The sequence below is a fragment of the Notamacropus eugenii genome, chromosome 6 (assembly GCF_028372415.1).
Source record: "Notamacropus eugenii isolate mMacEug1 chromosome 6, mMacEug1.pri_v2, whole genome shotgun sequence".
Taxonomy (NCBI): Eukaryota; Metazoa; Chordata; class Mammalia; order Diprotodontia; family Macropodidae; genus Notamacropus; species Notamacropus eugenii.
Genome location: NC_092877.1, coordinates 383,049,660 through 383,121,748, shown reverse-complemented (window position 1 = coordinate 383,121,748; position 72,089 = coordinate 383,049,660).

Sequence of the window (72,089 nt, the reverse complement as noted above, 5' to 3'; positions counted from 1 at the left end):
AGCTGATTAAAATCTTCTGCCTTACATGGCAAGAAGAGGTCATTCCTTAGGAAATCAAAGGTGTCTTCATTGTCCATCTCTATAAAGGGAAACAAAATAAGTTGTCCAGTGATGATCATGAGGGACGGGGTCCTCTTTCTTATTCATTGCTGAAAATATTTTGCCAGAATCCTCTTTAATCAGCTGATCCTTCATTTGAAAGATGGTCAGTGTGACTTCAGAGAAGGCCAAAGAATGGTTGATGTGATATTTACTGCCTGATAATTCCAGGAGAATTGCCAGGAGCAAAATAGAGGTCTCTACAGAGTGGCCATTGATCTGATCAACATCTTTGGAAACGTCAGTCATGAGAGTCTGTGTGTGGAAGACCATAACAAAATATGATTGCCCAGAGAAGTTCATCCTTTTGTGTTCCAGTTTCACAATGGCGTGCTTGGACAGGCTCTGGATAAAGGACAATTCTTTTGCACTTCCCTGGTCATCAGTGGAGTGAAGCAGGGCTTTCATACTTTCTAGCATGATGTTTTCCACAAAGTTTCCAAATACCTCCAAGGAAGATGAAAAGAGCATCAAGATCAGCTACCTCATTGATGATAAATTATTTAATTTGAAAAAGTTACAAGACAAGACTAAAGTGGAGGGAGAGTTGGTGTATGCTTTTTTATTTACAAATGATTGTGCAATAAATACAGCTTCTGAGGCCAAGATGAAATACAGCATGGATCCATTCCTTGCTTTTTGTGCTAATTTTGACAACACCAAGAAAACAGAGGCTTTCTACAGCCAGAACCACACCATTCTTACATGAAATCATTGATTACAGCAAATGGACAAATCTTGAATGCTGTAGATGAGTTAACTTATCCTGGCAGTATACACTTTAGGGATGCACACATAGATGATGAGGCTGACACATGCACTGCCAGAGCTAGCTCAGTATTTTGGAGGCTATGAAGGTGAGTATGGGAAAGACAAGGTATTGGGTTGCCTACCAAATTGAAGGTCTACAGAGCCCTTGTGCTGACCTCATTGTTGTATGCCTGTGAAACCTGGACAGTCTACTTATGCTTTGCCAGAAAATTGAACTGCTTTCATTTGAATTGTCTTAGAAAGATTCTGAAGATTTTCTGACAAAATAAGGTACTAGACACTGAGGTCCTCCCTTGGGCAGAACTTCCAAGCAGTCAAACTCTGGAGCACAAGTCCAATGGACTGGTTACATTGTCCAATTGGGAAATATATGTTTACCTAAAAGAGTATTTTTGAAGAACTCACACAAGACCAGTACTCACACAGAAGTCAGAAGACATAATACATGGACACTCTCAAGGTCTCTCTGAAGAATTTTACTATCGATTGTGAGATACTGGAAATGCTGGGGGCACAGGATCACCCAGCATTGCATGCCCATATTAAAGAAGGTGCTGTCCTCTAGGGGCAAAGCAGAATCAAAGTAACTCCAAAGAAACGAAAGAGAAATCTAGAGACATCTCCACCCCAAATGTTCATATGAACTACATGTACCTGACCTGTGGTAGGGCCTTCCAAGCTCATATTGTTCTGATCAGCCAGTCAAATATATTGTACCTTGACCACAATATCATGATGCCATTTTGGTCCTCTTTGAGAATGAAGAATGAACAGCAAGTGGACCTAATCAATGTAGATTCATGTTTTTTCCATTTGTGTTCAGAAGAAAGGAGATGAATAGTGGAGGATTCTGGGGTTGAAACTGTCAAAAGTATAATCATTTATAGGAAAGAGGACTAGGAATTCAGAGTAAGGGATACTGTAGAGTTGGTTCAGTGGAGTCAAGATAGGGAAGGGAGGAGATATAGAGGTGATATATAGAGGTGATGACTTGTTAAAGCCTGAGGAGCAGAAGGAACAGAGATCTGAGTGTAGGTGAAGAACAGAATTTGGGGGTCATAGGGCATTGGATAATGGAATAATTAATTATCATGATCTGATTATGGAATTTCATCCTTCATGAACTAACAATTGGATCACTTGTGGGTGACCATAAGATTAAGGCGATGGCCATCTCTGTACGTAGCTGAATAGGAATGGGGGAATACTTCTTGGGGATTGCAGAGAATAAGGAACTGAGAAACTTGAGAAATTGAAAAAGCTTCAGTATGAATGCTGAAGTCCCCCAGTATGAGGACAGGGTGTGGGGACGATTGAAAGAATGTAAGCCAGATGCTGAACTCAGTGATCAAGAAAAGAGAATGTATTAGTGAGGAAGGCATCTATAGATGACAGCCAATGGGATCTGTATTGAATAATGGATTTGGATAACATGAACTTCAGAGGAGGAGGTGTTGCCGAGTTAAAGTTATAGAGGGAGAGTCTGGAAGTAGAAATAAGGATTGAGGAGTATTTTGGTCACTCCGTCTCACCATCATGATCATTTTCTCAAGGTATGTGGATTCAAGAATAATCACTACTGGAAAAGTAAGTGAGGGAAACAGGGTTATAAGAAGGGGTTAGGCAATAGTTAGAAGACAGAAAGACAGAGAAATGAGGAAGTTTAAGTTGAAAAGAATTTTGCTCACTATAGTGTAGGCATTCCAAAGGGCACCTTGGGAAGGGTTGTGAGGAAATCTTGAGTGGAGTTTGGGGAGGAGAAGGAGGAGGAGGATGTGTTGAGATGGATAGCCAAGAAGGAACTGCGATTTAGTAATAGGTAATGGGGCTTTTACTTAAGTAGCCACAGATTAGTGGGTTGGTTGTTGTTCTTTGTCTTCGAAGACAACCAAAATGACATCACCATGACAAAGTTAACTTTCAGTGTGTCCGACTATCCCTGATCAGACCAATATGAGCTCAGAATGCTCTACCACAGGTTGGGCACAAATAGTCCATGTGAATGTTTGGGATGTTTATTCCAAATTTTCACATACTATGTTTACTCTGTGCTGTCTCAATTCTGCTTTGCTCATACAGCACCACACCCTTTCTGATGTGGGCACGCTATGCTGAGTGGTCCTGTACAAGTGTCTCCCATGTCGCATAGTCAAATCCTTAGTCCTTGTATTGCTTCTTCTGGCCACCATGTGATCATTTGCCCTATGTGAGTTCTCCATAAAAGTCTTTTTGGCAAGCATACATTCTGCATTCAAACAACGTGTCCAGGCCATCAGAGTTGTGCTCTCTGAAGCATAGTTTGAATGCTTCCAAGTATAGCTCAAGCAGGGACTTCGGTGTCTGATCCTTTATCCTGGGAGTGATCCTCAGAATTTTCCTAAGATAGGTCAAATGGAAGTAATTCAGTTTCCTGGCATGGGACTGGTAGACTGTCCAGGTTTCACAGGCATACAACCATGAGGTCAGCACAATGGCTCTGTAGACCTTCAGTTTGGTAGTCAGTCTAATAGCTTTTCTCTCCCAATCTTTTCTTCAGAGCCTCCCAAATACTGAGCTAGCTCTGGCAATGCATGCATCAACCTCATTGTCAATGTAGACATCCCTAGAAAGTACACTACCAAGGTAAGGGAACTTATCTATAGCATTCAAAACTTCTCCATTTGTTGTAACCAGTGATTCCACATATAGATGGTGTGGTGGTGGCTGATGTTTCGTTGGTGTTAATTACTAGGCCAAAATTAGCACAGACAGCAGAGAATTGATCCATACTTTGTTGCATCTCAGCTTCAGAGGCTGCATGGAGTGCACAATTATCTGCAAACAGAAAATCATGCACCAACACTCCCTCCACTTTGGTCTTGGCTTGTAGCCTTTTCAAATGGAAGAACTTACCATCAGTAATCTTGATGTCATGTTCATCTTTATTGAAAGCGTTTGACAACATGGCTGAAAACATTATGCTAAAAATCATGGGAGCAGGCACACAATCCTGTTTCACTCCATTGGTGACTGGGAAGGCATGAGAGCATTGTCCACTATTCAGAACCTGGGCAAACATGCCATCATGGAATTGACATACAATGCTAATGAACTTCTCTGGGTAGTCAAATTTTAACATAATTTTCCACAAGCCCTCATGGCTAACAGAACCAAAAGCCTTGGTCAGATTTACAATTGCTGTATACATACCTCTGTTCTGCTTCTGACATTTCTCCTGGAGTTGTTGGGCAGCATACAACATATTGATTGTTCCTTGGCCCTTTCTGAAGACACAATGGCTCTCAGGTATATGACCATCTTCCAGGTGAAGTATCAGCCTATTAAGCAGAATTCTAGCAAGAATTTTACCAGCAATGACTAAGAGAGAGACCCACTCTGTGATTGTCACAGGACATTCTATTCCTTTTGCCTTTATAGAGATGGACAATGGAGGCATCCTTGAACTCCTGGGGGATAACTTCCTCTTGCCATATAACTTGGAAAATTTCAGTCAACTATGGTGTGAACAATAGTCCCCCTACCTTGTAAATCTTAGTTGGAATAGACTCAGCACCAGGTGCTTTGTCACATGAAAAGAGCCTAATGGCCCTCAAAAGCTCTTCTTCAGTTGGAAGTTCAGCTAAGGAGGAATTGATTTCAACCTGAGGTAAACAGTCAGATGATGGTCTGTTGAGAACACTATGGAAGTGTTCAGCCCATCCCTCCAGGACCATGTCCTTATCACTAATCAATGTGGCTCCATCAGCACTGAGTAGTTGTGATGCACCACAGGTTATTGGTTCATAAATAGCTCTCAGGGAATCACAAACTGCTTTGGATTGTTACTATCAGCACAAAACTGAATTTCATCTTCCTTCTTCCTGAGCCAGGAATCCTGCATCTCTCTAAGCTTTGCTTGTACTTTGCTTTTGTTGGAATTAAAAGCTGCCTTCTGAGAGGTGGATGAACAATCCTCCTGGTATATCCTGCAGAGTTCTCATTTTTGTTTATCAGCTTCTGAATTTCCCCATCATTTTCATCAAACTAGTCTTGGTGTTTGTAATTGTTCTGACCCAGATGAGCAAATGTGGTACCATTCTCCAAATCTCTATAAGCTGTCCACTCCTTTTCTACCCTGCTGTTGCCAACTGTGTGCTGGCTCAACTTTCCCTCCAAGTCAGCAACAAACTGTTCAGGCTCAGAGAAGAGCTCTAATTTGTTGACATTAATTCTTTGGGTAGTCGTTTTGCCTTGGGGTCAACGCTTTTGATGAATGTGAATATTTAGCTTGGAAAGGATAAGTCTATGATCAGTCCAGCACTCTGCACCACACATTACCTTTGTCAGTCCCACATCTGCTCTTTCTCTTCTCTACAGTCACATAGTCTATTAGATGCCAATGTTTGCTGTGAGGGTGCATCCATGAAGTTTTATTGTGTTTAAGTAAATGGAAAACAGTGCTGGTTATAAGAACGTCATGCAATGCACAATTCTTCAGCAGTAAATGACCATTGCTGTTGCTGTTTCCAACTCCATTCCTCCCTAGGACTCCCTGCCAAGTCTGGTAGTCTGAGCCTACTCTAGTGTTGAAGTCACCCAGAATTATAAGCTTATATTCTTTTGGCACATTGACGATAAGCGTCTTTAGGTCTTCATAAAATTTTTTCTTTGACCTCATCAGGGTTCATCATCATGGGAGAATAGGCACAGATGATGGTGGCATTGTCATGAGCCTGTCATTCACTTTTTGGCAGGCATATCAGCTTGCTGGGTAGATTAGTTTTGATTGCAAAACTCACATCAGCTTCATAGCACTCTCTTTCACTGCACCTGCTCCAGAAAAATGTGTATCCAGCTCCAACTTCAGTAAGCTGTCCTGCATTTGCAACCTTGTTTCACTCAGGGCTGGTATTTGGATGCCATAACTGTTGAGTTCTCTTGTAAGAACAGCAATTCGTCTTTCAGGTATACTGGATTTTGTGTTGTCTGTAAGTATGCACATGTTCCATGTGCTGATTGTGAGTGGAATAATCTTTGCAGCTGTTTTTGTACATTTTATACATTTTTTGTGTTTTAACTGCATAGTGGGATTCCCTGCCTATGGTGGAATCAAATCAGGGTTGGGTAAACAGACAGTGTTTAGGGTGCCTTTTCTAGTCCCCTTCGTCACACCAGGAGATGAGTAGTGCAATCCTTTAAAGGCTACTGAGACACCCAGGGGGCTGCCGAGTCTCACTGCTGCTTCTAGTGAGAAAGAACCTTATGGCCTGGGCTGCCTGTGTGCAGGGTTGTGACTACAGCTCCTAGTGTATCCACACCTACTGCTTCATCACTTGCCTGTCGCCACAGGACTTTGAGACATAATAGTGAAATGGTATGGGTGATGTATTTTGATTCATGTGTAAATTGGATTTAAGTGAAGCAGAGTTGCATGAAGTTGTCAGCCTCATTCTCTCCTCCAGAGTTGTCATAGTCTAGTGGCAGAACAGAGTCAAGGTGACTGGTGATGGCTCAGGGTGCAGTGGATGACTTTGGCATCTTCAGTGTCTAACCAAGCTCTAAGTGCTCCACATCGCCTGCTTCAGCTGCCTTCATGGTTGTTGGAACAAATTGTTCTCATTTGCCCATTCCACCAGAGGAAGTCTTCACATGCTTGGGGTAGATACCCTCCTAACTCAGCAATGGGTTTGAGACCCCTTGTTTACCCTTAACCTGGTTTGGCCCGTCTGCTGAAATGGTTTACTAGGTTATGGCCACTGCATATACTGCAGCTTCTTGGAGCCATAGGTGAGAGCTGGGTGGAACAGGTGAACACCAAAGGTAGAGAAATCCTCATAAAGGGCTCAGCAGCCATCACCCCAAAAGTACTGGTCCTCCCTGAATGCACCCTACACCCAAAATCACTGAAATTGGGTAAGTATAAGGCAATACAAATGTATCTGCCATTGAAGATTCAGGCAGATCATCAGCAGTTAGAGAGGAGTCTGTTGAAGGATGCCTAAGACGAGAATGTACGGGCCTTCCCTTTGAGATTCCACTTGGTGACAGATGGTGAAACTTTGTAATGTGAGGTCTTAGAAGCCCTGTTCAGAACAGGCAGGAGCTGGTACAGTTTTAGGAGACTGGCTGTTAGGCAAACTAGCCTTGCTTGCCCTTGAAAAGGCCTTGGTAATCACAGGGGACAGAAAACATCTCATTCTCAAAAGATGTCAGGTCACTAGAGATGGTCTGGAATTGGGTTTCCCTGAAGCAGGACATAGGCCTAGAACCCCAGCAAGATGCACTGGGGAAGGAGCCATTTGAATATTGTCTGGTGCTGCAGATCCAGGTTTGTAGCCAAGATACAGAGTAATCCAATAGCAAGGCAGTCAGTAGAGTGGTGGCAGGTAATAACAGAGGCATAAACTTAGTTTTATATGAGGCCAAAGAGGGGAATGGCCATTATTATCTGGGCTATTCCTGGAAGGCTTCAGAGAAGAGGAACTATTTGAATTGGCCTTCAAAAGATGCATATGAATTCAATGTGAGTGTGTGGGAGGATATACTATAGTATACGTCATATGAATACAGACCTAGAGTCAGGTTTATCAAGTTAGTAAAGATGAGGAATGGAGAAATCCAATTTCTAGTCCTCTATCTACCTAACTTTTTTCTGAATTTATTTGACTTCTCATTTTCTTTCTGTAGCCACGGCATTGCTGCTATGTCTATGGAGAAGATACATGAAAAATAAAGTTATAGCCAGTGAATACACAGAAATTCAAATTTCAGCTCAGCCCACCCATGTACAACCACCCCCACCGATCCTCTCCCATCCGCAGCAGCCTCTGCCAACATGGATCCTGTCGTATGCGTGTGCCACTGTACTGGCTGCTTCAGTGTGTAACCATTTGCCCTAATCTGTATCAATCTGCACCAATGTAACTTGTCATTAACAACTGGCACCGATTTGTGCCAGTCTTCAACAGACTACGTTCATCTGCTCTTTTTTAAGGTTTTCTTCATTTGTCTTTGTCCGTGGAATGTTAATGAAAGGGTCGCATTTCTTTTCTGCTTTCTGTATGGTCTTGAGTAAACAGCCATATATCTTGGGCCCTTCAGGAAAGGATTAAGGCTTTGCATTCATCTCCCCCTTTGAAGCGGATGTTAATGAGGACTGCATGTATGGCCAAAGCTGACATGAAAAACCCAATTGTATCCATCTGTAAAGGCTCAAATTCCTTGGAAAGGTCAAGAGTAGAAAAGGGAGGGAAAACAGGAGAAATTAACTGAGTGAAAGAGAAGAAAACTAGTTTTAATAACAAAAGGAGATTTATGCCTGAGAAGAGAGGGGAAGAAAAACACCATAGCATGAGTATGACACTATAGAACAGAAATGCTAACTTGCATTATTTTTTTAAATAGTCAAAAAACTGTTTACTAAGATATTTTTTCACCTTCTGAACCTCTACAAATAACTCCTAATTGAGTAGCAGACTGTGTAGAGACAGCACCCATCATCAGACAGCGCTTTGTTTATGTCCATATAAAACTCCCATGGACTCAGGAGCAAAACACAGTGCTAATTCCATTGAAACTCTAAGTTCAATTTATCAAAATGTAAGGAACATACAGTAATGAAAGACTATCAGAAGACTGAATGGATTTTTGAAGAGGGCATATCTATCACTGCCCACCAGACCATCACTCCCTCATCCTGATAGAACCCTTTTTATAAGAAATATGTATGCTTAGTCAGTGATGAGTATTCTAAAAAGACCAATGGATAAATAAATAGGGTGTGTGTGTGTGTGTGTGTGTGTGTGTGTGAGAGAGAGAGAGAGAGAGAGAGAGAGAGAGAGAGAGAGAGAGAGGTAGAGAGAATGTTTATTGCTCATGTTCTAGCAAAATTTTTAAAATTTGATATTTTTGTTAAAAATCTTTCCATATTTTATGCAAATATATTGCTTTAAGAAACAACATTGGTCATTAATTATGAAGACAGACTTTTGCTCGAAATCAGAGCCCAGGCTTTAGAAGGTTCTGTGTGTATTCCAAGGCTTCAAGTAAGGGTCCAGTAACAGACTTGTGTCTTTGTCATATAAGTCTGGCTAAGTGCAAAATTACTCATCAACAAGGTGGTGCCAAATCAGCATTTTTCAAATCTAACAACTCTAAAAGATGTTCTACCTATGGTGTACAAGTTGCACTAAGTCAAACCTGCACCAGTGAAAGAATCCTTCTATTCTATTACCCATCTTCCTCTGTTCATTAATGCTAAATGTATTCTTCAGTCTTGCTGTCTACTCTAGGAACTAACCCAGAGCATCATGGCTTCTCTGGCGTGACTCTCATCTCATAGCAGCATTGGCCTTATTGTTAACCAGTTTTAACCATTCACACTCCTGTACATTTAGATTCTCTTTCCTCTCATCCTGTCATTCTCCAGTCTTGGGTTGCTTCTACTATGTATCATCTTTGCTCCCACTTTTGGGTCACTAGACACAGCTAGAAGTTATATAATCATAACGAGCCCACCAGAAATCCATATTATCTATTGAACTGGATCTTTAATGCTATATGCAAATCTTTTTTTAACTATTTTTTCTCCCAGCTGATCCTCTGTTAAACATAGCCGCAATGACTGTCCAAAACCTTATCTGTCTTCAAGCCTTCCATATTATACCTACTCTCCCCCTTAACAAAGAATTCCACCAATTATTTTACAGAGGAAAATAGATGGCAAGAATTGTCATGATTCCTTCTTCTCTTCTTAACCCCAGCCCCTAGCAAAGTCATATCCTATCCACTTGCCAAGGTTATCCCCTCTACTTTTACCCTTCAACCACTTCCGTCTCATCTCAAGGATCATGTCCTTTCAATTATCCCTCTGTCTTTCTGTCATGATCAATGTTTGCTTTTGTTTGTTTGTTTGTTTTTACTGGATACTTTCCTGGTATCTACAAACATTCCTAGATAAAGCAAAGTAAACTAAGCTGAAACCAACAATAAATGTGCATATGAGCCTATCATCCTCTGGAGAGATCTCCACTCCTTTTCAGACCCAACCTACTAGAGAAAAACAAGTGTCTGCACTCATTTCTATTTCCTTTTCTCCCACTTCTCAACTGCTTCCCATACTTTCTGGTTTCATCATTCATCTGTAACTGCTCATCAAGGTTAGCAACAATATATTAATAGCTAAAACCAATAACTTTTTCTCAGTCCTAAACCTAATTATTCTTCAGGTTTTTGAGGAAAATCTGGATAAGAAAAAAAGTTCCCTCCTGGATAATCTCTCATCTATGTTTTAAAAATGATATTTCATGAAATCATAATATTTCTTTCTTTCTTTTGATTTAATTTTATAATGTCTTGACATCTCATGGAATCATTAGCTTCCACTTGCTCAAATTTAATTTTTAAGGAATTATTTTTGTTAGTGAGCTTTTGTGTCTCCTTCTTCGTTTGACCAGTTATACTTTTGAAGGAGATCTTTGCTGCATTTTTGTACCTTCTTTTCCATTTGACCAATTCTAATTTTTAAGGAGCTGTTTTCTGGGGTGAAGTTTTGTATATGTTTTTCTATTTTTGTGTTTCTTTTACCAAGCCCTTGATTCCTTTTTTCCTGATTTTTTTTTGCATTACTCTCATCTATTTTCCCAATTTTTCTTCTATTTCTGTTACTGCTTTTGGAAATCTGTTTTGTGCTCTTCCAGAAGTTCTTTTTTGGGCCTCTGACGAATTTGCATTTTTCTTTGATGCTTCCTTAAGTAACAGTTTTGATGCTATTGTCCTCTTCTGAGACTGTGCCTTGATCCCACTTGGTGCCATAGCAACTTTCTATGGTCAGATTATTTAATTTTTTTCTTATTTTTTCTACCTATTTTGTGACTTTGTACCTTTATGTAAGAGTAGGACTCTGTCCCTTTACTGTCTCATACTTCCATGTGTTGGGGTTCAGGGCCTTAATGCTGGCTTACACTGAAGGGGAGCACCTCCCTGCTGGCTGGTACTGTGGGAGGGACCTCCCTGTGGACCTGCCCAGGGGGTGAGATCTCCCTGCCGGTTTCCCTTAGAGGTGGGGCCTTCCTGTAGTTTTGTTACAGGAACAGGGCCCCACTGTTGACCCTTCCCATGGGTGAGGACATGATGCTTATTTGCTCCTAGGACAGGGTCTTGTTCTTCCAAAATAGGATGGTGGTGGGTAAAAAAACAATGCAAAGTATATACTACAGTTGAATGAACTGGATTCCCTTCTCAGTTCTGGGTGCCACTATTGAAGAAAGAGGTTAAGAAGTTCATTGTTGTTCCATAGAAGCAAACAGGGCAAATCTTCCTATTTGTATCAAGTAACAACTAGTTTAAGGAACTTGTTCATGGATAGCACAGAGACATAGAGAATTAAAGAAGAAGCTTGCTTTTTTCTGTAAGTATTTGAAAGCCTGTCATGTCAAGGACATGTTAGATTTGTCCTCCTTGTGCTTGGAGGGCAAAACTAGAAACAATGCACAGAAGTATAAAAAGGCAAATGTGGACTTGATGAAAAGCAAGCATTCTAATGATTACACAGAAACTCTGCAATACTTTCGGGCAGGAATTCTTCACCTATTTTTATTATGGACCCATTTGGCAGGCTGGAGAAACATATTCTCCAAATTACGTCTGTCTTTATTCATAGTTGAAGCAAATTATAAATTTCATTTTGGATGAAAATAAAACTGTATTTTCCCCATTCAAGTTCACAGATTTCCCTAAAAACCATCCATGGGTAACTCAGGGGTGTAAAGATTCCAGTTTAAGAAATCCTTTTTGAAGGTCTAATATAACCAGAATCCTGCTGTCCACAAAGAGAACATATGTAGAAATTTACAATCTATCTGGAATCCCTCTTCAGCCTCAGATCTGAGCTACATCTCTTCAATCACCAAAATGATATGTTTGGCCTGCACATGCCTCACTCGTTTATACTGCTCTTAAGGTTTAAGATCAGGAAGTCATTTTCAAGGTGGTTTTCTATATCATCACATAGTTCAGGGAACCTTTATGATTTTGATGTATGGATGGTAGACATTGTTGGTAAAGAATATGCCCAATCAAATGATTTTTAAAGAAAAGAAACCAAAAAAAAGCACAGTGGTATCATTTTCTTCATCTTTCATTCAAGTTTGTGATTGTAGATATGTGATCTACAGTAGACTATCCTTTGTGAAAACAACAGACCCCAAATCCTTGCCTGTTTTCTGCTAATTCCCTCCTGAAGGGGGCCCTTGAGTGATCATAGCAAAATTTATACAGATGGGAAAATAGTTATCTAGTCCAATAGTTATTGCTGTTCTCTTGGGAGATTCTTTTTTTGTTAATGAGCAAAATTTTATCATGGACTAGAGTCACATATACCATTGGTGAGTTCATTATATAGCTCTGTTACTAGTTTATTTTCTTCATTCATTTTTATCTTGGGTTCTAAGGAAGCTGTGAGACATATGTTTATACTTCCATGTTAATGACTAAAATTGCAGCATCTCTCCATTATTAGCACTGAGTTTCACACCAGTTTATCCAGTAAACAGCATTTAATATTCTAATGGTCAAATAATAAAATATGTAAAGTGCTTTGGAAACCTTAAAGTGTTATATAAATATGAGTTATTGATAATTAATTAGATATTAGTAACTTTTAAGATGTTAATTATCATTGGTATTTTAATGAACAAATATTGTTTATTCCATAAGTATTGGCTCATCTCTCTTTCTCTTTAACATATACATATATATTGTCATGTATATGCATACACATTTGTGTGTATATGTGTGTATCACAGATATATGGACATTCTTTCACACATATATATGTATGCATGTATATATAACATGTTACTGATTATTATTGTTCCTGGTTATCCTGTTTATTAACAGTGTTGAACCAAAGGCATCAAAAATGTATTAGTTGTGAGAAAAACTATAAACAAGTGATTTTTCTTCACTACTACAACTATACAACTACTGTCTTTTTCAATTTTGGAAAGAGTTTCACCATTCGGTTTACTTAGGATACTAATTAAAGGCACTTCTCAAGAAATGTCCTCATTTTTATTTGAAAGATTTAAATTTTGTTCTCTCAGGAAACAAGTTCCTTTGGTCCTTTCCACCTTCCCCATCCCCTGGACTCTTTACAAACACCATAGTTAACCATTTACACAGAATGAGAGTGACATATTTTGTCTCCATGCAGACTCCTTGTATAATGATTCAAGTTCAATGGTAATAGTTCTGAATTCCATTTGGACATAAAGACAAAATAATATTATTTATTGTCTCTGTAGAAAAAAGCCATCTGCATTGATGTTCCATTGATATTGACGAGTTGGGTCATTTTTCCACATCATTGGTCTCATTGCCCACCTTCCAGTTTCTTGCAAATCATTTCCTCAACTCTGTCATTATTCTGTTCTGCTACCTTCAGGTCTCAGTTCATGTCCCACACTCTGTCAAATCTTCTCCCAGGTCTCCTTCTCTTGACCTTCTTCTCCTCCATCCTCTTTCTGAGACCAGTTCCATTTTACCTCACACACATCTTGTTTCCACATAATTGTTTGCTTGTTGTCTCTTATAATAGACTGGGAGCTTCTCAAGAATAGGGACTGTGCTCTCTCTCTCTCTCTTTTTTTTTTTTTTTTTTTTTTGTATTTGAAGGGCTTTGCCTAGTGCTTGGCACATAGTAAGTGCTTAACAATTTCTTGTTTACTAATTGTCATCTTTAATGTAAATCTCTTCTGTGCACACTTGGTCAATCTGGCTGTTTTTCTCATCTTTTTTCTTCTTTAGTGATGTTTCTCCCTCCTCCATAAGCACATAAATGATTTGCTTGGGAGAATCCAAGTACAGTGACTATACCATTTATGATAGTGAATATAACTTGTAAGGTAGAGAGAGGGAGAGAAGGAGAGTGAGAGAGACCCTATATCTCAGGCAGTTAGATGGTGCAGGGGATCCAGGTCTGGACTGGAGTTGAGAGGACAGTTCAACTCTTCCCTCAGACATATACTAGCTGTGCCACTCTGGCCAAGTAATTTAACCTCTATGGTCCTCAGCTGCTTCAACTATAAAATGGGAATTTTGATAGTAACAACCTCCCAGGATGTTATGAGGATCAAAAGGAACTGGTAAATAGTAGGCACTTAATAAATACTCATTTCCTTCCTTCTATAATCTTCCTTTCTTTTAGCTTTTACCTATATGTACATATCTGCCGATCTTTTCCATATTCTTCTGCACGTTTTCCTCTTTTGATTTTGACACTTAGACATTCTCAGAATGACTTTGTTTTGCTGATTCTCTCACCAAATTTTCTTTAAAATGTTTTCATCTTCCACTTCTTTTCTCTGAATTAGGAGACAATACTTTTGACAATCTTTAATCATCCTTCTCCATAAGATTTTACAAACTAGTTTATATTCTAAATCAATATCGTCATTTGCTATTATTCCTTCTTGCTTGAGAAATAAATCATGCAATTATTGATGAAGGTGCTGCATAGCCTCCTTTACTTTTGCCCATGTGGCTACTGCTTCACATCAGTTGCATACACATACACAAATGTATGTATGTATATGTATGTATAATAATTGGAGTCAATGAACTTAATTTTTAAAAATTAAGTAATGCTTAGGGATCCACAAAAATACTATTTCCAACCTTATGTGGCCAAATACTAATTATACACCTAGATAGCTGCTTAGTTAATAGCATGCATGACAGGAAGATAATCCATGCATATCCTGAAGAAGAAAAGAAAGGATTAGAGTGAGTTAGTTATTGAGTAGAGTGAGAGAGCAGGTAGACATGAGTGCAATAAGTAGGTGATGGAGGCTTGCAGACTCACAAAACTCTCATTGATCATCAGCTTCTTCATCTTTTTTCTGAAGCAGTTTGAAATGGTATTTATGGAGTGCTGGAAATATAGAGGAAGGCTAGGGACCTCATGTCCACTGAAACAGCTTCAACTCTGACCCTCAAGTTATAAAGGAACCCTGGCCCTTAAACCTTTCCAACCATCCATGACTGCCCTGGAATCTCATCTCCTTCAAACTCTCATCTCTTACAATTCTCAGTGTCTGGGATCCTTCTGGTATGTAAGTCTCATGTCTCATACAATCAAGATTAGGAGGTATAGTAGAACAAGCTCTGGAATTGGAGGTAAAAGATCTGAATTTAATCCCTACTGATTCCTTCATAACCTATGACTACAATGTTATTGTATCTCTCAGGGTCTTATTTTCCTCCATTGAAAAATGAAAATGTTGGATCAGAGATGACTTCTGGGCATCTTCTAGCCCTAAATCTATGCTCCCTGCCCATGTAGTGAAAAATAACCAGTTTTAAGTATTGTTAACTAAACTAAAACTATCTATAAAATTAATGTTCCAATAGCCAAGGATGAAGTATATTTTTCTCAATTAATGTCCTACTCCACTGTTCATTAACCTTTAATTTCCCAGAAGCCATTAGAGCAGAATTTAAAATCTTTGTGAGTTTTTTACCAATTGAAATGATTTCTCACATTGACCCAATATTGTACTGTACATCTGGTATTTGGGAATTAGCCCACCTAAGAGCAATCAGTACACTCCACCCAAATACTGGCAACCAGCAGAAACTTTTTTTGGGTTGCAGAAATCCATAGAGACTGTCTACTAAGGGGTAAAGGACTTGCAACATCCAGCTGCATGCATCTGAGTGGAAGGAGTCCCCATACCAACAAAAACATAGATCCTGAGAGTATTGAAGAATTATTTCTCTCTAATATTTCCTTTCATTGAAAACAGATGAGAAGGGTAGTTTGCAGAGGGTGGATTTCCTTCTGGTCCTAAAGCCCTGGCTAAGAAGAAGCTGATGGAAAGGAGAAATCACCAAAGTAGGCTTTCTAAGCAAGAGAAAATGTAGATGCCTCATTTATACTACATGGGGTCCTGAACTCCCCCAACTACTTTTGAACGAGGTGAAAACATGACTCATTATAATTTAAGCTTTAGAGTATTCTAGTGACAATAACAAAAATGCAAAAGCTGCCTTGAGGAAATCCCCCTCCCCCCCATCATTTTGTTGTACTTTTGGATTCCGAAGGAAGGACTGCTTACTTTGCTGCTGTAGCGAAGACATTGAGGAGAGCCCATAAGGGAACAGAGAAATAGCAGAGAGAGCTCTGGGCCAGAAGTCAGGAAGACCTCACTTTAGATCTGATCTAAGACTTGTATCGCCTGCGCGACCTTTGGCAAGTGACTTAACATCTATTTGCCTCAGGTTCCTCAACTATAAAATGGGTACAATGGTGGCACCAACTCCTAGTTTGGTTGTAAAGATCAATCAGATCAATATTTCTAAAGCACTCAGCACAATGTCTGGCACATACTAGATGTTACATGCATGTTGTTACTGTTCTAATCACTATTTTTATTTTTTATCTTGTTCCCAAAGTTTCATGTCTCAGATTCCCAGATGGGGAATCAGCATCCTTATTCATCTCAGGATTCAGTGATGGCTTAGGGACATCACTATGAAGAATCTAGTGCTAAGAGTCTGGCAGTGTGGAACCAGGGGAAGAGTATTGGATCTGGAGGCAGAGGAGCTACATTCGTATCCCCTCATTGACTTGAAACCTAGGTAACCTTCAGGAAACTCTTTCACCCCTTCCATGCCCTATCATTCAAATCCTTACATTTGAAAAGGAAAGCTTTGGACTCAATGACCTCGACGTTATTTTTCAGCTCTAGAGATTTGTTTTGGTTCAAAGTCAAGAAGTAGTACGAGCATTTTCAGATCCTGTACAGGAAAACTTGAGAGTATGATTGGGAGTAAAGTCTGTCCACAAAGGCATCTAGAAATTCTTGTTAATAGAAGTATCCAGAGAGAAAGCCTGCCACAAAGAAATGGGACATGATTGCAACACATAGTGAGTCATAACTGTCAGTTGGTGTGAGGTTCTGTGTATTGAACTGTCCCTCTGTTCTCAAACAGTAAAATTATGAAATAATGCCATTTACACTAAATTCTGTTTTTTAGAATTGATCTTTCATCTTGGTTAATTTTCAGAGTATCGCCTCCCACCAATGGGAGTTAAAAATACTCCCCATTCAATAATATGCCTCAGGTGGAACTTCGTTAGGGGAGGTTTGCTTGCTTGAAGGCTTTCACACCTTTGTGGGTTGGGATGCCTTCTAGCTCTATATATACTGAGGTGAGATTTTGCTTAGGGAGTGTGTTTGTGATTAGGCCAGATGAGCCTTTGGGAAGCTGCTAAGGAAGACCCTACCTTTGAAAACCCAGAAATTTGTGCTTCTCTCTCTGGTAAGGATGCATGTATTGCCTATGGTCAGACAGTTGGAAGCCCTGTCTGTTGGCCTTACGTGTATTTTCTCTGTTGGTACGTGTGTTTGATTAAAGTTCTTTATGACCCCTGAAAAACTGCTTTCTATTTAGAAAAGCAATTGTAAGAACTTGTGCAGCAGGCCCTCCAGTATATGCCAGGGTCCTTGCTGTTATATGCACCCCCCCCCCCCCACCCCACAACACACACTCTCTTTGAAGTGAAGATTTGACCATGCACGGACCTTTCATAAGTGTATCAGTGGTAGTCAGGCTCTCATGGCTTCTACTCAGCTACTGGTTCTGTGGGCATAAGCTCAGTAATGGCTGGATGTAGAGATGCTTTTTAGGTCCAGCCTCTTCCCTCACATCACCATATTGGCCATAAGGTGATCATTTGTCAGCCTCAGAAACATTTTACATCTTCCATCAATCCATAATACCTGCTTTAGACCAAGCACTTTCTAGATACTTGAAACATGAATCCAAAGAACAAAACATTTTCTAATCTTGAGAAACTTAGATTCTGAGAGCTTCTATCTCTCAAAACATCCTTATTCAATCAAAGTTTAGTTCTAGTATCACCTGTTATTAGCTTATATTTAATCTAATTCATTTAAATTCAATTCCAGAAGCCCTTAGTAGCCCTGCTAACACTGCCTAAGTAAGAGAACTTGCCTAATAATGAAACAGTCTTCATCTTCATGGAAGAGAATAGAACCTGGTAAATGCAATATACATTTGTCTAAGTGTTGTACCCTTCAGGAGAATGTAAGCTTCTCTATAACAGAAGGACCTTTCATTTTTTTCCTTTGTAGCTTTTGTAGCACTTGGAACATAGGAGGCAGATTTAATGACAGCTACATTAAAAAGAAATGTTATTATATGTATCTGTGGAAATCTTACCTCCACTGAAGAAATTAGAGTTTCCTAAAGTCTGAATGAGTTTAAAATTTCATGTATATCAATATATTAAGAAGTTAAGGAAAGCAGAGATTCACGTTAGGGGAAGGCTGCTGAGTCGGCTCCGCACAGGAGTCAAAAGCACACAATGTTTATAACATATTCGGCTGTGGAGCAGATGGGTTTTTGTCTTTCTCTATGGAGAAAACCCCAACAACAAACATTTACTCAAGTGCAGAGAGAAAACCTCACCTAAATAATTCCATCCGGAGTGCTCAAGACATTAAGCGAACATTGAACCTGGCAGCGGATGGCCTTTGGGGCTGTGGTCTGAGTTCTCCCTTCAGGGGCCCTGGATTTCCATTGACGTCACAGCTTGTAAATCTTGGGCTCAAACTTGTTCCTTTCCACCCATCTCTGCAAAGGAAACCTTCAACGTCTTTCCACTGCCAAGGCAGAAGGCTGGAGGTTTGAAGATATCTGAAGGCTGTAAATCACTCTTCAGCTCTCCCCTTGGTGGGCGGTCAGCCAGGTAAGGAAGCAGAAATATGATGGGGATAACACAAGTCCTCTGCCTTGTGCATATGGGAGGATTATGGAATGTGGCTAAGGATCATTAAATTGAAGTGGTAAATATTAACCCAAACACCCAAGTACTGCCTGCTTCCTGAGGGGCAGAGATGGCTTATTTCATTACCACATTCCAAAACAGTAATTTCAATTTTAATCTGAGACATTAAGGACAATATAGTTTCATCAGCTGAAGGAGTGTTTATTAAGCAACTATGTATGGTACCATATAAACTACTTGGTAGAGTCCCACAGCCTCACAATCACACAAAATTTCAGGGATGGAAGGATCTCAGAAACCATCATGAATTCTCTTCATTTTAACATACACAGCAAGTGGCTGCCCAACTTTTTCCTTGAAGTCGTCCACTGACTAGGATCTAACTAGCTCCCAAAGCCATAAAATATAATTCGCAATAGGTGAAGTTAACAGCAGTTTTCCTAAACTCTTCAATTGCTCCCTTTGCCACTTCTGTCCCATGCACTGGAAACAAACAGAAACACACACACACACTCACACACACACACACATAGCCCCCTTATAGGACACAGACGTTCAAAAACTTGAAGTCAATTATCTCCTTCCCTTACTTCACTTCTCCAGTGCTCCATCAGCTTCTTAGCAAAGACCCTTGATCTCATTCCCTCACTTTATCCTGTATTGCTTCATACCTATTAGACTGGCAAATACAATAGAAAAGAAAAATGATAAATGTTTGAGGGGAGATTGGAAAATTGGTACACTAATACATTGTTAATGGAGTAGTGAACCAATCTAACCATTCGAGAGAGCAACTTGGAACTATGTCCAAAAAGCAATCAAAGTGTGCATACCGTTTGATCCAGCAAAATCACAACTAAGTTTGTATCCCAAAGAGAAAAAAAAATGGGAAAAGGACCTAGTTGTGGAAAGATGTTATGACAGCTCTTTTTGTGGTGACAAAGAATTAAAAACTGAGGGGATGCCCATCAACTGGGGAATGACTGAACAAGTTGTCGTATATGATGGTGATGGAATACCATTTTGCTATAAGAAATGACAAACAGACATATTACAGAAAAACTTGGTAAAATGTACGTGAATTAATGCAAAGTGAGGTGAGCAGAAGCAGAAAACACTGTACACAGTAAGAGCAGCGTTATACGATGACTGACTATGAATGACAACTATTTTCAGTGATACAATGACCCAAGGTCATCCCAAAGGACTCATGATGAAAAATGCTCTCTGCATCCAGAGGAAGAACGGATAGGGTCTGAATTCAAATCAAAACACATTACGTTTACTCTATTTTTGGTTTTCTTTTATTCTGTTTCTTCTTTCATAACATGACTAATAACAAAATGTGTTTTACATCATTGCATGTATATAACATATTAAATTGCTTACTATCTCAGGGAGTGAAGGAGGTGAGGGGGAGAGGGAGAAAACTAAGAACTCAAAATTAAAAATAATGTCAAAATTGTCTTTACATGAGATTGGAAAAAATAAAATACTATTACATTTTTTCTCTTTCAGTTTCCTCTCACATTTTCCACCTTTTTATCCATCACTTCTACCCCCAAATGTTTGATTTCTCCATATTTACTGACTTCTTTTCTGCCCTCTACAAAGATGGCCTAGTCCTTAGTGCGCGCACACACACACACACACGCATACTCGCAACTGTTTTGTCCTTAGTATGATGTCAGTGCATTGCCTCCTATCTCTTCTCTTTTTCATGGCCAAAATCTAGGAGAGAAGGAAAGAAGGAAGGAAAGAAGGAGGGAGGGAAGAAGGAAAGATGGAAAGGAGGGAGAGAGGGAGGAAGGAAGGGAGGAAGAAAAAAGTCTTTTACACTCAATGCTTTCATTTCTTCGGTGCCCTAACTCATCTAGAATCTGTTTTCTGACCTTAGGATTCACCTGAACCTCCTCTCCAAGGTCATTGCAACCTCTTAAAGATAAAATCCAGTCGTCTTTACTCAGGCCCTCTCCTTGACATCTCTACAGCATTTCCTAATGTTGAGGACAGCTAAAAGCTGTTATCTCCTTGACACATGGTGAGAAAATAATTTCTTCTCAAGAGTACTTTATTTGGATACTCCTGAAATTTGGATACTCCTGGATCAGAGTAATCCTGGACTATTGAGACCCAAGGTAAAAGCTCCCTGGAGGCACAGTGGATGTTCATTGTCCAGTAATAATAGTGGCTAGAGAATCAGCTCTTATGAGGACAGGCAATGCTTGCCCAGACCCAGTCTTACGTATTGTTCTTTGTTTTGTTTTGTGTTGTTTCATTATGTTTTCTGCTTGCTTTCCACAGCAGGCCAGGGATAGAATGTTGGCAACAGCAGACAGAAGGTTTCTGTTTTCTGCAGTTCTGTTTGGGCAACTCACTGAACTCTTCGGGGACCTGGGAAGCTGTCCACGGCTCTAATCACAGGAGACTTACTGACCTTCATTGATAGACAGACTTGTAAGTCCCCTCAATCTTACATATACGGATTCATGCACACATTGGATCAGTACAATGGAAACTTCTTAATGGCACCAAAGAGAAGCGAAATTTCTTGCATTGTCTCCTCCTCCTCCTCCTCTTCCTCCTTCTTCTTCTTTCTTCTTTCTTCTTCATGTAATGGACTGACCAAAAAAGGCCCAGCTATTAGAACATGAACAGTGTGTTCTCAGTTCCCTGCTAAAAATTTTCGCTATGACCCGTGTGCATAGTCCAAGGACTAGTCAATTAGGTTCTATAAATATTCATTAAATGTAACATGGCTAAGTGAAAAGCAGACCTGATTTAAAAATCAGAGGACCAGGTTTGAAAACCAACTCCACTACTTTCTAGCTATATGCCCATAGGCAAGTCTCAGAGCTTAATTTCTCTGGGTTTCACTTCCCTCATTTACAAAAATAGGGTCTAGAACAAGTTAATTTCTGGGTCAGTTGGTCAAGAGACATGTCATAAACACCTACTATGTTCCAGGTACTATGCTTCAGGCCTTGCCTGGGAAGGATCTTATATTCAAATGGGAAAGACAACAAATAAAGATATATACAGAGTAGAAGAAAGACAGCAGGATTGAGAAGGAATCATCAGCTCAGGAGACCCAAGGCCTTAAGCATAGGATCCTATCCTTATCATGTGTAAGAAACTCTAACTCAAGAGACAAGTGATTAAAAAGAAATATTCCCTAATCTCAAAACGGCTAAGCTTTAATGGGGTTATGAGGTCTACAATATTTACTCAGATGGGGGAGTGAATACAAGGTAGACCATAATCCCAGTAGTGGATGGAAGGGAGATCCCATCAGTCCACTCTGGGAAACTTAACATGGAGAGGACACTAAGCTGGGGGCGCTAAGAGTCCTCACAAGGGAGGTCATGACTGAGCTGAGCTTGGAAGGCTGAACATAATTCTGCAACACAAAAGTGAGCTGGGTGAGCACCAAAGACTTGAAACTTGGAAGCTCCAGCAACAAGGAAAGATTTTCCATGAAGATGGCTTTCTTGCTTGAGAATGTCTTTAATTTTTATCTTATTAAAAAATAACAAATTCCATTTGTTTTCACCTCCACCCTGGGAGAAAAAGAAAAATGAAACAAAACTCTTGTGACAAATATTTATATTAAACAGAACAAAGGACCACACCGACTCTGTCAAAACAAAAAGTCTCATTCAGCATAATGGATATAGCATTGTCAATGCAATCACAAAGAAAACGGAACGGGATTTAATTGTCATGGCTAATCTTGGTCCTGAAATAATGATGGAGACTTGAGTAGTCCTGATAGATATGGGTGAGAATTGTTATAAAACACTACATGTGCTGTCACACCTGCTAGGTGTGTTGTTTTAGTGAACCCTTCCTCCACCTCAGTCCTGCCATTTTATTGTGTTAAAAGGAATCATGACACTCTGGGTGAGAGATGTGTATTCAGAATTGAAGGGGATTCTTGAGAAACTAACAACAAAGTAGTCCTTTTAAATTAAGAAATAACAAAGAAAAAAGTCTCCTAAAACAAGCAGCTACCTCACCGCCCAACGACTGCTTCTTAGATGAATAGGTATTTATTTTATAGTGTGAACAAAAGAAAAATAAATAAATAAAACCTAGTCATTCTATTTGAGGACCTCTAGATAAGAAAAGGGAATGAATGAAAAGAAAAATGAAAAGAAAAAGGAATGAAACCTGAACAAACTGACAGTAATGAAATTCTAACTATAAATATCCAAATTTCATAATATTAGACATAGACCCTGCCTGTTCATTGAATTTCCTATAACTATACCAAGACCTCACATTTCCAGGCAGAGTTGAGGCAACTGATGAGCTTCAGGATTCCTGCCGTAAATCCCAGAAACTGCCTTTCCAGGCAACCAAATACAGATCTCCTGGTTTCTAAAAGTCACTGGCATAATATTCCCTCTACAAAACTTTACCATTAGTCAATTCTATGGAACAGGACCCTGTGGAGACTTCTGTGGATGCCATCTGGTCACTTTTTCCTCATCTCATCTCCAGATATAAAATAATGAAGACCTAACGCTGCCATTTACCTTTCTAGCTCAGTCCTCCAGGAGAGGATCATATGTAAGCTAACAGTTTCCTTCATCCCTATTATAACCTTAAGTTCCACAGTATTATCATCTCCTATCTCCATTCCTCTAAGAGAGTTGAGGTGGTTGCCCACAGTACACGTCCTCCACTACTGTGGTGGGAGCTTCCAAAGTTCAACTTTGGGACATCCACTCATTCAGTTATTGACCCTTCTAAACAGAGTGACAGAAAATTACACACACACATTATTATATAAAAGAACTAGTGTGCAAAATGTTTTACAAAAATACAAATTGATGATTTAGTAGAAGTGACTGAAAAAACAGAATTAAAATAATTTGGACAATAAAGTAATAAAATGAACTAAATGAAATTCAATTGATTTTTCAGATAAAATATAGTCAGACAATGAAAATTTAAAATATCTTAAGAATGGTAGTACCAATGGAAATAGTAAACAGCCAAACAAATAAAGGTGAGCAAAGAAAGATTAACAGGTAACTAAGATGAAATGAAGAGCACGCTGAGAATGTTATCGCCTTTAAAAATCAACTAATGAATGAAGACAAAGTATATGAGTTGGAAAATATGGCACAATCTTCAAACCTTGGTTTAATGGGGATTATTAAAGGCATGCCATAAGCAGCGGCAACAACCAGGCAGCACATTGGAAGACCTACAAGAGAAAAAATAATCCTCTCCTGGAAGTGGCTAGTGGCTACAGTGGATAGAGCGAGCACTGAGCCTTATGGGAGGAAGACAGCCTCAGACACTAGCGGGGTGACCCTGAGCAAGTTACCCCTGTGTTCTTCACTTTCCTTCAGCTCAACAGAGATAATGACAACATCTCCTCCTCAGGTCTGCTGTGGGGATTAAATGAGGCAGTATTTGTAAAGTACTCAGCAGAGTGCCTGGCACATCATGGGCACTTAATAAAGGCTTATTCTCTGTCCTTTTCCTAATAGAGATTTGAGCGATACAACCTCAGCATAGAGAAATCTGAAATACAAACACCAGGGGACATTATGAACAAATTCCAAAATTCCAAAAATGGAGATAAAATATTTTAAGTATAGTGACAGGAGAAAAAAAAGAGGCATGCAATGTGATCAGTAAGATTTCTTTCCAAAAATGATATACATTTTAAAATTCATAACATTATTTTCCTTTTTGAGTCCCACCTTCCACCTCACCTCTAACCCACTGAAAAGGCAAACAATATATCAATAATATGTGTGAAGTCAACTAAAATGTATTTCCATATTAGCCATATTGCAAGAAAGAGCAAAACAAAGTGAGAAAATTATACTTCAGTTTGCACTCAGAGTTCATCAGTTCTCCTTCTTGAAGTGGATAGCCTTTTTTTCATCATGAGTACTTTGTAACTGTATTGGATCTCCGTATTGACCAGAGTAGCCAAGTCTTTCACAACTGATCATTATTACAACATGCTGTAACGATGCACGATGATCTCCCAGTTCCTTTCACTTCACTTTGCATCAGTTCATTTAAGTCTTGTAATTTTTTTTAAAACCACCCTCCCTCATCTTTTCTTATATTACCTCAGAAGTCCATCAAAATCGTATGCCATAGCTTATTCAGCCATTCCCCAGTTGATGAGTATCACCTTGATTTCAAATTCTTTGCCATCAGAAAAAGAGTTGCTACCTAACTATTGTTTAAATAAAATAGATCCTTTTTCCCTGATTTCTTTTGGATATCCAACTTGTAGTGGAATTGATGGATCAAATGGTACACACAGTTTTATTACCCTTTGGGAATACTTTTAGATTGTTCTCCAGAATGATTGGACCAGTTCACTATTCTATCAACAATTTATTACTGTACCCATTTTCTCTCATCCTCTCCAACATGTTCTTTTTTTAATTTCTGATAATAGTGAGGTAGCAACTCAGAATATTTTAATTTGCATTTCTTTAGTCAGTAGTGATATAGAGCATTTTTCACATTACTATAGATATGTTTAATTTCTTGTTCTGAAACTGCCTGTTCTTATCACTTGACCATTTATCAGTTAGGGAATGGCTCTTATGTCTATAAATTTGATTTAATTCTCTCTATGTTTGAGAAAATAAGCCTTTGTTAGATAAAATTCCTATAATTTTTTATATTACTTCATAGCCCATAGTACCTTTAGAAAAAACTAGTTTCTCAATTTATCTCTTACAATTAGGTGTACTTTTTTTGCTTTTGCTTTGTCTGAGATCATTATTGTTACCCTTGCTCTCTTTACTTCAGATAAAGCAAAATAGACTGTGCCAGCTCTTCATGTCAACTCTATATGAGTCTTTCTGACCCAGGTGTATCTTTTGTCTACAACATACTGTGGGACTGTGATTTCCAATTCATTCTGCTATCTGTTCTATGGGTTAGCTCATCTCATTCTCTTTCACAGTTATTGTCATTAATTTGCATTTCCCTCCATTGCAGTTTCATCTCTCTCAGTCTCTTTCTCTGTCTCTCCGTCTCTGCCTGCCTCTCTCTCTCTCTCTCTCTCTCTTGCTCTCTCTCTCTCTCTCTCTCTCTCTCTCTTTCTCTCTCTCTCTCTCTCCTGTTCCTCCTCAACAATCTGTTTTGCTTCTGACCACTGACTCCCACGATCTTCTCTCCCCCTTATTATTTCTTTTTCGTATCTCTAATTCCCTTTGCTTCCTATATCCCTGTCTAGGAAGGTAGATTTCTAAACCCAACTGAGTATATACATATATATTATTCCCTTTTTAAACTATTTCCAATGAGAATTAGGTTCAAGTACTGCTTTCCACCCACCCCTCTCATTTTCTGTTTCACTATAAAAGCTTTTTCTTTCGTGTTTCTTTTACATGAGAAAATTTGCCCCATTCTACCTCTCCCTTTCTTCTTTTTCCAGTGAATCCCTCTTTCTCATCCCTGGATGAGAATTTGTCTGACACAATTAAATTGGTCATTTTAACAGTCATAATCCTCAGTTAACACATGATGGAGACCTAAGATTCTTTTGTTGGGGACCATATCATTTTAAATGAGTCATGCTTGTGTCCTCTGTCTATGCAGAGTCTGTCTAACTGTCCTAATAATGATAAAGTGCTTATGACTTGCATGTTTCACCTTCCCATATAGAAATGTAAACCTTTTAACACCATTGAATCTCTGACAGTAAATCAAGCTTTCATGTTTACCCTCTTATGCTTATCTTGAAACTTCTATCTGAATATCAAATTTTCCAGTCAGCTCTGGTCTTTTCCTCAGGAATGCTTGGAAGTCCTGTGTTTCATTAAATATCCACTCACTTTCACCCTTCCCTAATACAAAGATTGTACTCAGTTTTGGTACGTAGATGATTCTTTCTTTGTAATTCTAGTTCCTTTGCACTCCAGAATATCATATTCAAAGTCCTCTAGTCCTTTAATGTGAAAGGTGCCAGATTTTGTTTGGTCTGGACTATGAGTCCATGATATTTAATGGCAGATTGCAGTATTTTCTCCTTGACCTGAATTTCTGTAATTTGGCTATAATATTCTTTTTTGTTCTTTTTAATTTGTTTATTTTAGTTTTCAACATTCATTTCCACAAGATTTTGAGTTCCAAATTGTCTCCCCACCTCTCCCCTCCCCCACTCCAAGACACTGTGCATTCTGAATACCCATTTCCCCAATCTGCTCTCCCTTCTATCACACCCCTCCTTTTCTTATGTCCATTTTTTCTATTTTATTGTAGGATAAGAGAGATTTCTATACCCCATTACCTGTATTTCTTATTTCCCAGTTGCAAGAAACAATAGTTCTCAACATTCATTCCTAAAGCTTTGAGTTCCAACTTCTCTCCATTCCACCCTCCTCACACATCCCCACTGTGAAGGTATGCAATTCAATATAGGCTATATCATGTGTAGTTATGCAAAAGACTTCTATAATAATCATGTTGTGAAAGACTAACTATCTTTACCTCCATCCTATCCTGTCACCCATTTATTCTATTCCCTCCTTTGACCTTGTCCCTCTAATTTACTTCTAATTATTCCTTCCTCCCTTTTCCCCTCCCTTCTATCATCCCCGCTGGACCTCACTTATCTCCTTCTTCCCTGCTTTCCTGTAGTGTAAGATAGATTTTCATACCAAACTGAGTGTGCATGTTATTCCCTCCTTAAGCCAAATGTGATGAGAAGAAGCTTCATTTTTTCCTCTCACCTCTCCCTTTTCCCCCTCCATTGAAAAAAACTTTTTCTTGCCTCTTTTATGAGAGATAATTTGCCCCATTCCATTTCTTCTTTTTTCCTCCCAATATATTCCTCTCTCACCTCTTAATTTCATTTTTATTTTTTAGATATCATCCATTCTTATTCAACTCCTCCTGTACCCTCTGTCTACATATATATATATATATATATAACCCCTCCAACTACCCATAAACTCAGAAAAGCCTCCAGAGTGACAAATATTATCTTTCCATGTAGGAATGTAAACAGTTCAACTTACTAAGTCCCTTATGATTTCTCTTTCCTGTTTGCTTTTTCATGCTTCTCTTGATTCTTGTGTTTGAAAGTTAGATTTTCTATTCAGCTCTGGGCTTTTCATCAAGAATGCTTGAAAGTCCTCCAGTTCATTGAATGACCATTTTTTCCTTGAAGTATTATACTCAGATTTGCTAGGTAGGTAATTCTTGGTTTTAATCCTAGTTTCTTTGACTTCTGGAATATCATATTCCAAGCCCTTTGATTCCTTAATGTAGAAGCTGCTAGATCTTGTGTGATCCTGATTGTATTTCCACAATAATTAAATTTCTTCTTTCTGGCTGCTTGCAATATTTTCTACAATATTCCTGGGAGTTTTCCTATTAGGATCTCTTTCAGGAGGTGATCAGTGAAGTTTTTCAATATTCATTTTGCCCTATGGTTCTAGAATATCAGGGCAGTTTTCCTTGATAATTTCACGAAAGATGATGTCTAGGCTCTTTTTTTGATCATGACTTTCAGGTAGCCCTATAATTTTTAATTGTCTCTCCTGGATCTATTTTCCAGGTCAGTTTTTTTTTCAATGAGATATTTCACAATGTCTTCTATTTTTTCATTCTTTTGGTTTTGTTTTGTGATTTCTTGGTTTCTCATAAAGTCATTAGCCTTCATCTGTTCCATTCTAATTTTTAAAGAACTATTCTCTTCAGTGAGCTTTTGAATCTCCTTTTCCATTTGGCTAATTCTGCTTTTTAAAGCATTTTTTCTCCTCATTGGCTTTTTGACCCTCTTTTCTCATTTGGGTTAGTTTATTTTTAAAAGTATTATTTTCTTCAGCGTTTTTTGGGTCTCCTTTGGCAAGCTGTTGGCTCACTTTTCATGATTTTCTTGCATCTCTCTCCATTCTCTTCCCAATTTTTCCTCCACCTCTCTTACTTGATTTTCAAAATCTTTTCTGAGTTCTTCCATGACCTGAGACCATTGCAAATTTATTTTGGAGGTTTGGATGAAGAAGCCTTGACTTTGATATCTTCCTCTAGTGATATGTTTTGTTCTTCTTCATCCAAAAAGATGGAGGAAAATACCTGTTCACCAAGAAAGTAATCTTCTATAGGCTTATTTTTTTTCCCTTTTTTGGGCCTTTTCTCAGCCAGTTACTTGACTTTTGAGTCCTTTGTCAAGTGGAGGGTATACTCTCCAGACCTGTAAATTCTTAGTTTCTCCAAGGTGGCACAATCAAGGGAGAGGAGTTAACTACTTTCTTGGCCTGTTTTCTGGTCTGGGAGCCACCACAAACTTTTCTGCCCAGGATCTGCAAGTATGATTCCCTCTCCAGAGCTTCCACCAGCTCCACCAGCCAGCTCTCCTCCTCAGCCCTGAGTGGCCACTCAGAGGGAGACCAGATCAGCTGCTAAATTCCCAGGGTCTTTAGGCTGAGGGTTCAAAAATCAACCTGCTGCCACCTCACTCCAGGGCTAGAGGAGTACCCTACTACCCTCTCATCCAAGTGAAAGGACTTTCTCACTGATCTTTGAAACTGTCTTTCATGTTTGTAGGGTGAGAAATCTCTGAACTGCAGCTGCTGCCTGGGATTCTTTGCCCCAGTCTGCTCCATTTGTGCTTCTGCCATGCCATGCAGCCAAGGCTGGGCTGTGCTTCACTGCACTCTGCTCTGACCCTGGTGCTATAGACCTTTCCTGTCAGCCTTCCAGGCTGTCTTGGGCTGGAAATCTCTTTCACTCTGTCATTTTATGGCTTCTGCTGCTCTAGAATTTGTTTAGAGTCATTTTTTACTGGTATTTTATGGGCTTTGAGGGTAGAGCAAAGGTCAGGTCCTTCCTTCTACTCTGCTATCTTGGTTCTGCCCCCTTGGCTATAACATTCTTGGGAGTTTTTATTTTGAGATCTCCTTCAGTAGTGGATTTTTTTCCAGTTTCTATTTTACTCTCTGGTTCTTTGATATCCAGGCAGTTTTCCTTTATGATTACTTGAAATATGATAACTTGGCTTCTTTTTTTTAATAATGGCTTTCAGGTAGTCTAATAATTCTTAAGTCATCTCTCCACAATTTATATTCCAGATCAGTTGTTTTTCTTATGAAATAGATCACATTTTCCCCTTTCCTTTGTATTTGTTTTAGTTTCATTAGTTTCACTTGCCCAATTCTGCTTTTTAAGGAGTTCTTCCCTTCAGTGAATTTTCACACTTTTTCCCTTTGACCTATTTTACTTTTATAGGAATAATTTTCTTCAGTGAATGTTTGTGCTGTATTTTTTTTACCACTAGGCAAATTCTGTTTTGTAAGGTGATATTTTCTTCACGAATTTTTGTGCCTCTTTTCCAAGCTGTTGCTTCCATTTTTTATTATTTTCTTGCATTGCTTTCACATTTTTTCTCAATTTTTCCTCTACCGCTTGTCACTTTAGTTCTTCAGGAATTCTTCCTATCCAATTAGCATCTTTCTTTGAGTTTTTGCTTATAGCTGTTTTTAAATTGCTATCTTCTTAATTTTATGTCTTGGTTTTTCCTGCCACTTGGTTTTTCCTTGCCAGGCCTAGAGGCCTGTGGGCTACCCGAGTCTTACCTTACCTCTATCGGAGGTCTTCGGCTGGCCAAACCGGATACTCGTATGAGAGAAGAGACCTATCAGAGTCGAACAAGGGTTGAGCTTTATTCAGGGTTCTGGTTACAAGTGCAGGGGGAATTCTTCCTTAGGAGGGAGCGAAGAATCTCCCAAGGAGGCAAAGATCTTACAATAAGAGATTGGAAGTAGAAGTGTAAATGGGGAGAGAGGGGGAGGGAAGAGAAGAAAGGAAAGAGGAAAGGGAAGCCTTCTGTCCACACTCGTGGCCCCTCCACCCAAGAGAACTTTCAGGCTTTCCTGACCCTACTTAAGCTCTCCCGTCACGTAGTTTACACGTCAATACCGAGCCTGTTAGGTAACTAGGTGTGCCCAGATCCGGGACAGCCTCGAGAGCGGGGATGCTCCTCCCATCACGTATCTCACGGGAAGAGGCGGAAATACACGAGATAGCTCGGTTCACCTCGATTCCCAGTCATTTCCTGGGGGGCCTCGTGAGAACTCTAAGATTTAGAAGTTCCCACCTTTACCCGCCTGAGACTGTCCACATGGAATTGAGCTTCCAACCCCAGCATTTCCTGACCACTTTTTATGGTCAAGTTCTTTTAGTATTGGTTGCTCTTTTACCACACTATTTTTCACTTTAAACTTTATGTTAAAATTGGGCTCTCCTCATCTGGAGATGTGGAAGCATTGTGACAAGTTTAAAGCTTTTTGTACTGCTGTTTTATGAATTAATTCTGAGGATCTGCAAATTTTGGTCCTTCCAAGGTAGTGTTTTTCTGGTAGATTTGTACTTTGATCTTTACACAGGAATGGTCTTTGTTTCACTGAAGCCACTTGCAGTAGAGTTTCTGTCTCCTTAGAAATGTTGCCAGAGACTCTTCTTCCTTGTGATCGATCACAAGTGCTCCTCTCCATGCAGGAACAGAAACTCAGAATTGATTGTTATTGTTCATTGCCTACTACTTGATTGGCAAATGGAGTTGCCAATCAGCACCAGTTGCACCTAGTGCCAGCAAGGGTCCCCTGTAACATCTTTCCAACTCCCTCACCCTCTCTGGACTGAGAAATATTAAAGCTGCTGCTACTGATACTGCTGAAGCTCTCTACAAGGCCAAACACTGGTACATCTGCTTATTCTAGGTCTTCCCATGTGTTTCAGATCTCTCCTTTGGGCCTTCTAAGTCATCTAAGACTGGAAAAATGTTTGTCTTTAAACTTAGGTTGGTTCTCCTGATCCAAAATATGAATTGAATCATTATTTTCAAGTCGTTTGGAGGGGATTCCCAGCCTATATTCCACCATTTTGGCTCCTTCCCCCAGTAAGATTACTTTGTAACCCAAAGTAATGGAGGAAAGATAAAGGAGCTAGTTATCCCAAAAGCAAAACACCCATTATTAAAATAAAATCACAGAAATTAGTTTTAAGGACATTAATTTAATTCATGAATAAATTCCAATGGGCAAAAATACAGATGTTTTGACCAAGATATCTAATTGCTAGGAATAAACCCAAAGATATTCAAGCTATAAGATCAGATAAAAACCAAAATACCCATGTCAACACTTCTATTGGTAACAAAGAAAAGGAAACAAAGTTGATGTCTACCAATTGAGGAATGTCTAAGCAGAATGTGGCACATGGATGTGTATAGAATATTACTCTGCTGCAAGAAATGTTGAATGCAAAAGAGAATGGGCTGTGATCTAAAGTAAAATAAGAGAAGCAAGGAACAGAACATACAAAATTACCAGCAGAAAGAACCCTAAAATGAAATGAAACACTGTGCAATTATTATGTCTAATTTTGAGCCTGATGATTTGAGAAAGCTTGTGATACTTTCCTTTATTTACTGCGTTGGAGGTCCTTGGAAGTGAAATATTTCATATACTGCCAAACTTGCTTCATGTCTTCACTGGATTTGGTGATTTTTTTTTTAATTTTTGTCTTTTTCATTTTTTCTTTTTTGTCAAATAATGGGTGGTAGAAGGCAAGGGAAGAGAGGTAGGAATATATTTGAAAAACAAAGATGATGTGAAAACAAAAGATATTAGTAAATATTGTTTTCCATGGAGGAAGAAGATACATGCCAGAATGTTGCAAGAAACTGGTCCTATAGTTTTCAGACCCTTTCCATTAAATTATTCAGAAAAACTTTGTCTTTTTTCACTCTTTTGGCATTACATTCTTCCTTAATTAACTTTCCTTTCATAACAATAGTCATATAAAATAATTATTATATAATGTAATGAGGTACTAGTCATTACTTCCATTATTAAAATTAGATAAAAATGATAAATGATTTAAACAATCTTTTATGTTACGTATGTTTCCTGATGTGTATCTTTCTCTCTCATCCTGAAGATGCAACTCTTGTAACTAAGGATAAACAAGAGAAAGAATGAGCAATTCACCAATATACCAAAATAGTTTCAAATTATGTGCAGGACTCCATACCCATTATATCCCAGGTACATAATGGAGGTGTTGAGGTGCCTGCTCCTGTCTCTGTGGAATCAGGTTTAGCTGCAATATTTTCAGAGAATTCAGTTAGGATCCCTTCATTTTTGTTATTCTTTCAGTTACATTACTCTTAGTCAGTCAATTGTGTTCATCCCTCATTTTTGAAGAGTACCATGAGAAATGACGACATGACTTGCACTTGACTTTGTTTTGAGTGAGGGAGGGCTGTGCAGGTCACCAGCCTCACTTCTCCTCCTGAGCCATCTGGGTCCAGTGACCAGATATTCATCAGGATGGCTGGAGATGGCCCAGAGTGCAATGGCAGACCTTGACCTTTTTAGCTAAGACCTTTTCAGGAACTTCCTTAGAGGGAGGTATCAAAAGATGTGGGCCTTCCTACAAAACAAGCCTCCCCTAATCAAGCTTCCCTTAATGGGTTACATATGAGTCTGTTAATGGGACAGGGTAAGGCCTTTAACTCTCATTGCAACCCCATTAGTGTTAATAATCTAATCTGGCAAAAGATAGACTCTCCATTTAATCCTTATTTGATTTAGGGAGAAAAATCAAATGAAAAAGAATCCTTCCTTCCTTTGAATGTCTCAATAAACTGTATGAATATTCACACATTTGACTCTTCTCTTTGCCTATGGGTGCAGAGATTAATTGAGGTATTTGTGGCCTTCTTTGTGTTCAATTTAATTCAATTAAACGTTGATTATTTTTTTTCTTGATAGGAGGTACCTTGCTCAGCAATCAGGGGATGAAGATGGAACCAACCAGAAGGTTTTGTTAAAATTTTCTAAATATTCAAGGTAAGCAATTTTCCTCATCCCAACTCCCATATTTTTCAATTTTATTTGGACAATTTCCTTCCTCCTTCATTTTAAGTTGAAAGCCCTATTAATCAGATTGGAAATTCTCCTGCCAAATATGTTTCTTTTTCCCCCCAGGCCTCATGAGAAGCCTAGCCATAGCCAATACTTCATCATGCCAGTATCTTCAGCCATGGCCTTCTGAAAAGCAACAAATTACATTATTAGACACAATTATATAACCAGACAGTCATTCCTCATATCTTCATTTCTCTTCCAACTTCTAAATCCTGGGAGGTCAGAGACCACATAATATACTTACTCTATATCTCCAATAGCTCCAAATTTAATCAAGAGTACTTTCAATGTGTACCCCTTTGTCATATTTGAACATTGAGTCATGTCTTAATTTTCTAGACCTTTTAGTTGAAAAATGTATCTCCAACAACACATGAACCTATAATTATCACATCTTTCTAGTTTTCTACGTGGTTGTATCTCCAGTTCGCAGTAATAGTTTTTATTACCTTTCATTTATAATCTCCGTGAAGTATGTGACTTTTAAGAACAATGCATTTAAAAGTAAAATTTTAAAAGTCAGAGACATCAGGCACTTAGTAGATGTCCAATAAGTGTAGACTAACTGAAAAACAGTATGGTGTGTTGATTAGCCTTGAAGTCAGGTAACTTCTGGGCACAAATCTTTATACTCCCCAGCTATGTGATTATGTGCAAGACTGACAATTTTCTGAAATATAGGTTCATTATCTATAAAATGGAGTTAATATCTGTGTAATTGTGGAGTACACATGGATATAAAGTGCTTTTTAAGCCTTGCTTTTTGGATGCAATATGGGACTTACGGGTTGTTCATCTGGTATAAGAACTTGTTGAGCCTTTTTCAGGGCTGCTCATCCGTTTTCAGTGTTCACTTGTCCCCCTGCTCTCCCCTGTGGCTCCCTGAAGCTGTAGAATATACAGCGGCCACACTCTGCTCAAACTGTTTCAGTAGATGGGCAAAGCCATGGGTCTCAAACCCCTTGGTGAGTTAGGAGGATCTCTACAAGCACGTGAAGATTTCCACTGCAGAATGGGCTGGATGAGAACAATTTGTTCCAGTGGCCATAAAGGAAGTGAAAGTGGTGTGTGGAATGTGGAATGCTGAGAGCTCAGTCAGACATTGAAGATTTGAAGTTCTCCCACTGCATCCCAGACCATTACTGGTGATGAACCTGGAAGAGAGAGTGAGGTTCAGGACACTGCGCCATTCTGCCTCACTTAAATCTTATTCATGTGCAAGTCAAACCATGACCCATGATGTCATTGGTCCTCTTCAGAAATCAGGAATAAGCAACAGCATCACACATATTATTTGAAGAGAATTCTTGCTTTATTTACATTTTCATTATGCAAATTTGATTTTACATGATGAATTCTGAAAGTTAATAATGATTCCTATTGTCATATACATGAGGGGAAAAGAGCCATCTCTCCTCAGCTTCATTAAAAAAATTCCTGACAACCAACAATAAAAGCTAAATGCACTGCGTGGGGAGAGAGCAGTATGCTATGCACCTATGTTAACTTCAGCGTATGGTACTCTGAATACATTGTCATTAACTTTTCATCATTCTATTTATTATCATGCTACATTATTTCATATGTTTGCATTTTTGTCCAATTTATGATTTGCATAAAAGCATTATTTTGTGTATACCTTGTGTATGTAGGCTAGGTGAAGTGTGTAAAAATCTGCATAGAGGTCTGTGACACAAGCAAGAATTCTGTGAGTGTATGTGAGTGTGTACACACATACATATATATACATGTTTGTGTACATACATATGTGTGTTATACACACACATATACACACGTAGACTTCAAGTGTATTTTTTGTTATAAATTTCCTGAAAATTCACTACTCCCCAAATGTGAAAACTCTGGTCTTCTCATGACCAGAGAGAAACAGAGGGTTTTTCACTCATTTGCAGTCTCATTTAGCTTGGCCGTGTTGGTGAGTATCACAGCAGAAAGAAAGGCTGAGGCTCGAGGAATTGATTACTATTCAGCCTGGCCTTCATGAGACGTGATCTCAGCTCACTGGAGCCCTGTGTCTCTGAACTCATCTTTCCGATGGAAAAGACAGTTGAGTTAACTTGCCCTGAAAACTGAGTGGGGTGATTTATGTGTTGGCAAAGCAATCAGAGTCCTCCTGTGCTTTACTTCAAGCTGCAGTGGCCTCTAACGGTGCGTCACCATGGCTTGGCAACCGCAGTGAATCCAGGACCCCAACCCCCGGCTGGGTCACAAATTGGACAGCTTTAACATTAAACTGGAGTAACCTGGAAGAAACCACGGATAGTGATCTTTTCATTTAAATTGGGGTTTTCTTTTATCCCATTTTTTATTGTTAGACAACTTGGATATCAGCAATCAGTGGATAGCACACACAACCAAGCGAGAAGCAGCATCACCTACTGAAAAGATTCTTCACAAGGCAGGAGTGAACCAGTGAATGTGGCCTTAAGTCTGCCTGTGCTGTGGAATATCTGAGTGACCTTGGGCAAATTATATAACCCTCATGAGCCTCAGTACTGACATCTGTAAAGTAAGGAAGTTATATTGGATCACCTTAGCTCCCTGCTAACTCTCAGTCACAATCCTGGGATCTGGTTTGTTGTTCCCAGTTATCACTTTGGAAAGTCATATTTATTGAGATTCTGCCTCATCTTGCAAAATGCACATCTCATCTTCCTGTAGTCAAGTGGCCTATCCAGATGATAGTTTATTCCTATTGTCAGGCTCTTGCATTTAGATCAGACAACCTCAATGAAAACCTGCCTTGGATGTGTTCTCTTTGCGCGTCCTGAGGCTGGTACCTCCCTTCTTTGGGCCTCAGTTTCTTCTTACAAACAATGTAAGTTTGGACTGCTACCTCTGACTTTTTATGGTCCTATGATGTCATTTAATGTACATTTATCCAGTCTGAGAAAAAAATCCTTTTTATACTTGACCAATACATTCACATACTACCAAGATGTGAAGCAAGGAGGAGCCACAGTACAGGAGAGAACTGGGGTTAATACGCTCTTAGAAGTCATATCCTTCATTCCTTCATTTGTAAATATACCCAGCAGTTCAGATGGAGTATGCCTGCCCCTCTGGCCTATGTCTTGTTGTTACTGTTGGTCATCCTTTACGCTCAAAGAGAGCCAAAATGACATCACAACTTTGGGGTCAAGGTACATTGTGTCTGGCTGAGGCTAATCACAGCAATGCAAGCTTGGAAGGCTTTCAGCACAGGCCAGGAACCAATAGTCCATGTGACCATTTAGGAGGGAGAATTTGTGACACATCTCATGTTTCTTTTGAACTATTGCAATTCTGCCTTCCTTGCGGGCCTCCCTGTCATCTTCACTGCTCGTCTTCTTCCACCTGAGACATTGCAAAAACTCCAGTCCTTTTCTTAACTGTCTGCAGCAATTCTAGGAGCCCTCTCAGATCCATTGTTACACATAACTCACATTATTGCACAAAGTAGGGACTTAATAAAGGTGTCATGAATTGAACAGTCTCTAGAAAAACAGACAGGACTTCTGTTGTCATTCTTTCCGATACCACAGTCTAGGATGTGGGTCAGAAGAGCAAAGAAAGGCAATAACCCTTTGACTCTTGGGCAATGAGTTTTTGAGGGGTAAGGTCCCAGACTAACATACTGGAGTTATCTACTACAGCCTAGTTGCCACCATATCCCTTTATTTTTCTGTGGTCCTTTCAATTTTCCTGAAGGAGATAAATAAATACACGGTTGCCTCTTTCTTGACTTCCTCCTCCAAAAGAACACATTCCACCCAATGATAAAGATGATTTAAATACGAATTTCTGGTAAAACATAGAGGAAACATGGGGGGCATAATAAGATGAAAAAGGGATGTTTGCACATTGTGAAAGTAGTTATGGTTCATAAGATTGGGAGTGGGTAGGGACTTTATAGACAATCAAGTTCAAGTCCCCCCTTATACAATTTAGGGAAAAAAATGAAGCACATGGAAAGGAAAGTATGTTGTACAATTTTTCTTCCTTATTGCAAGCTTGAGTTGTAATTCAAACTCTGTCCCACTAGTTCCAAATTCAGTTGTATGTATAAACTACAGGAAACTGGAATTCTTTTTGTTTCTCTGTCTCTCTGTCTCCATCTCTGTCTCTTTCCCTCTGTCTCACTGTCTCTGTCTCTCCCTATGTCTCTGAGTCTGTTTCTCTCTATCTCTGTCTGTCTGTCTCTATCTCTGTCTCTTTCTCTCTCTCCTTCTCAGTCCTAGCTTTTCATCTCCTCTTTCTTTCATTTACGATGAATTTTCTATAAATAACAATCTAAACAATAATAAAGAAAATCACATTTTCAGTTCCTACAATTCAGTTTTTGATCACCTGCGTGAGTGGGATTCATTAAACTTATGAGGCACTTTCCCATGTAGATAATGCCTTTCTTTTTGCTTATATAATCTCTTAACTCTGTATTTATCCATAGACTTTCTCTTCCTGTTTCATTTGCCTCATGGTCCCTGAGCTCTTGGGACCAAAACAAGCATTTCCCCCTCAGGGCTTCTTTCTTGTCCAAAAGTGCTCTTCTCCGTCCTTGAACTATGACCCAGAAGTGACCGTAATAGAGTTGCCAAGCAGTGCCTGGTCCTGCCTCTAATTCTCCCACTCATATACCCTGTAATTTCTTTCTGTCCATTTGCCAGACTCCTTTACATCTCTGGTTTGAGAGCTCCCGGCGTGGATTCTGCTTTAGTCACCAATACCTCATCCCTGCAGTGGGGTTTTATTCATGTTTGTTCCAGGCCAACCTCCACAACCGTGTGACAGATCCCTCTTTCTGATCTCCTAAGTTGTCTTGGGCAGGAAGAATGTCTGTCTTTGTTGGCTCTACCACTCCCTAATTTGAGTTGAGTTGTTATTTTAAAGTTGTTTGGAGGGAATTGTTGGAAAAGCTCAGCTGGGTGCTTTATCTGTTGTGCCACCTTTTCTCTGCCCGCAGAAGTTCTTCCCCTTTTCTTTCTCTTATTTCTAGCATGACCTGGTCTACAGTGGAAGTGTCTAATAGGTTGTATGTGGCCCACAGTATTGCCAAGTGTGGTCTAAACCAGAATAAAAGGCAACTGAGAAATATTTGATAAAATAAATGAAAATAAAATAAAACATTGATAATATTATATTTGAAAACTAAGTCAATACGCAGCCTGAAGGAATCCTTAGGTATGGTTTAGTGACCTCAGTTTCTATTTGATTTTAACATCCCTGGTCTATAGTACCCCTATCATCCTGATGACCCTCTTCTGGGCCTACTGACCATGTCACTGATATCTTTCCTAAAATGTAATACCCAGAATTCAGTAATAATCTCCCAGGTCTTCTATTTAATTAGGCTCCCTCTACGTGCCTTAATGATCATGGGATTTCTATTGTCTCCCCATATTAAAAGAGCTGTCCTTGTTCAGTCCGTTATAACGGAATGTTTTCATTTACATGTTTCTGTTCCATTTGACCCCTCTGTTGGCACTTCAGATTTCAGAAAGCCTAAGAAACAGAGCGGTAGATCAGTGGAACAAAAGAGCTACAAAATACATGGTAGTAAATGGCAATCTGGTGTTTGATGAACCCAAAGACCAAGATTTGGGAACAATAACTTACTGTTTGACAAAAAATACTGGGAAAACAGGAATGCAGACTGTCAAAAATTAGACATACACCAACATCTCACATCGTATACCAAAATAAGGTCAAAATGAATATATGATTTGGACATAAAAGGTGATTTAATAAAGGAATTAGGGGAGCACAGGGAAACGCATCCATCAGATCTGTCAATAAGAGAAAAGTATATAACCAAACAAGAGAGAGAAAGGAACAAGGGATATAAAATTGAAATTTTGAATTTGAAATTCAAAATCTTTTGTACAAACAAAACTAATGCTGGTAAAATTAGGGGGAAAGGAACAGAAAATTTGAAGAAGTTTTCTTTTTCAACAGTCTCATTTTTTAAATGTCTGGGAACTGAATCACATTTATAAAAGTAAGACCCATTCCCCAGTGGATAAATGGTCAAAGGATATAAACAGACAGAAAAAGAAATCAAAGCTATCAATAACTACATAAAAATTCTCTAAATCACTACTAATTAGAGAAATGCAAATTAAAACAATGATGACATACCACTTTACAACTAATCACTAACATGACAGAAAATGAGAATGACAAATGCTGGAGGGAACATGGGGATATGATGTTAACGCACTGTCAGTGAACTTGTGAATTCATCTAACCATTCTGGAGAGCAATTTAGATCTATGCTCCAGAGACTATAAAACTGTGCATGCCCTTTGATCGAGCAATACCCTACAGGGTCTGTATCCCAAAGCAATCAAATAAAAGAAAAAAAACAATTTGTACAAAAATATAGCAACTTTTTTGTGGTGGCAAAAAAAAAAAAAATGGAAATTGAAGGGATGCCCATCAATTGAGGAATCACTGAGCAAGTTGTGGTATATGATCATGATGGGATTCGATTGTGCCATAAGAAATGACAAGCTGGATGATTTCAGAAAGACCTGGGCAGACTTACATGACCTAATGCAAAGTGAAGTGAGTCGAACCAGGAGAGCCTAATATACAGTAATGGCAATGAAAAAGCAATCATGTAAGATTGGTCAGCTGTGAAAAACTGAACTACTCTGATGAAGAGAATGATCTGAGTTAATTCCAAATGATCTATAATGAAAAATGCTTTCCACCTACAGAAAGAATTGATAAACTCTGAGGACAGATTGAAGAATATTTTGACTTTATTTTTCTTGTTTAATTTTTTGTCTGTTTTCTTTTGCAATATGGCCAATAGGAAAACACATTTTTCATCATCTCACAGGCATAATCAATATTAAATTGCTGGCGTTCTCAAAGAGGGGAGAGGGGCAGGAGAGAAGGTGGGAATTTGGAACTCAGAATTTTAAGAGGTGCTTGTTTTTAATGTAATTGGGAAATAATGAAATTATGTACATATATACACATATATGCATACATGTGTATATACATACATGTGTATATACATATATGTGTATGTACATATATGTATGTACATGTGTATATACATATGTGTGTATACATATATGTATACATAATACATATATGCATATGACATGGGATGTTTAGACTCGAGAAGAGGAGATGTTCTAGGAGAGGAATTCGAGCATAGATTCAATCAAACATTCTAGAAGTTTTCATATGAAAGAGGCACTGGACTTGTTCTGCTTAGCCCCAGAGAGCAGAAGCTAGGAAAAAGAAACAAATGGAGCACAGGGAACGAGGAAGCGTAAGTAATGGAGAAACATATTTGGCTCAAAGAAAAGATAATAGTACCTAGAGGTCAGAGCTATCCAATAACAGAAAAAGTTGCTTAAAGAAGTCATGGGTTTCCACTCAGAAGTGGACACTGAGCAAGAGACTGTTGACCCATTATTGGAAATACCTGTCATGCAAGGAACCCCCATTCTTATACACATTGAACTAGAAATGATCTCAAAGCTACTGTTCATTGACTGTGGAGGTGACTTAAATCGACCTAGTTTTACCCTTTCACAATCCAAAATAACTCCCCCTTCCAGATCTCTGAATCTAAGCATCCAGAGTGACCCTGAGACAGAGTTTCAAACCTTTCCAGAAAAATTCAATGAAATCAATGACTCAGATGGATCTTAGACACAGGCATTGTTTCCTGGGAAAGCTGTAGCAATCTACCATCCTGCAGTTAGAAATTTCTGTGATTTAGTCAAAGAATGCCCATATGATCTTCCCAACATCCTCATCCTCTATCTTCTCTCAAGCCCTCCCATATCCCTCTGGAGCCCTTATCTATGGCTAACCAATCTCCTTTTCTATCAGAACCTTCCTTTGCATGCTTATTCAATCTTCTAGGAATTATTGAAAAGTCCCTTCCCCACAGAAACACTACATCTGGACACCTTCTCCAGCACTGGATGTCACTGGATGTCACCTGTCCCACTGATCTAAGAGGAGATGCAGGGTTACTCCTCAATTACTCATTGCTTCAATCCCTTCCCATTGCCACCATCTATCAGCAACGTTCCTTTGGACTTCCCTTCATCTACATATAGTCCTGGTAACAGTTATCTACTAGTCCCCAAGTTATTCTTCTTTCTTTCCAGGTTCAAGACATGAAATAAAATCCAGCCTCAAACACTGATTAACTAGGTGACCCTGGAGAAGTTACTTAATCTTTATGCTTCAGTTTCCTCAACTGTAATGAAGTTTGCAATATCACCTACTTAGCTTTTGTGTGTATATGCGAAGATCAAAGGAGATATTGGTAAAGCACTGAGTACAGTGCCTGGCACATAGTAGGCACTGAATAATATTTATCTCCCCCTTTCCCCTCCTTTCTACTGGAGTTCAGCAACTTGTTCACAACACTCCTCTCTACCCTAGACCCCGACTGGCCATGTGATTTTTGTGCAAGTCATTTGGACTTTGTCTGCCGCAGTTTTCTCACATGTAAAATGTGAATAATGAGAGCACCTACTTCCCAGGGGTTTGGGGATATTCAAATGAGATAATAATTGTAAAGCTCTTAGCACAATGCCTGGCACATCGTAAACCCTATATAAATGTTTGCTATTTTTCCCCCTGAAGCTCAGGCTTAATCATGACATCTCTCCCAAACTTCAGTGACTCCTTATTACCTCTGAGATTAAATATAAAATCATCTGCACGGAATTAAAGTCCCTTTAAAAGCTACACAAAAATAATAAAAAATAGTCTACAGGGAATGAGGTGGAGTTACTCTCTCCTGGATCAATTTTGGAATGCCGGAATCTGAAGTGCCTTTTTATCTTCCAGAAAATCTTGATTGTTTTCCAGGGCATAAAATAGTATAAAGCCTTTGATTGAGTGATTTAGTCAAGAATTCTTTCCTGATAAAATTATCAAAGTATTTTAAGTGTCATGGGAGTCATTGATTAGATAATTAGCCCTTCCCACCCTTACACAGGTATATAGGAGACTTGTACCAAACAGCCAAGTGGTGAACTGAGACAGGAAGGTAGGAGATAATCATTTTTATATCATTAAAAAATTGAATAGCTTTTTCTAAGATTACATTCTTCCTAATTCTTTCCACTGACATTAATGACCTTTCATTAATTATTATGGTAATTAATCCTGGGTATTTTAATTTAATTTAATTTAATTCTTATAACAAATAAAAATCATTACTCTCTCCTTCCCATTTAACCAGTGACAAATTGAGAAAAAAAGAGAAAAACAAAACCTCTGTTAAGTTATGTATAGTCAAGCCAGAAAAAATGTCTGCCTTGGCCGTGAAAAAGAAAGACCTAGAGGATATTGAACCTTGAGTCTTTCCTCATCTTGAGGCGAGTATGATGATCCATGACTAGCCCTTTGGGGCTGGATTTTGTCATTTCACTGATAAAAGTTCCCAAGCTTTTGAAGTTTGTTTCTTTTTTCTTTATAATGTTTTCTTCTTTTAAACTATTCTGCTGGTTCTGCTTATTTGACTCTTCACCAGATCACACGTATCTTCTAAACATTCTCTGAAGCAATCTTTTTGCTCATTTCTTACAGCATAATATTGTTTCATCATATTTGTATTTCAAGACTTGTTCAACCATTCCTCAATTAATGGACAACTCTTCAGTGCACCAGTCTCCACCTCACAAGAGCTATAAACATTTTTGGATACTCTTAGTTTCTTTTGCCTGGAACTAATAGCTTCTATTACGTACCTGGCATCTTTTTCCTGTACTCAGCTCTCTCTGTCTTCTCCCTGTGTGTCTGTCTCTGCATGTCTGTCTCTGTGTCTCTGTCCCTGTGTCTCTGTCTATGTCTGTCTGTCTCTCTCTCTTTCTGTCTCTCTATCTCTGTCTTTCTTTCTCTCTCCCTCCCTTCCCTCCCTCTCCCTCTACCTCCCTCCCCACCTCTCCTCACTGACCAAATCAGATCAGAGTATGACTCCAGGCTCAACTGTTTCCCCCTTACTCCTCTTTTTATTTCTTGAAATATGATGTCTAGGCTCTTGTGGCTTTTAGGTAATCCAATGATCTCCCAAAGACTCTGCAGGCCAGATCCTGTCTCCAATGTCCACAGATTTCTCCATCTATCTCCCTACGCCACTTTGTGCTACAATTATAACTCACTATGACTTTTCTTGTATTTTCTCCTCAATATTCTGTCTGGTGAAGTTTCTGGATCTGTTTGGAAATTTGAAGAGAGGGAATGATAGCACTGGGCTGAACTTGTTCTTGTTAATCAGCTGGCTTCTGCTCCCTGGATTCTGAAGACACTGTTCTTTTCTATGTGTTTTTCTGCCTATCTTATCAGTTTTTAATCTGCTTTCCTGTCTCTAAGTATAGTGATGCTTCAGGACACTATACTGGACTCTCTTCACTTTACTTACTCTCTCAGTGATGTCATTTCCTTCCATGGGTTCAACTATCATCCTTTCTCTATGCAAAGGATTTTCAGATCTACATATCCTTCTTTAATCTGTCCTCACACTCCCTTGCATATCACCAACTTCTTGTTCAGCATTTTTATCTGTCTTCTCCATAGGTGTTTCAATATGAATACATCGAAAAGCAAGCTCATCATTTTCCCCCTTAACCATCCCAATCAGCCCACATTCCGTGGTGCCTTTGAGAGTACCCACATCCATTTTCTATTCGCCTGATCCTTAACCTCAGAGTCATTCACAATTTTTCACTCACACTTCATGTCCTCCCCACCTCCCATGTCCAATTAGGTGCCAAGTCCTATTGATCTTATCTAACTATCCCCCTGTTTTCACTCATGTGACCACTCTCCTAGTTCAGGCCTGCATAAGCTTCCAGCTGGATTACTATCCTGCATAACTGAGCCCCTCAATTCCAAACTGTCCTCTTCAATGCATTTTCTATGCAACCATAGAATTCACTTTTCCGAAAGCACAGGACTTACGACATCCTCTTGATGAAAATGCTTCAGTCCCTATCGCCTCCAGGGAAAAGTAGAAAATACTCTCTTTAGAACCTAAAACTTCCCAAATGGCTTCCAACCTGCCTTTCCAGACTGAACTGGCACAACTGCTCCTCTCAGTGTTTGTAAAAATTGGCCCTGTTCTTTAATTCATGACAATTCCCCCACTTCTGTGCCTGAACAGTCTGCCCCATTCCTGGAATGCTCTCTCTCCTCACCTTCCCACTTTGGGATCCCCAGCTCCACATGGACCTCATCCCCCATAAGGCCGTTTGTGGTGCTGCCCCTTCGCTGTGACCGCTTCTCCTCTCTCTGCAGTGTGGTATTTTGGCACATGCTTTGTGCTGACTTAACTGTGCGCATTCTAGGTTCCCACTTACCGAGATTCTTAAAGGCGGTAACGTCGTTACTATGTTCTGTTTTGCTTTCTTTGTCTCCCCCAAGTTGGATCACCTTAGCACAACGCCTGGAACATCACAGCTGCTTAGCAATTGTTTCTTTAATTTGAACTGGAAATTGCTGCCAATAAACGAAAGAAAAAAATCAACTTTGTCATTTTATTTTTTTTGGAGAACTTTTGTTTGCTCTTTGGTGGGGATGAACCTCATTCCGTTTATTAAAAAAAAAAGAACAGTAATTATAAATCTAAGGTGAGAAGAATGAGATGCAGACTTTGGTCTGCTTAAGTAAGGAATACAAAAAGAGGTGTCTGTGTCTTGGAATTTAAAACTATCCAGTTATCCATCTATCTGTCTGTCTATCTATCTATCCAAATTCCTTGGAAATATATATATATGTATATATATATGAAAACCTATCCAAAAGATAAATTATGCAGACTCCAGGAAACTATACTATACTTAGGAAATTATCAAGAACTATCATATTTAAAAATATGTGTTTTCTTCTTTAAGTTTAGAAAATTAAGCTACATTGCCCACCCATTATAAAATATGCTCTTGTTCATGCACGTTGCTTAGTTTTTTGACTGTTGTCTTTCGGATCTCATTGCTTCAGTCTCAGTTTCAGATGTTCAGCTCTATTGGGACAATGCCTCCCTAAGAGAGGGATTGGGTCCAAAGCATTTAGTTAGTGAGATTCTCATGATTGTTCCTTTGGAATCCCTGAGCATATTTCAAATGGTTACTTCAAAACGACTCTTACAGGTACTGTTCACTTATCTGCGGAACCTTCAAAAGCATATGAAAGACATCGCATTATCAGGAACAAAAACTAAACAGAGACTCTAGAACATAAGATACAAACACAAACCAAATGCATCTCTCTGCCGACTTCCACAAATATCTTTCTGACATGGTAACAGCTCCTAAGGAGTATGGTGCATTGTCAAGATCATGGTGGATATAGGATTTTGTATACATGAGCATTGACTCTTCAGTAGAAGATGCTAGAAGTCACCTATGCTGCGATCCTCTTGGCCATTTCCTCAAAGGAATACTCCACAGTATTCACTGCCCAACATGATGGAGTCCTTCCTCTAGGTCTTCTGACATTATATGGCCATAGCATAGGTGTTTGCCTATTGCCCCATAGCCTTACCAAATGACTCAGCTGGTCCTTTGTTTTGATTTTTTGGCTGCTTTTTATTTGTGTTCTATCATGGGATGGATACTGGTGCCTACTTATACCCACCATGCATCTCTCCATTGTCCTTTGTTAGAATAAAAAAGTTGAAATTTTAGCAATTCAAGTATTCCATGACACATAGCCCTACAGCAAATAATGATTTTGTTACTACTACTACTACTACTACTACTACTACTACTACTACTACTACTACTGCTACTACTACTACTATTACAATGATGACAACGATGACGATGACAACAACTACTTATACTACTACTTACTACTAGTAATAGCTTCATTTATACTGCTTTTAATTCTCTATCATAATTATTTTATCATTGTGACATCACTGGAAATTAAGGTCTATTATCACCTTTATTTTATATAGAAGGAAATTAAAAGAGACAGAGGTTAAATGGTTTATCTAGGCTCATAGAGCTAGCATCTGGGGCAGAATGTGGATTTAGCTTTTGTGACTCTGGTTCTAACACTTTATCTCCTGTGCTACATATGCTGCTTCTAAAAAGAGGGGGTTTGTTTTAGGGAGAAATTGGGTGTCACTAAAAGTTCTAGGTAATTTCTCAAAGGGAATCAAGTTCTTATTTTCTTTCTCCATAGGGTTATCATACCATGTGCCTAGAAAGCATCTTAATGCCCCTGGAGTCCTAAACTTCAGGTTAAGTTGCAAAATCTGAACCCTAGACAGGTGAAATTACCAATCTCTGGTCAAACAGGTAGTAAAAAATAGAGGAAGTATTTGAACTCTGGTTGTCTGAGTTTAAATTAATTGATTTTTCTATTACTATTGTATATATTATGTTACACACATATATATGTATGTATGTACATATATATATGTACACACACATTGTATATGTGTATGTGTAATTTTCATTGTATTTAAACCACAGAAATAAGCAAATGCCATGCACCAAGGATGAGTTTATGGTTTTATTGATTTCTAGATTTGAAAAATGATAGGGAAATTATTAATTATGCAGATTGACTTTTAAAAAATGTTTAATGTTATACGTATATTATTTTTTTTCAGAGGGCCAGTACTCTCCTGAGCTGCACTATATGTTCATGATATATGTGTACTATTAATGGACTAGGCTGCTGGCTTGTCCATCTATGCCTCACTTTTCTTCCTTCTTTCCTATTTTTTTATTGACTTTCAACTTTGCTTTAACAGGTTGATGGTCTGATTTTATACAGATGGCCAATTCAGAAATGATTCCCACATCAGTAAGCAGGTATGTTTTGATCATTTAAGAAATAGTTTCATTTTTATGATGTTATTCAACATTTGGCATAAGCAGCATATCCAAGATCTCTTGTTGAAAAAAATTGCATTCATGATATATAGAGGTGAAGCTCAGACCATGTCATAGTTATTGGATGCTTTAATTTCCTGATTTTGAAGCATATTTTTCCATCATAAGATCATAGATTCACAGGTGCTTATGATCTTAGATTGCACTAAGTTTAACCTTTTTTAGTTTATAAATAAGAAAACTAAGACACGGAGTGGTAAGTGATCTGCCCATTACCACAAAATTAGTACATATCTGAGGTTGGATTGCAATTCTGCCCTTCCCACCTCCATATCCAGCACTCAAGTAACTACCATATTACATCTCTTCTGTTTCAACAAAAGCTGATTCTACAATTTTCCAATGTGTCCCATTCTACAACTAATTTCCAGTCAATGCCAAGGCTGATCAAGTCCATTAATGTACATTCTCATCACTTCTCACTTCTACCCTCATCTCTCCACTGTTATAACTCCATCTCATTCACGACCTCACCAGCTCTCATCTTTGCTCTTATAAAAGCCTCTTAGTTGGTCTCCATGCGTCTAGCCTTGCATCAATCTAATCTTTCCTTCACTTAGGTTCCAATTTGATATTCATAAAACCCATGTCTTCCCATGTCACTTTCCTCCTGAAAGAAGTTTCAGCGTTTCTTAATGCCTCTGTGAAAATAAACAAGTTTCTACAAAAGGCAGTGCAATTCTTCACCATCTAGCATTAGCCTATCTTTCCTGCTTGCCTATCTTGAACTCACCATTCCTGTCAGTCTTGCCCAGAGAATGTTTCCCATCAAATCTGTTCTTTTTCTCATCTAGTGTGCCATTCTGCACACTTCCATCCCTGCCCCCATGCTGAGAAGTGCCCTCCCTTCACTGTCTATTGGGATGTTTGCTTCCTTAAAGTCTCTGTTCACATGCCGAGTTCCTCAGGAAGTCTCACTGCCTTGCTCTGGGTGGTGATACTTTCCAACATTTCTACTCTGTACTTAATATATAATTTGGTTTGATGTATTGGTGCTTATATTTCATTCTTCCAATAAGATGTAAGCTCTTTGAGGACAAGGTCAGATTTATATGTCCTCTTGCATTCTTAGCTCTTTCTGTGGTGCCTGGCTCTTTGTAGGCTTAATAAACACTTGGGGAAGTGATATCAATTTAATAGAATTTTGCCAGTGAGGTGCTTTGTGGCATTCTTCTTGATCTTCTCCCTTTCCAATTTTATATTTATTTCAGGGGGCTTGACATTCAGATGTCTTGGGAAAGCTTAATCAATGGAGCATCATAACTTGTAAGTTTCATATATTTTTCAGCTCCTCAATCCTGTCTATGATAGTCCAAAAATAAGGAGCATTGTTTTTCTTTTTTTTTTCTGCACCTAAAATTTGAAAGGAAGTTTTCTAGGATATATGGATCCTTGATAAGTGTGGAAGCACCAATATATTCTTAGTAGAGAACTAGCAACAACAGCTCATGATTGAAAACAGTCTATACCTTCCTCAGGTCTACACCTTCCTCAGATCCACACCTTGGTCAGGAAGGAATTAGGCTGGCATTAGAAATGCCCATATTTACAACTCTCAAAATGGTCCACAGTCATTTTAGACAATTCTTTGTACAGATGTGTATTTCTGAAGACCAGATGTTGCCCATCAGCACTGATTTTTTATTTTTGACTCTCTAAAATTTCCTGGCCCTGTGCACATTGTCGCAGCCTAAATTAACACACCTGCAAAGTTCAGATAGCACCATGAGGGCGGGGAGGTGTAGGGAATTTCCAATTGTGGAGATCTTAGTCGCTTAGATGACTCTGGCATGGATGAATACTGTGTTGTTGGTTAAGTAACTTATTTTTTTCTTTTAAATTCTCTAGATTTAAAGCATGGGCAATGATAATGTAACAGCCCATATCTCTGTCCCACTGTATATTTTCAAAATGCTTACCTTACTAAAGCTCTGTAAAAGAAGATGGTATAAGTGTTATCACCCCTTTTATAGATGAGGAACCTGAGATGTAGGAAGATTTATTGATTGATCTGAAGTTACAGCTAATACATGCCAAAAGCAGAATCTCAATACACTTGATTCAGTCAGGGAGTGTTTATTATTCTGAATTTATTATGCTTAAACATGATTACTATTAATAACTGCTCTCACTTATGTCATGCTTTAGATCTCTAAGATACTGTTTTCATATTATCTCATTTGATTCTTGTCCTCATGACCCTGTAAGGCTCATAGATTCTCACAATTTGAGAATTAGAAGAGACCTCAAGGATTACCACTTTACCTCAAGTGGTCATCCAGGCTCCAATGGTGCAGCTCTAAGGAGGGAGCCCATCTCTGAAGATGACAAATCCACTTGGACAGCTTCCACTGTTCAGTTTTCTCCTGAAATCAAGACTAAATCTGTCTCCTGTTGATGTCTGACCATTGCCTTTGGGGTCATTATAGTCCTCATTTAACAGATGCTTAAAAACAAGATATGCCTTGTCTAAGATCGCATAGCCAGACTGGAATTCAATAGCAGGTGCTACTGACCAGGAGCAAGACCAGGCTCTTGACACACAATGCCTCTCCATAACTTTTAGTTTGGGAACTTTATGTCACTTAATTAACTGAAAGGAGCACTGGTCTGGGACGAGGAGAAGACCTTCATTCTGGTTCTGGCTTTTGGTATAGTCAAATGTGGAAACTGGGTCAACTTATTTTATCCTTCTGGGCTTCTGCTTCCTCATTTGTAAAGTGACTGGACTGAACTAGACAGGTCTACATTCAAACTCTCTTTAGCACTGAGGAATTGCTACTACCTGATCCCCAGAATACTTAGCCAATCTTCATTCCTCAGGCCTTCCCTGCATCAGACTCCTACTTTGCACCTCCACTCCTGCTTCATTTTTGGTCCTTGTAGTTCCTACATTTTCCTTCTCAGATCATCTCTGTCAATACATATCTATCTGTTAAACAGCCCCCTCTGCAGCAAAGGTGGAAGAGAGTTACACCTCTGCTCTAAACTTGGGAATGCCTAGAGATGAGGAAGTGTGGTTAGGTGTAGATAGTCACTGAATGCTCTGCTAGTCCTGAGATAATGTCCTACCCCTGTAGGACAGGGGCTTTGTCCATTTTGTATCATGGATCCCTTGGGAAGTCTGGTGACATCTATGGAAATTCAGGATAATATTTGGAAATTGATATAAACACATACAAAATTACAAAGGAAAACAATTCTAGCAAAATAGAATTAAGATTTTTTTTTTTAACAGACTGATGGATGACAGGATAAGGATGCCTTTTTTTAGGGGAAAACTGGTGCTTCAGATAGGGAAGAAGAACTTGTCATGTGGTAGCTTCCCCTATGGATCAGAGGCCTAGGCAAACTGACCCTAAAAGGACATGGCGCCTCCCAGATTATTCCTTCCATTCTTTTTCCAGCATGGTGGATCCACCACCACCATCTCCTTCCCCCTTTACTCTCTGTATAACTTTTTGCACATAGTTATCTACATGTTGTTAGCCCCTTTGGAATGGAGGGACAATGCTTTTGTCTTGCTTTCAATCCTGAGTGCTCAGCACAGTGCCTGACACACAGCCAGTGCCTTAAAATTGTTTGGTTACTGACCATAGAATGAGTGACAGATGATTACTTTTGGTCTTCTCATTATCTTCATCATCATGATCTTTCTGGTGATGTCATTGCTGTAGGGAACTGTGGCAAAGAATCTCCCTCTCCAAATGCCTATTGCCTACTGTTCTTCAAGTTATATCCTTAGGGGTTTACCTATAAGACTGAGGATTTGAGTGACTCCTTTAGGATCCCAAAACTAATGTCCGTCAGGGTCAAGACTTAAATCCAAGGTTTCTACTTTCCAATACCAGCTTCCTAAACCTATGCTTTGTTCTCTGTATCTCTGTCTTGGTTTCTCTCTGTTTCTGTTCTCTGTGTCTAACCCTCTGTCTCTAACTCTCTGTCTGTCATCATCATTACCACCACCACCACCATCGTCATTACCATCATTGTTATATGAGCATTGATCAAGTATGATTACAGGAAAGAATTTGCCAACCAGATAAAGGTCAAATAATTGAAGTGCCAAAGTTGGTGAACTCAGAGGTTTGGATTGGGTGACCTTTCAATACCCTTCCCACTTTGGGTTTTTGTGAACAGCAAATAAATATTAGTGAAATGCTGAATAGTCATTTTTTAGCCTACTGAACAGCTCAGGATAATTTCAAAGAGGCTGGATTAAAGCAATGACAAGAGCCATAGATATTCTATTAGTGAGTTTGGACATTTGAGGAATTAAAGACAAGTGATGTGTAAAATTTCTGATTGGGGGAAAGTAAAATTCCATGTGTAACTAGCTAAAACCCATTTAATGCACAAATTAAATAATCTGACTGGTTCTGGATGTACCCCAGAGATTTTAGGGATTTTGTGTATTTATAATGAAATAAACTGAGGGAGATGGATGTGAGAGTCTGAGATGAACAAACCCCAATCATCTGTGAAGATATTCATCTTGAGTAGGTCAGGTAAAGCTCAATTTGGCAGGATTCTTTGGAATTCAAGGAAACTCATTGATATTTACCAGCAGCCAGTTTAATGCTTTTTTCTGTGCCCATCACCATATTCTCCATTCTGCTCAGAGGATTAGAGATGTGATCTACAATTAACCTTAGAATTATCTATTTCAACCTCCTCAGAAAACTGAAGGCAAGGGAGGTACGGACTTTCCCAATGTCACACAGGGACTGGAATTGGAAATGAAGTCCTCTGACTCCCAAATCTTTTCTCTTTCCTCTGAGGTTTACTTTCTCCTGCAAAAGGGTTCAATAGAACTCATCTTTAAATAGTGAGTAGACTTAATGAAGCCTTTGATCAGAAATGAGCTTTAGCAGAAAGACAAGACTCACTTCTGTAACTATTTCAAGAACCTGTGAAATCAACATGGAAACTGTCCAGTGAGGCAGCCAGCATATCCACCATGCCTCCACTAACTCTAGTGCTGGGTACCATCAGCCAGCATACTGAGGCAGTCATCCTGGGAGCTGATGTGCACTCAAAGATTTTCCAGCTCTGTAGGACGCACTAGAGCTTCCAAATCACTGGTGGCATATCTTTTATACCTCCAAGTTTTGGTGACTTCATTCTACTTATTTTGTGTGCAGTCAGTTTATATTTTGGATACTTAAAAATGATCATTGTGCAAAAGAAATCTGAATGGAGGGTGGCAGATCTATCATTTCATTGGTAGGGAGAGGCATTAGTGAGTAACCCTCTTTTCTGAAGAAAGTCTTTGCTCACTCTTCACGTTCAGGACTTAGAGAGCCTGGGACGCTGTTACAGTAAGTGACTTGCATAGGTCTGTCCAGGTGGTACAGATCTGAAGCCAAAGTCACACCTAGGTTTTCCTGCCACAGAGTCCAGCTCTTCTCCACAAGCTCTCCTCAAATGTGGATATGCATGATATATGTATATGGAAATATGGAAATTATATATGTATATAGTTATACATACAGACACAGACACAGACACAGACACAGACACACACACACACACACACACACACACACATATATGCAGAAAATGGAATAAAACCACTCCACTAGTGAATGTAGGGAGACCTTTTGACTCTGGACCATCCCTTCACATTCTTTTTTTCCCATTCCAAAGTTCTAACTGGTTTTGCTTCTACTATCATCAAAGTTAAGAGTAAATAAAGGGAGGCACTGACTTACTGGGTGACTCTCCATGTGGCAAATATATGGGAAAACTAAACAAAGAGACTCACAGCACAGGCAGAAATTGATGGGAGCTGATCGGCTTCACTGAAAGGATTATCTATGTCAAGGAGATTCTTTGAGCATTTGAGCACTGTCATCAAATGCCAAGAAGGAAAATGACATTTTTAGAAAACTCAGCCTTCATTCTGAGCAAAATCTCTTATTGACTGAGCACATCTAGTAGTCATTAGCTATACCACTGACACTGGGAACAAGATCAAGCTTCTCTGACTTTCCCCAAATCTCAGCTCAAATCATACCTTCTTCAAAATGCCTTCTCTGGTCTTCCCCTCTGAGATGATTGCATCCTGTCTGCTCTGTATGTATCATGCATGTCTGTGAACTCCCTGAGGGCATGATAATGTTTTTTCTTTGTATCCTCAGAATTTCATGTGGTAAGAACTCAGTAAATGCTTATTGAATGACTGAGTGATTGCTAAAAATACTTGAATTCATTTAACACAATAGATTTAGTATGAAATGCCCCTTCCACTTTGAAGGACTCTCTGATCCCCCAGGCAGATTAAGTCTGGATTGTCTGAGAGCCCTCCCAGCCCTTCCTGTGCTACAGGGAGATATTTACAAGAAAGTTCATGTGAGCAGATGACAAAGGCTCAGTAAACACCTGAAGTATTGCTAGAGATTGATGCCCTCCAACTGAGCTGAATTTAACTCAGAATTTAGAGCTTCTTTCTGCTAGATCACCTTGGGTCCCATTCTTCAAGCTGAGCCTTGGTTTGGTTGTTTGGTTGTTGTTTTTCCTGACCTATAAATACTTGGCTATTCAACCTGTTGCCCTTCTCTCATGGGTGTCAGCTATTTTCATGAATGGAGGTAAATAGCATTTATGAAGTGCCTCCTGTGTGCCAGGCACTGTCTCACAACAATCCTGGAAGGCTGTTGTGTTTAGTTGTGCCCAATTCTTCATGATCCCATGGACCATAGTCTAGCAGATCCTCATATCCCCCACTCTTTTGAAGTCTGATCAAGTTCATATCTAGCCATATCATCATCTGCCATGCCCTTGTCCTCTTTACCTTCAATTTTTCCCAACATTAGGGTCTTTTCCAATGAATCCCATCTTTTCATTATGTGGTCAAAGTATTTAAGCTTCAGCTTCAATATTTGGCCTTCCAGTGAATAGCATGAATCAGTTTCCTTAAGCATTTAACTGATTTGATCTCTTTGCTGAAAAAGGTCTTCTCAAAAGTCTTCAGAAACACAATTTGAAAGTGTTGATCCTGTGGTGCTCTACTTTCTTTATAACCCAACTCTCACAGTCATACATTGCTACTAACAAACAAAAAATATAAAAAAAATTTTTGACTATACAAACCATGGTGAGGTCTTTGCTTTTTGGTAGGCTTTCCAGATTTGCCATAGCTTTCCTTCCAAGGAGCAAGTGTCTTTTAATTTCATGGCTGCAGTCACCATCTGCAGTGATCTTTGAGCCTGAGAATATTAAATCTGACACTGCTTCCATTTCTTCTCCCTCTGTTTGTCAGGACGTGAAGGAACTGGTTACCAAGATTATGGATGTAGGCTCTATTATTACTCCCATTTTATAGATAAGGAAACTGATAGAAGTTAAGACTTCCTAGGGTCACACAATTAGTATGTATCTGAGTCTTCTTGACTCCAAGCCCAGCACTCTATCTTTTGTGTTACCAAGCTGGTTGGCTGAATACGTTCACCATGACTATTCTACTCTGTTTTGGCATCAGGAGTCTCCCTGTTAACCTCCAAATTCTCACAGATTTATGGACTCCACAGACCCTGCTGTCAATCTATAATGGCTGGGAACTTCTAGGTATCAGCCAGTTCTCATTCACTTCACTCTTAGTGATGCTCTGAGTCCTTCTCATTAATTAGTAGGATCAGGGCAGTTCTTAGAGACCTAGATTTGCTGATTCTTGTCATGCTTTCCATAGTACTGTGGTATCTGGGTTGAACAGCGGGTACAAAGCAAGACAAAAGTAATTCTTTTTCTCAGAAAGTTTACAGTCTAATGTCGGAAATGATAAAGCTAGGTATATACAAAGTATACTTATTAGATACAATGTAACCTTAGAGAAGGAATCCTTAGCCTGTCTCATATCATGGTCACATGAAACACTGAATACCTCACAAAATCTATCAGATCAAAATAATATTTTTAAATACATAAAACTATGAACAAATCAATGTTTAAATATACTTACTAAATTAAAAAAAAATAACTCAGAGTTAAGATTAAAAATCTCTGTAATATAGAGGGAATTTACTGGCCTCAGGGGAAACCAGGAAAGGACTCTTGAAGAAGGTGATATCTGAGCCTAATCTTGACAAACAACAGAGATTCCAAGAGATGGCAGGATGCTAGTGGACTGCCAATTTTGATTCTATCCTAGATGCTATGGAATGCAATTTCCTCAAGTATGGTGAACCCTCTTGTTTTACCCTAATATTAAGCCTATGGTCAGATCCTGGTGAAAAAGTGAACCTGATGTTAGCAGTGCCCATGCAGCCAACATGAGAGCATTTAAGGGCCATGTCGTAGATTCAGGCATGGGAGTGTTTCATGGGTAGAATAGGAGTGAATTGGCTCCATGGAAGGTTGTTCTATTAGAATTGTTTAGAATAAGAGGATATACACTACCTCAGGATAGAGTCACCAGCAGTGATAAGACTATGGGTCAAAAAACCAAAACTGAAGGGTTGTATTCCACCTTTATGTGAGACCTATTGAGGCTGGAAAAGATATGTACAAATGAATAATTTGGCACGAAGCCATGAAATAACTTTTAGAATAAACATCCAGGTTCTTGGTTTTGTACCTAAATGCAGAGTGAGAAGCAAAGGTCTTCTCCATCCTATTCCTAGATTCTCCTCTTTATTTGCATATAAGCTTTAGAAAAGGGGAAAAATCATTGAAAAGTCCTCTGAGAATATCCTGATGACCGTTTCCTGTTTCACCTATCCATTTGTGGTGCTCCCTCCTACTTCTGCACACAGATATGTGGGAGTAATTAGAATGATATTCCACTGTTACAGAGCTTTTTGCCTAGTAGAATCTCAGCATATGTGAATCGGGTCGAAATTCTTCATATAAAATATACATATAATATAAATATATTCATATAAAATATATATAATAATACATAAATTGACAACAACTGTGTATAGTCAAATTTCAAAGTTTTAAAGAAAGCAATTTAGAGGAAAAAGCCATCAATGGTTCAAGTTCTTCTCCTCAGAGTCTGGACAAGCCCTTCTCTGCTCTATTGCAGTGGGAGTCCTTGCCCTGCGAGAGCTGGGCAAGATGAGATCTCATGTCTTCTCTAGCTCTCCAGAGTTGTAAATCCTTGAAAATTACTCTTTTGCATTCTTTATGTTGCCCATTGGCCCTGTGCAAAGCTGTCGATTCCAATTCTGCCTCTACTGATTATTATAAGGATGAATTGGAGTGAATCACTTGCTGTAATATCTCTGAGTCTCACAATTTTCACCTGAAAAATTCAAGGGTTAAACTCAGTGACCTTTGAGCTACCTTCTGGGTTTGTATTGGTACCCTGGGACAATAGACTGTTTTGTCCAGCATTAGTTATGACATTGGCTGAATTTCAATCAAAATTCTAATTCACACAGCCATTTGAGGAAGACTTGTATTAAAGGTGCCTCAATTCATTGCCAACAGGATTTTGTAGTGCCTGGGCCTAGGTAATACTGGTTACATGATGGACATTTGTGAAATGGTTCATGTTCTTCACTCACTCACAATTTAGGTAGATAAGGAAGATTTTCACCTATGAAACAACTAGAGAGAGAACAAGAAACAAGTATAGACAGAGACTGCACCAGCAGTTCATTTTAAAAGAATTCTAGGGCTTCATGGAATGTGGGGTAGAAAATGCTGGGTTTAATAAACTCTATGTTCTTCTAGCAGTAAAGTCTTAGGTATGTGTTTCCTAAAGCCACAGACTGAGCCCACTCACATGCCAAATTGGAGTACAGATCTATATAAAAGGCATTTTGGGGGAAAGCTTTGTAAAGGAGGAGGTGGAATGGAAATTGACCTTAAAGTCCTGCTGGGCAGAGGGTGAGGGAAAGTCATCTATCATTAATAAAAAGGGGAGAAAAGAATGCAATAAGAAAGAGACCAGCCCTGCAGGAATAAGGGAATCATTTAAGAGAGGAATGAATTTAATCTGGAAAGATAGAATCGACTCAGCTCACAGAGGACCTTCGATGTTTAAGATCAAGAGTCTGAATTGAATCCGATGGGCAATTTCTCATTTTCTCGAACAGTATTATTCTTAAGCAGGATAGAAACCTAACAGCCAGGTTAGGATTCTGCCAACAAGTCCCTGGAATGAGGATGGAAGCTATTGCCCTACATAGATGAGAATAGCAAAGAAACAGCAAATACAAAGTATATATTGAAGAAAAATGTCCAAACCTGGTGACTGACGGCATGTAAGGAAAGCAATTACTCAAGGTTTCTTAGCCCAGGTGACTGAGAGAATGATGATATTACTGAGAGCTGTGAATGCTGAGAATTAAAGTTGACTTAAAGTTGGAGAGAGATTTAGTTATTGATATTACAAGACAGAGATTGCCACAAAATATTGTTGACCTGAAAACTTTGTTAAGAAAAGGCAACAGGCTAATGCATACATTTTATGATTTAATTAATTAATTGATCAATTCCCTATTAAAGACAACGGTAACATAATGCATTATGGAGCCAGAAATGTTCTGGCTACCCAGTGCAGAAATCTTCTGGCTTATATACATTTTGCCGTGAGAAAGGAACTCTCCTAGTTGAACAAATCATAAATTCAGCAAGACAGGACAATTAACAAAGCAATGTCAGTCAAGTCTTGAGATTCCAAGCTGGGTAAACATATGTCTAGGTGACAAGGAAGGAAATCCCACCACTAGTGAGTGGCAGGCTTCCTGCCCTAAACAGATAACTGACACAGGAAGGGGCAAACAATGTTCAATAGAAACCCAGGATGCCTATTTTTTCTTTACCATTAATATCCCATAACATAGTATGTGTCTATAGATAATAAGATACAAAGGAAAGACCCATTATTCAAGATATGTCATAGGTTAAAGGTCTCCAAGGAATGCAGAGTCAGCTTTGGCTGGCTTTTGCTGACATAGGAAGAGGTATTCTCTGAGTTTACTTCAGAGAGAACAAAGAGATTATTCTAAAATTTTATATTAAACATTATCAATATCTAAGTGGAAATGTCCTGAAGACAATTAAGGATACCCAGTACTTTGGAATCATTATGTATGTTTTAATTCAGCTTCATGGAAGAGAGAACTGAAATCATGAAAATGGGTGTCTCCTCTGAGACACTCTGTGTAGAGAGCAAAGAACAGATGTCTTACTGAAGTCTTTGTGTGTGGCTAACCCAGTGCACATAACTTCATTTGGTACTGCCTGGGTTTTCAGGCTTTTGATGACCTTTTGGGGAGGGTAAAAGGGATAAAACAGGGCATCCATCATGATATTCGTTGTGTCATACTGCCTCTAGCAGGTACTACAGAGCCTTGGTCAGTCACTGTTTGAAGATGTTTATGAGTGAATGAAAATTCAAGAGTTCTTTTCAAATAAATAGAAAACTGACAGAATATCTCACATAGTTGAAGAGAACATGGACCAAAAGAAAGAGAATGCAAACAGTAGGAAAGATGGCGGGTGATATTTTGAATATGCGGAATGGCAGGTTTTCCTTTTTAATAATTTTTGTATTTTATTTTTTCTAATTTTATGTCAAAATGCCATTTATTTTTATAAATTTTAAGTCTCAAATTTTCTCTCTTTTCCCCCTCATTAAGAAGGAAATCAATTTGATATAGAATATACATATATAGTCATATAAAACATATTTCCATATTAACGATATTGCAAAAGAAAAGATCATCCCCCCACAAATTGATTCTGTGGTTCTGTAATATGTTTTACAGAACATTTTCTTACATTATGTCAAATTATTTCTCTACTGTTGGTTTCTAGAAGAAAGAATCAGGATCAGTGGCCAGAAATTTCATATGGATAGATTTAACATGATGCCAGGAAAAAAATAACTTCTTAATGATTAGAATTTTTTGGAAATATGATTGTTCTCCTTCCCAAACCCTAAATGTACCTGCCTTCTCCAAGGAAGTCTCCAAACAAAGGTAGTAAAACCGCTTGTTGGGTGGGCCATAGAAAGGTTTATTATACAGGTATGAATTGAACTAAGATTCAGAGGTGGGGAATGTGTGGCCTTGAGGCCTCAAGGCCCCAGGCTCTCCACCCAAGGAAGTCCTAGGGGCATAGATCACAAGCTAAAAGGGAACTTGCAACACAATTAATCCAATACCCCCATTTTAAAATTGAGGACATGAAGGGCCAGGAAGCTCTCAAGAATTACCCCAGGCCACACAGGTATGGCAGAACAAAGAAAGGAATCAAAGTCCAGCACTTCAAATCCAACACACTTTTGACTTGTTGGGTCCCCTTTTGCAAGTGATTTTCTTCAAGTCTGGTTTCAATTGCCCAGTCTTACCTCTGAGCAGCCAACTGTAGGAGACAATCCACCAGGAAGCTCAAGTGCCATTTTAACTTGTACCAGGACTCCTGTTGGCTCCCAACATGAGTCATTGAATGATTCCTTGACTGTCCCCCTTTCCTGGAATGTTCTTACTCTTGTGCTCTGATTATTGACCTGCCTGGCTTTCTGTAAGTCACAAATAAAATGCTGCCTTCTACAGGAAGCCTTCCTTAATTTCTCTTAATTCCAGTTTCTTCTCTCTGTTAATTATTTCCTTTTTATCACATATATGGATTGTTTTTAATATACTTCTTTACATTTTCCTCCCCTGTTAGTTATGAGTTCCCAGAGCTCAGGGACTATCTTTTACCACTTTTTTCATCCCCAGCACTTAGTATGGTGCCTGACACAAAATAGGTATTTAATAAATGTTTATTGATTGACTAAGTTCCTCAAAGCATTTGTGCTTTGAAAGAGTTAATATAACTGCCCCAAGATTAACTCAGGACAAAGAAGAGGCAGACATTAGTAATAGAAAATGAAGCAGAAAACCTCCCATGACTATACTGGATCCTCATTTACTGCCAGCTATTTCTCTGCTCATTTTATGGCTGACACTTTCATCAGGGAAAAAATGAAGGAAAAAAACAAGCAGCACAGTTGATGTTATAGAAAAGGTTACTTGCTGTGAATTGATTCCACGCCATTTTGTCTGGGACTTGGCAGGGGCCAATGGTGGCTATAGATGATCATCTCCATTAACTGGATGCGAGTGTGTGAGAACTCTTCATTCAAAAATCACGATAGCAACATTTTAGGCAATTGGAGCTGCCTATTTGCAGGACTGAGTGTATTTTGTTTGTTTTTGTGATAGCAAAGACTCCAAGGAATGATGGAACCACCATTCTCTGGGGGATTATAAAGATTTTATGCATTTGACAAGTTCCCAGCAAAACATTTAGCCATAATAGATGGAAAGAGCTCAGCATACGGCGGTAATCGTTCGGAAAGGGTTCTGTGCACATTCCAAACTGTGAGCTCTCAGATCAAATGACTCGTGAACTCAGAGATTAGCTCCAGCAAGCTAATGAGCACCAATGAGTTTAGGCTCATTGCCTTGGCTGTTGTTTACAAGAAAAGGAATACTGATGTCTTGGAAAAGACTTTTAGGAAAGAGGAAGGTCATTAGGCATCTAGGAATAAGGCTGGGCATTAGAAAGGGTGGGGCATCTCTCTGACAAAAGTGATTAGATTATGTGGAATACAACTAAGTAAAGGTGCAACATTATATGTCTTTCTTCTCCTAGGAAACTTTCAGGAACCATGAATTTTTTACTCGATTTCATCTTTAAATAGAGCATATTCACCTTCATGCAATTCTATTCCAAGGTTCAAAGATAATATTTAAAGAAAAAATTGTTCAGGACTTATGGATTTGAAACATTTAAAAAGTACTATTTTTTTCTTGACAAAGGCAAAGATGTTAGATATAACCTAAAACCTTTGCTATTTGAGGCTGGGTTATTAAGTTAATTGTTGAAAGACCATATATATTTTGATCAGAATTCAGTTATATATGTTCTGCCATGCCACAAAACAGTAATAAAATTAAAATAAAGCAAAAATGGAGTATAAAAGTTTTTAAATTTAAAAAATGATAATATATGTTCAGAAGGCACTATTTGGTCCTGAAAGAAGGAAGTCAATGTTCTGTCATAACAAGGAACACTCTACATGCACACTTTAGGCCACATTTAAATAAAACTTTTCTTCTATCATTTTTGAGGATGGTTGAGGATATCATATAGATTTAGATTTTCAACTATACAGGTGGAATATAATATAGTCTCTAGTACAGATTCCTGCTTTAGAAACTCCCTTCATTAACATGTTAACAAATGGGCTGGATTCAGGTCTTGAAGTTGGCTTCTCACTACACTTTGCCACAGGTCTCTCACTTTAATCTAGATCTTGATACAATTCATTGGAAAGAGACAAGCTCTTTCTTTGAACACCACAACTATCAATTAATGAATCAGCAAGTTTTTAGCATTTAATGTTGTTTGTTCTTTGTTTTCAAAGAGGACCAGTGACTTTAGGAGTAGGCCTTCATTTGTTAGTGAATTGAATTGAAGTGAGGCAGGGTCAGCTTCACTCTCTATCCCAGAGTCATCAAAGTCTAGTTGCAAGACAAAAGTGCAATGATCTGGGATACAATGGATGGCTGACCTTGATGTCTTCCCTGTGAGTGGTCTAACTTAATGCTAAGTGCTCCTCAGCACCTGCTTTGTGGCCATTGGGAACAGATTAGTCTCATCTGCTCATTCTGAATTGTGGTGCTAGAGAAGATTTCTGGTAGTCCCTTGGAGAGAAAGGACATCAAATCTGTTAGTGCTTAAAGAAATTAATTCAGGCAACTGAAATTTAAATACTTTGACAACATAACAAGAAGATGAGATTCATTGGGAAAGATCTTGATGTTAGGAAAGATTGAAGGCAATAGTAGAAGGGGATGACAGAGCATGAGATGGATAGGTAGTGTCATGGAAGTAACGAACATGAGCTTGGACGGACTTCAAGAAATGCTAGCAGTTATAAGGGCCTGTCATGCTGTAGTCCATGGGGGTCACAAAGAGTGACACGACTGAAGGAATGAGCAGCAACAGCACCTCTTCTATGAGGGGGGAGGGAGGTGGACAGAAGTTTTCACATGCTTGGGGTAGACAGCACCCTAACACACTGAAGAGTTGGAGGTCTGTCACTATTTATTATTGATTGAGGGTATTTGTATAAAATCTTCTACTTGGCCTTCAACATCCTTGATAAACTGCCTCATTTCTACCTTTCCAGGTTTTTTATACCTTAGATCTCCCTTCCCCCACCAACCCCCACCACGTAACACTGGTCTCCTTGATGTTCCTTGCACAAGACACTCTATCTCTCAATTCATGCCTAGAAATACATCCTTTCTCATCTCTAACTACCAGCTTCCTTTGCTTCCTATGTCATACACTAAAGATAGTTCATGATTCTGGCTGCCCTTCTAGTGATGTTCTCCTGGTTACCATTGTCTTTCCTAATTTGGGGTTCCCAGAACAGAAGACAATATGTCAGAAGAAAGAGTGAAGGATAGATGAGCAGGATATCTTACAATACTCCCCCAAACACACCAAAGGATTTTAGTCATTGGTCCAGACTGAATTTATTGTTCCAATTTTCCCTCTAGTAGTCAGATTTCTTCTGTATTTCCTGTCTGTTCCAAAAAATAGGTATGTGGGAAAAAATATACACAAAAAGCTATATTCAGATGAATTGGTGATAATCAACAAATAATAAGTGCTTATCTTGAAGAAAGTCTGAAAAAGTTCCTCTTCGAAGATGGGATTTTAGCTGTAACTTGAAGAAATCCAGGGAAACCAGGAGGAAAAGATGAGAAAGAGGTGAAATGAAACCTCTTAGGGAAATGACCTCCAGGTTTTGGCTTCTCTGTGTGTGTGTTTTTGTTTTGTTTTGTTTTTCTGCAAAATACGAAGGAAAGGTTTTAGCTGGGGGTGGAAGAGGCTGGAGTAATTTTGAGGAGGGATAAAGAGCTATTGAAAAGTCACTTCAGTGAATGGAACAGAGCTAAATGGGGAGGAATAAAAGGACTCCCTTGCCATAATGAAGTCCCAATTGAGGATTTTAAATCCACGACTTCATAGTAGAAATAGTGAGCACAATTTCATGATTTAGTCCTGCTTCATTTAGCAACATGTGTGTAGGATTAACTTACTAGTTGTGTGACTGTGGACAAGTCACTTAACCCTGTTTGCCTCAGTTTCTTCATCTGTAAAATGAGCTGGAGAAAAAAATGGCAAACTGAAATCTTTGCCAAGAAAGCCCCAAGTGAGGTCATAAAGGGTCATACAAAAGTGAAATGGCTAAAAAACCTAAGTGTAGAATTGAAGGCAGCAGATGGTGGGAGCGGTCCAAGGCTGAACCTTGGGAAGACAAGATATGCAATAAGATAAGGAGCCAAGAGACTCCAGAGAAGAATCCAACATAGAGTCGAATTGGTTCATCTGAGAGTCTTGATGAAGAAAGGAGTATACAAAGGCAAAAATGATAGCCTGAGGGGAAAATGATGAGAAGAGGAACCACAGCACTGAATGTTGAAGAAGAATACAGTCTGGAATTGCAAGACAGAGTGAGACATACAATGATAATAGATGGTGGTCATATGAAAAAATTAGAGCTCAAGAAGAGAGCAGGGGCATATTTCGGAAGGTTTGTGGGAATTTTTCTGAGTGATGGCAAGAGCTGATATCTTTATGTGTGGTTGAAGAAGAATGATGGAGAAGGTTATAAGAAATGAATAAGCTGAGGAACTATAAGGGAAGAGCTTCTGCAGGGCATCAATATGTACGTTGGAGTCCTTTAGCATGAAGGAAGAGGAACAATTGTGAGCTAGGCTCTAACACTGAGGAAAGAAGGGTAATGTCTGGGAGGTCAATTGCAAACAGCTCTCTGGAACCAGGGGCTCTTAAATCTAGACCACTTCTTTTTCCATGGTAAACATTCTCTAAGAAACATATGTATTACTTCTTTGTAAATTATTTACTGCTCTAAGTCTTATTGATTTATCATATTTAAAAAAACAAAATTTTACAAAAAAAAATCATTTAAATATGGAGACCGTATGCTGTTTAATCTTGGCATTCAATTATCTCAGGCAGGAGAGGGACCTTCAGTTGATAACAAGCTACTGTACTAATTTGTGTGGTTAAAGCTGGTGGGGGTCACTGGATAACAGCATGGAAAACTTGTGTGAAATATTTAAAAATGAAATTCTTTCTTCTGTCTGGGATGTCTTAAGCATAGACCTGGTTAGGTACTGACAATTACTCAAGGTCACTTTCTGCCCTAAAATATTCCAAAATTTTCCTTGTCAACATTGATCTGCATGAAAATTTATAATCTGTATTTTGTAGATGAGGAAACCAGAACACAGACTGAACAGAGCATTGCTTCCCAAAACTTAAGCTGTGAATCAAAGAAGGAATGAAGAGGCATCTAGCTCATTCTGCAGGGGGGGATTAAATAATAACACTCATTGTGATCTTGCTGGCTACTGAGATTTGCTAATTATTCCTATTTATTTTCTGGTGTTGGCTGTTTCTTACTGATCCAGTATGGAGCTTGCTTTGAATGCATTTGTTTGGATGCGATGGCTCCCATTAGACTGTAAACTCCTTGATGCAGGGACTTCTTGCCTCTTTTTGTATCCCCAACACTTAAAAGTGCTGGAGCATGGCAGAAACTTATCTATTAATAGATTTCAAGGAGTATCATATCCTTATCAGAGTCCAGACTCACTCACAGATCTGGGGATGGTCCAGGAGCAGAGACTCAAGACAGTCGTGAATGACCCAGGGTGAGTCACCTCTGGCTTGTTTCTTCTTATCATCCTATTATAGCCAGATGGGAACAGAAGGTGGCCTTAGAGATGAGGCCTGAAATGGAAGTAGTCTCTCCCCAGACCCAGTATTGAAGTCATTCTCCCCATGAACTTAGTCTTACTATGGAACTTGATCCAGACTCGAACTCCCAGAATGACCACAGAGTAGATGCCGTAGACTTAGATTCTCAAGTGCTTTGACCTCCTCTGCCCTGTAGGTCTTTGGGGTGCCTTTCAGCTTGAATAGTCCATATTCTATGGGCCTAGGACCTAGGATTTGCCTCTCAGGTTCCTCATAGGGGACATGATCAATGAAAGAGGATTATACTGGAAATAATGCTAGACTTGGAAACAGCAGCAACCCAGGTTCAAACCCTAGCTTGGGTACTGACAAGTCATCTGTCTTCCCTATCATCTGCTCAAAAACATAAAATAGGCATGGACTTAGAGATCCAGTCTCAGCCCCTAAATTTACAGATTAGGAAACAGAAGCCCAGAATGGTCACCCAGGTTGCAGGGGCAGGATTCAAACCCAGATCCTCTGGCTCCAAATTCCTTCAGATTTCCACACTCTTTCTTTCTTTATGAACAAGATACTGTCTCTGAACTTTAACTTCCTCTTCTATCAGAAGAGAATAATAACATGGAAAGCCTCCCTTCAAGGGATGGTGTGGATGAAAGCTCTTTGTGCTGAGTGAGTCTGCCTGCCTCTAGTCTCTCCCCACAACAATCCATCCTCCAGTCACGTTACCCTTCTACTCAGTGAACTCCAGTGGCTCCCTATTGCCTTCAGGATCAAATACAAAAGGTTCTGTTTGGCCTCCAAGCCCTTTATAACCCACCCCTCTCCTATCTTTGCAGTCTTCCTAGACTCTGCTCCCTCACATACATCTTGTTATCCAGTGACACTTGCTTCCTGACTCATCCTCAAACAAGACACTCTATTTCTCAGCTCCGGGCATTTTCTCTACTTCTCCCCCATACCTGGAACACCTCCCTCCTTAGCACCAACAGCTGACCTTTCTGGCTTCCCCCTAAGTCCCACCTTCTTCAGGAAAGCCACCCCCAAACTCTCTTAATTCCAGGGCTTGCCCTTTTTGAATTATTTCCTATTTATCCTGTATATGATTTACTTTGTTCATAGCTGTTTACTTTTATCTCCTCTATTAGACTGTGAGCTCTTTGAGGGCAGGGATTACCAGTGCCTCAGTTTTTATCCTCAGTGTTTAGCATACTGTCCGAAATATAGTAGGTGCTTAATAAATGTTTACTGAATTGAATTAAAACTGCAGTTTAGAGAGCCTCCGAGATCATCTGGTTCAAGCGCTGTCTGAATGAGAGTCCTCTCCAGAGTATCTTCATGCCTGGACTTGGGACCTTCCCAGGAGAAGGAAGCTTCTGGCTCCAGACACCTTGCTTTGGTTTGGGGCAGGGTTGGTTGTTAGGCAGCTTCTCTGTGTTTAGGTGAGTGATGATTTTCGTGGCATCAGGGCAGCATCTGCATTGTTGATGTTTCCATCCATTGCTCCTAGATCAGATGAGTTAAGAATTGTAAAGCACTTAGCACAGTGTGTGCTTAGCACATAGTGGGTGCTTGGTGAGTATGTCTTCCTTTCCCTTCCCCCTCCAAAAGGCCCAAAGAGAAAGTTAGAATCTTTTTCTACACAAAGCCCCTTCAAGTCCTTGAAGACAGCCTTCATCCTGACCGCTCCAGTCTGATTTTCTCAAGAATAAACACGATGATAACACATTGCAACATGTGGAGGGAACTAGAATTCCTTTACCCTCTTGTTTTCTTCCCCTTCCAAGTGATTCTTAACATTTTTGTGTCATGGATTCCCCTTTTCAAAGCCTGTTGAAGCCATGGGCCTTTTGTCTGAATGTTCTTGAATTAATTTTAAAAAACTTGACAAAGCTACAAAGAAAAAAATTATAATATAAGGCAGTTATCAAAATATTATTAAAAAACCCAACTTCTCACACACACACACACACACACACACACACACACACACACACACACACACACACACACATACACACACATTAAAAACCCCTGCTTGTAGACAATCTCTAGCTTATGTTAGGAAGCAATGTCCTTCCTAAAGCTCAGAGCCCTGAATTGAAAACAATACTTCAGATGGGATCTGCCTAGTACCTAGGACAGGGGACTATCCCCTGCTTATTCCCAGATATTAGTTCTCTCATGTTAACGCAAAGTTTCACTGACACGCTTTGGTATTTTATTTCATTTTTTTTTAGTTTTCAAGTATTTTAAAAAATATTTTCTGATTCTCTTTATTTTTTTGACACAGTACTTGTTTGGGGACAGCTGGGCTTTCATGCTATTCCTATTGGTGAATATGGCAGAGAATGTGAACCTAAGGTTGCCATTAGACTATGTATATGTATATATGCACACATATATGTATACACATGTATGTGCACACATGTCTATATGTGTGTAGATATAGACATGTGTGCACATACATATGTATGGATAGATGTAGATATGTGTAGGTACATATGTATATTTATCTATAGGTATGTGTAACTATACATACATAAATATATGAACACTAGTTTTTTTTGTTTTTGTTTTGCAAAATGAAGGTAATCATGTCTGTAACACTGTTTTCACCAGATCTATCTCTTTCCCCACTTTAACATTTTCTTAAATGGAGTAGAAGGAATGCTAGACTTAGCATGGGGAGTCTCTGGTTAAGTCCTGTGAACAATACAGAAGCCAGTATTATGCCAAGTGCTAGAGATACAAAGATAAATGAGAAATGGCCCCTGTATTCCAGAAACTTTCATTCTAAGATGAAAGACGACATACATATGTATCGGTGTATTCAAACACACAGCAGGCTGCTACACGGTAACCTTGGAGAAGGAGGACCTGGAAAGGCTTCCAGCTGAAGCAAGTGTTCAAACTGATTCTGGAAGGAAACCAGAGCATTGAAGAAGTATAAAGTGAGGCATAGCCGTGTGACCATGGGCAAATTCTTTCACCTCAGTCGTCCCTTCTTTAAAATGGGGAAATAATGCCCATGGTACATAACTCAAAGAACACTTACAAGAGTCGATTGAGATATCATATGCAAATCTCTTTGCAAACTTGTCAAAAGCACTCATATTTATTATCATTATTATTTGCAGTAGTATTAATTGTAGAAATAGAAATTGTTATCATTGCTGTGGTCGTTTTCATTTTTATTATCATTTTCCTTGGACCTAATACATTCCCAGCACTATCCAAAAATGTTGTCAACATACCGGAGTGACAAAAATTCGATGTGAATTTTATGGGACTATTCCATTTATCACTGACTCATCATCTCATCTTGTTTCTTTCACACTTCAAGTATCTGTAACTCCGGGGGTGTAGGGAGCACCTTCACCAATGCTGAGTGATATCCCTCTCTCTAAACCTTGGTAGATGACCTTCATGAGTTCCAGAAGACAAAAAAGCATCATCTTCTGATGCCGCTTGCTCGATTCACAGACATTTGCAGTTAGACACACTCATCCTCAGATAAGGGAAGGTTCATCACCAAGTCCATATTCAAAATTTTTATAGCTTGGTAAGCCTTGGAAGAGCTTTTTCATCCATAGACAATGACTTATTGATTAATAAATTTGTAGTCATCTAAAATTTTCCAAAGTTGATTTGTGTGATAGCTTAACTTGTTTGTTTTTGCTACATGCTCTTTCTTTTCAAAGAGATCTTTGGGAGAGCTATTGGATTTAGTGCATGAACTGATTTATGTGTATTGTTGAGATCATGGTGGTCAACTATTGGTCTGAGGAGAGATTTGGCACCCATTCTCATAGGGAAGAAGAGAGCTGCTTGTTGGAAGCGGTACTCTACAGCACATGGCCTATCAGGTTGATACCATTGACAAAACCAGAGGGATATGGGTGCAGTATCAGGTCCTAATGAAATAGAGAACAAGACATAGCAGACCCTCAGGAATTTTTGCTTGACCCAAATAATCTAGATCCAAAGAACTTCTGATGACAAAGACTCAGCTTTGATCTAGTCACTGCTGAGTGTGGAAAACTCCTTGATATTGTTGGAGAAGAAGTAGGAAAAGGAACAAGAGACAGAGGGAAAAAGAAGGAAAGGGGACATTTGAAGGGGAAGAATACATTCATTTGTATAGCACCAACTATGTGCCAGGCACTGTGCTAACCACTTTTTACAAATAATATTCATTTGATCCTTGCAATAACCCTGTGGGGCAGATGCTGGTATTATCCTCCTTTGCAACTGAAGAAACTAAGGCAGAGAGAGGTTAAGTGACTTGCCCTGAGTCACACAGCCAGTGTCTGTGGTCAGATTTAAACTCATCTTCCTAACTCCAGAAAGAGTGCCTCTATCCATTGTGCTGCCACCTGACCCTAAAAACAAGACTATCAATATGTGGTCTCACCATACCAGACTCAAGCTCCATCACATACGGTCACACATTCTATGCTTCTGTCAATTTGATTTTAACACCGTTCCTCACACATCACATTCCATCTCCAGTCTCTGTGTGTCTGTACAAGCTCCTCCCCTACCCTGAAATATATTTCCTTCTTCCCTGTGACTGAATCACAAGCTCCTTCAAGGCTTGTAAGGAGAACCGCATCTTCTGGGAGTCCTTCCCCGTTTGCTCCAGGGGCAGTAGTGCCTCTCCTCCCCCATGGCAGATTTCCAAAGGACATCTTCTAGGTCTTCTTCAAAAATGTGTGTTGTTTTCCTCAATCTAATGTAAGCTCCCTGAGGACACTTTTTGGTCAGTACCCCCAGGGGTTCACACAATTCCTGGCACATCAAATAAATGCTTTTGGATTGACCAATTGATTGTCTCACTGGATCTTCAACCAAATCTCAGATCTAAGTAAGTCACTGGAATGAAAAAGATTCCCTTGGTGGCCTGGATATTCCAGTGACTGCCCCAGAGACCTAGCCTTTGTGGCAGCATCTGCAGATGCTCCCTACCCCCCATCACTCTCCAAGTTGGCTCTGCTTTCCCAATCTTATTTTTTCTTTGGCTTAAGCCACAGCAGGCATGTCCCTATTGGATGGTTTCCATGGGCCAGTGGTGAACCAATTTGTCACTCTGCTGCAGTTCCCTTTGTCCTGTCGTATCTTAATGAATTGCATGAAGGTCTTTGTAACCTTTGAAAATCAATTTGGAGCCTATTTGCTCTGGCCTCTCACCCAGCCTTTTTAATCAACAGAAGCTATTGTCCAATTGTACACACCAGAAACTGCTGAAAGAATTATCAGCAGAAATCCTAGACAGTGTAGGGAGGGCATACTGGTGAGATTATTTTCCCTAAATCTGGCTACATTTGAATTTAGAGTTAGTCATTTAGGAGGCCATCTTATTTAATCAGAATGTCCCATTCCTGGTCTGACCGCACGGACATTTTCAATATTCATTCATATGGCCACCAAATCACCAGAATTGTTGGATTCAGGCTTAAAGCCCTACCCGTACATGAACATTACTCCTATTTCCTCAAGATTGCAGCGAAAATGCTTTGTAATATGCAGAACACCACAAAAATGGTCCTTGGGAAGGTATATATTATAAGCAGTCTATACAATGGGCCAATACTGGGGTTTAGGGGACCAGGAACAGCAAGAAGTTGTGGACTCCAGATTTTCCAGACTAACCCATTAAAGCAGGCAAGATATAAAAGCATTAACTATTGGGTTCACATCTCTGCTGAGTAGTGGCATCCAGAAGTAACTCTCAGAAGGATTGTGTGGCAGAGCTGGTCTCCAATGACGTACACACTCCTCCCCACCCATTCTCCCTTGCTGATCACAATAAGAATGATGAAAACAGCAATGAGAATGATACTCCTGTGAGTCTAGGAATTTTCAGCTTTACAACAGGCTTTCTTTCCTTGCTATCTCCCCTTCCCGAATACAGAAATGGCAACACCGCGTAAGTATGATTGTAACCTTTGCAAGGCACAGACTCTGAAGCTCAGAGCAGTTGCAGAGTCACAGACTCTCCGAGTTGAAAGGATCCATGGATGTGGTCTACTCCAAACTGCACCTGGAGAGGAATCCTTCTACAGCCCCTCATAGACGTGGTTATCCAGCTTTGGCCAATGGAGAAGCCCCTTCACTCTGGCGATTCCTCTATTGTCAAGAGGTCTTTTCTGACACCAGACTTCAAGTTATTTCTTCCCAACTTTCCCCAATCATTATCTCATTCCTATGGCGCCAAGCACAAAAGGCCACATTTCATCTATTCACCTTTGCAACTGCTCTCCTGGGAATTCTCTTTCTACTCTTATCCTCCTCTTGGCATACCAAGCTTCCTTCAAGTCCCGACTCATGTTGCTTCCAATGTGAGGTCATCCCTGATTTCCCCTCCTTCATCTTCTTCAGGTGGCTTGTATTTATTTTGTGCAGGTTGGTATATATTTATCTGGACATAGATCTCCTGTTCCCCACAGCAGAATGTGAACTCCCTCGTCTCACTAGATCCTTGTGAGGCAAAGACGATTTCATTTGAGACTTTGATTTCTAATTTGTGATTTGATTTAATTAAAAACTCTAATCCTTCTTTAAGAGAGAGGGAGGGAGGGAGGGAGGGAGAGAGAGAGAGAGAGAGAGAGAGAGAGAGAGAGAGAGAGAGAGAGAGAGAGAGAGTCTATTAGTCTTCCCTTCTCTCTCTCTCCGTTTCTCTGTCTTTGTCTCTGTCTCTCTGTGTCTTCTCCATCCGTTTGTGTCTTTCTCTCTCCCTGCATAGGTTTTGGCTGTTGATGAATCCACTGGTCTTTCACACTTAGCAAACACTTGGTAATCTGAAAATCCTGCCTCATGTGAAATTACCTTTTAGCCTTG